This window comes from Tupaia chinensis, unplaced genomic scaffold (genome assembly GCF_000334495.1).
Source record: "Tupaia chinensis unplaced genomic scaffold, TupChi_1.0 Scaffold000113_1, whole genome shotgun sequence".
Classification (NCBI taxonomy): Eukaryota; Metazoa; Chordata; class Mammalia; order Scandentia; family Tupaiidae; genus Tupaia; species Tupaia belangeri.
This window is the reverse complement of record NW_006159577.1, coordinates 7,170,886-7,242,974: the sequence shown is the minus strand read 5'-3', so window position 1 is coordinate 7,242,974 and position 72,089 is coordinate 7,170,886. Positions and strand designations below refer to the sequence as shown.

The window sequence follows — 72,089 nt, the reverse complement described above, 5'->3', positions numbered from 1 at the left end:
AGACTGGAGTCCATGACCAAGGTTTATTCCAGTCCCCAGTGTCTTTTACCTGAAGGGCTTTTCAGCCATCAGGGAGCTCGGCTTTTTGCCAAATGTTTGGCTATTATGGGATGCCAAGTAAAGACACCCACTTCCAGGAGAATTATGTGGCCATCACAGATTTTACAGGAGAAAAATAGTAGGTATTTTTTATAACAGTTTGACTATTCAAATAAATATCACTGAGGAAATAACTACTATTCATAAGAATTAAGTATATTAGGAAGTGCTTCTGTACTTAAAATTGCCTTTTACCAAAAATGTAACTACATATAGCCATGTTATAAAATTATGTGTAACTATAAATATACATGGAGCTGTACATTTGTTATTCCAGAAGATGACAAATTTAGATTTCCTGTACTAAAGGCTACATTACCATTTCTATCTGTGTATTTATCTTTCTCCTTTACATAGAATGGTGTATCCTCCATATGCCTACTGCTCAGTAGGTCCCTGTGTCCCTTGAAGCAATGATTCAAAACAAACTCTGTTGTCCTTCAGACTACACATCTGTGAGAACATGGGGAAGTGAGAGGGTTTAGATATTGGCTAAGAGACAATTTAAAGTGCCCTGGTCTTGGCTTAGAGACTGGTGTCCTAGCCAAAGCTGTCTGCATATCTAGGCCATTGCATGAATTTCAGCTGCAGAGATTTGAGCGAGGACTGGCTGTCAGCATGGGTAGAAAATCATCTGTTTTTATCCTGGTCTTCAGCATCATGCCACCCACTGACATATCTCTGTACAAGAGGCAGCAAGTCTTGGGAAGGCAATTCTTGAGTTTAAGGAGTCCAGCTCTTTCACTTGGTGAGTTTTTGGTGAAAAATCACAGTCCACTGGGTAAGTGTAAAAATTCTAAATGTTTGACTCAAATTTTCCTTAAGTGTACTCAACTTTCATGAGCTCTCAGCTCAGGTAAGAGAACACTGTCATCATGTGAGAAACATTCTGGTTTGTTCCAGTCACTATTCTCTAAGAGTAACCAGACTTTGAACAGTGCAGGAGAACAGTCTCCCCTGTTTCTGTACAGCATGCAATTGGAACCATGCACAGTGCATTCCTTGATGTCTAGCTTCTCTTATCGATGTTATGTTCATGAGATTCATCCTTATCATTGTAGCTGTGGTTTGCTTCTCATTGATGGATAGTAATCCATTGGTCAGCAAAGCTCAATTTATTTATTCATTCTACTATTGATAGAGAGCCAATAGTGATATATTTCTCTATTCTATTATTGATGGTTAGGTCCACTTACTGTCCATTTTACTATTTGGATAATTTTTAGTTTGGAGATATTATAAAAAGTGCTACTATGAACATTCTTGTACATGTTTTTTAGTAAACATCTGTACACGTTTCTTGTGCATATATACCTAGGAATGAACTTGTAATGGTGTATGACTATGGCCAACTTTAGAAGATGCTTGGAGCTAAAATTCATGGGGACATTCATGAGAACTCTCAAGAACACTCATAGAGGTGGTAAAGATGAAAAATAAGCTAGAAGAACTAACCAAATTTTTTGTCTTTATTGCATAGAGCTTTCCATTCCTTCTGCTAATGATTTATGAGCACTTATCAGATGCTAGAGGCTTGATATGCTATTATCTTGTTCAGTCTTTGCCCTATGACTTGAGTACTGTTTATAAATTTCATTTTGCAGATAAGGAAGCTGAGGTTACTAAGGATGGAGCCAGTGTTCAAACTTGGCTCTTAAGTCTTATGTGCAGGGCATTGTCTCCCATTCCTTCTATGCTACTTTAAAAGATCCACAAGTCTAATTCCTTGAAAGTTCAGGGTATGCGCACTGTGGATATCTCTGTTTATTTATTGCCTTGCCAACCTCTTTATATATATCCATGTGAAGGTGAAATGGAACTCAGGGTAGATTTCAGTTTAATAATTCACTCAACATATGCTGACTATTTAAAATAAAGAACTAAAACTGTGGGGACCAGATGATGGCATAATGGTTATGTTGCTGGATTCCAGTGTAGTCAACCATGGTATTGAGTACTGGACACTATGGCTTAAAATTTACACTGGGCACGTGTATGTGTGCATGTGTAAAATCCCAAGAGGAGAATGGAGGAGAAGGGATTGTGGTGTGGCCATCCATCCTGGGGGGCGGTGATTTCTCACTTTCTCTTTGTCTCTCTTGGGAGTATGCTCTATAGTAAAAATCTTTATGAAAAAAAAATAATTAAAACTGTGATGTGAGCCCATCAGGACTTTTCTTTACACCTATCATTCTATTTTCCTTTACAACAATCATCCGTGGTTTTTTTTTTTTTTTTTTGCACATACACTTTAATATGATGGGCATTTAATTATCATACCAATTTCATTGCTCAGCAGCACAAGGGTGAAAGGAAACCATCACCTGACCTCTGAACCTTTTGGAAAATTTGTCTGATGGTATTTTGAGCTGGAAAGTGAAAAGATAATTACTACCTAATAGAGTTTATAAGAATAAGTGCAAATATTTCAATGGTGCCTGTTTAATAACCAAGCCACTGAGATTTCAGGAGTCAGGCAAAAGTCACACTTTATTTGATGCAATTAAAGTGGAATTATGCTTTGGGGCTTATAATCTATTAAAAGTTTACAGGCTTTAACAGGTGGCAGTATTCTGCAATATTTCATACTGCACAACAGTGTCTAGATGTTACTGGCAAATGAAACATTTAGCTACTGATTCACAGGAAAGTCTTATGGTAGTGTAGCCTCATTCAGAAGTTGTTCAGGTGTGGTAAAACTCATTTACAAGAAGTCACTTGAGAATGTCCTATTTGGTAGATTTAATCTCATTTCATGGTCAAAAACAGTTGAAGTCCTGCTGTCTACAAATCCCTATGTTGGGAACTGTGGAGTTTAGAAGATAAAGAAGAGACAATCAGAAGCTGATATTTTACTTGGGGAGACTGATGTGTGAACAAATAAAGGTAACATGAAGTAAAGGAGAGTGCTATAATTATGGAGTCCTACAGGTGCACTGCCAGCACCTGTTTCTGACAGAATATTCCCTGCCCTCTCAGGGCTTCCCCAAAGCAGATCTTATAACAAGAGTGTGAGTGTGTGATCCCGGGAATCCTGTGAGGGAGTAGGAAAAGAGCATGGAAGGCAGTCAATAAAGGCTATGATATAGCTATGGTTTGTCCATCCAAAATTGAGGTGCTGCCAATGTGGTAGTGTTGAGAGATGGGGACTTTAAGAGGTCATTAAGGATGGGCCAGCAGATAGTGTGATAGTTAAGGCATTGGACTCCCACATGACTGACCGTGGTTTGAGTCCTGGACCTGGCAGCTTGCTTTCTCATTTTCCTTCTCTTTTTCTCTCTGGTGAAAGCACACACCCTATGGCAAATTAAATAATAATAAATAAATAGATCATTCTTAAAAAAAAAAAAGGTGATTAAGCCAGGAGAGCTCTTCCCTCTTAAAGGGAAATTGGTGTTTGAGAGAGGGCAGTCTTCCACTGTATTAGGATATAGCAAGAAGGCCTTCATCTTGAACTTTGAGGCCTCTGGCACTGTGAACAATACATTTATATTCTTATAAATTACCCAGTCTCATGTATTCAACAGACCAAGACAGTTATCAAACAGGTTAATGTCATGGGCAATTGAGGTTCAATTCTCATAGGCAATTCTGGTACAGAACAAAGAACATCTCACATTATTGTGCAAACAGAGCTCTAGACTTGGTCATTGATGAATTCCTGTCAGTCACTGGTTGAAGACATTGGTAGATAAGGGTCTCAGTTTTCTAGCACACCTGACCTATTCTGTGAGACAGTCAGAGAAGGCTCTTAGAAGATAGTTTCAGTGCTGGCAGTGGGATGCCAATGGATTGTGCTCATGGGAATGGTGAGTGGGAGGGAATATGGATAGGGCGACCACGGTCCCTTGTTGAAAGGTAGACCTAGGAAACTGGACTTGTCTTAGGACACTACCCAGCAGCTACAGTTGGCCAGATCAAGAATGCAATTTACTTAGAGAAAAGCAACATTGCTGGTTTGAGAAAAGGAGATTCTCTAGAAATTTAAATAAATGATAGTCATAGTGAGGTAGTCCTGGACACTGTCCTGCCAGAGTGGGTGTTAGAGTAGGTACCAGGAGAAGGCTTAAGGCTGGGGGTGGGTGTGATGTAGGCAGGGAGTATAAACCTTGCTGCACATGACACTGCAGAAAAGCTGGTGAATGGACTAGAGAAGAGGAAGAAGAGAGGGGAGATCAGGGAAGAAGAAAAAAGAGTCCAGGTGACATTGTGAGAGCCAGCAGCCTTTAGTCTCTACTTGTTGCATTGTTATCACTCTCTGGCTCAGTTGCCCTTTATTTCCTACTTGGGTGCTGGTGACTGCCTAATGCACCTCTGCCCCCAACCCATGCACAGTCTCTTTACCTAAGCTTGAAGAGGTTTTTCTCTTTGGACCCAGTCAGTCCCTATCCAGGACCAAAAGTATTATGGGACATGGTACAAGAAATGGCCTAAAATTGAGGTTTGGTCTAGGTTTCAGCGAGTGGATGGGGATTGTGCAGAAAGGGGAAGGTGGAGAGATTGAGGTCGCAACAAACAATCTTTATTACAGGAATCAACAGACATTTCCTGTAGACATTGGTGTGGCATGGACACAGATAGGATAGGAGGGAGGTGAGAGAGAGGTAGAAGATAAAGTTGAAGTTTCAAGCTTGAGCATCTAGTGGATGAATGTGCCATTGATAACAGAAAATGAGCATTTGCTTTGAAAAGGGGTGGAGAGGAAACTATTCTGTTCAATTTTAGGTGTATTGATTTTGAATTATCAACTAATCACTCTTATTGGTTGCAAATAATACCAGAGTGATTGATTTGAATAAAGGGAATAGATATTCTGACCACTTGAAAGAAAAAAATACCTCATATGCACCTTGAAGTAGAAAACATAAAGACATAAAAAAAATGAGATGTTCAAGGGTTTTTATTTTTGCAATTTTAGAGTAAATGCCCACTAGCACTTCAGCACCATCGTCTAGTTAGGGTTTCTCTCAGAGGCTTTCTTGTTTGTTATTGTCAGGAGTTTGTACATGTTCTTTGAAAGAGATCAATAGAGACAGAATAGATCTTCTGGGGAGGGGGTGGTGGGGTAGGTAGATCTATTCCTACAGTGAGCTGCTCGCTATGTGTAAATGGAACTTTGGTTTGGGTTTTTGAAAACTGAGTGCTTAATGTATCCTCATAAATCATCATCTGGCACCTGAATAGCCTGAAAAAAAGACTCTGCTTTCTAAAGACTAGGGAGTGATTTGGTATTGGTAGGTTGAAGTCCAAGGGCATCAGACTCACATTATGTGGAACAAAGAGCCTTGCACTAGAAATCTGAAATCTTGGCTCTCACCCTGATATTACTGTTGACCAACCTTACTGATCTGGGGGAGAAATTCAAGCTCTCTGTGACCCATCTTTCTCACATACAAACAAAAGCAATAAACTAGATTTTGTGTGTGCTTTCTAGCTCCCAGGTATGGTGGTTTATAATTTTAATGCTGTATTTAATCATAAAATCTCACATAGGAGAAGCTGAATGCTGTATAAATACAAAATATGGACTGCTTTTACCTATCCCACAGAAAGAGAACAGAGAGTAATATGTAAAGACATAGCCCATATGTTCCTTAGTGAGTTAATGGTGCAGCAAAATTACAATGTCTGTGTCTATCTATCTAGATATAAATATATTCACTGACCAAGGAGCTAATGGATATGAAACAAATTTTCAAAATTGAGCACATGAGAATCATTTTATTTATTATGGAGAACATGGAAAGGTGCCCATTACTGAACAGTGATGGGGGAATCAGTTCAATTGGGTTGTCAGGAAAGTCATGATGCATTTTTGCATAGAAAACATAGAAAAAATGTGTCATGACTTTTCCAACAACCCGATTTTGTGAAATCCATCAGGAGACCACATTTTTAGACTATGTGCTGATAAGGCTCTTATTAAATTGCACATATTTCAGATATTGTATAGAAAATAGTCTGTTGAAAGGTTGTTCCTCCACTCTGTTTTTTTGGTCATAATATGGCGGATGGTTAACTTTTTCCAAGGAAAGTCTCATATGTGTGCATTATATACCTGATTTGGTCTTATAAAGACAGCCTGAAATGGCCAAGAGCAAAGGGCTCAGTTGTGGGAATGACTGACTGAGTAACACCAAAGGCACTATTCAGTCCATGGGTTCTTTGTTGTTGGGGTTATACATACTTTGAAAGTTTAGTTGTTGCCAAAAACCAAGAATCTAGAAAGTAGAACTCTTCTCATGAGAAGGCAACTATGATGAGAAGCTTGCATGTTGCAAAGTTCCCATGAGTAGGATCAGTAGTGTCAGAGCTCCTCTTGGTTGCTAATTGAAATGGAAATGGTATTAATAGAGCAAATTCAGTTCACAATGGCTTTGCACTAAATGCCTAAATTCTGATCAACTGAAGTCAAAAACTGGCATGTTTCTGACAGCTATCATGAAAAGCACAGCTGTGAAGAAGGATGCATTGGGTGAGAGACTAGAATGATGATGTGGATCTTTTTTGTTCATTCAATAATTCATTCAACAAATTTGGTGGATTGAATTTCAGACATTTTCAAAGAAAAATGACTAGTAGCTATAGCATGGCTATTCCCCTTTGATGAAGATATGCCTAATAGATCTGGGTGTGTGGCAGGGGAAGTGTCAACGCTTCTTGAAAGTTTACCTGGGCCAGGCCACATTATCCATATTTATTAGAAAAGTGGACTGAGATTTACAGAAGTTAAATAGTTTATCTCAAATCATACAACTAGGAAGATGGAAAACCCAGGTTTTTTTTTTTTAAGTCTTTTGTAACATTTTATTATACAAAATTTCAAACATACACAAAAATAGAGAAAATAATACTAGCAAACAGAATGTGCAACTTCAATGATTATCAGATTATCTTGTTTCATCTATACCTGATGCCAAATTAGTTTGTAAGCAAATACCATTTCATCTGTAAATATTTCAGTGCCACTTGTATTTTTTTTTTTTTGCCTTAGGGTGTGTACAGTTGCTGGAGAGAGAGACAGTGGGAGGAAAAATGAGAAATCACTTCCCATGGGAGATGGCCATGCTGCAATCTCTTCTCCATTCTCCTCCCGGGATCTTGGACATGCATGTACATGTGCCTGGTGTGTTTCAAGCCTTTGGGTTGGAGTCTTGAACCTCAGTAGGCCATGTGGGAGTCCAGCAACGTAACTGTTACGTTATCTTCTGGCCCTGTCGGTACTGCTTCTAAAGATAAGGACTTTAAGGAGTATAACCTAATGCCATTATTATATCTCCCCAAATTAACAGTAATTCTTAAAGCAAATATCCAATGTGAGGATTCTCCATTGTCTCATACTTTTTTTTTTAAATACTTTAATTAGGCTAAATGAAGTCCTCATATTGTAATAAGCTAATATGTCTCTTATCAATTTTTATTTATAATTTCTGCTCTCTTACAAATTAAATGTCATGAAAGTATGTAAATTTCTTTCTCCACTTCTTCCTTTTTTTTTTCCCCTCTTCCCATAGGGAACCACTTTCAAATGTACTAGCTGATCTCTAAGACCTTCTTACATCTTAGAGATACACATGCACACATAAATTATACCTATGTATCTTTAGGTATAGGTATAATCTGATCTATTTCATATGTCTGCATGCCTTGGTGATGTCTATGTTTATGGATGTAGGTCTACCTAATCCTTCTACTGAGTATCTGCTAATTCCATGAGATACATTCCTGTGCACATGTATCCCATTGATAGATATTTAGATTCTGTTTTTTTTTTTTTAGAAAAGTTTTTGCACTTGCCAGAGAGACAGAGAGACAAAAAGCAAGAAATCACCCCCCAGGAGGATGGCCATGCTACAATCCCTTCTCTTCCATTCTCCTCTGAAGATCTTGGCACACACTCACATGCACCCAGCGTGAGTTTAAGCCACCAGGTCTGGGACTCAAACCGTGGTTGACTACATGGGAGTTCAGTGACATAGCCATTATGCCAACTGCTAATTCCAGATTATGGTTTTTGTTTTTTTTCCCTAATCTTGATTATGCAATAGTTTAGGAAGCAGGACCTGAAATCTTTCTGTGTTGTTGTCATGAACACTGCAGAAATGACTACTAGAATTTGTAGAGTGCTTAATATTTACTAAATATTTTCATGTCTCTTCTCTTGTTTAATCATCTTTTAGAATTTAATGACTTAGCTAAAATGATTTCTTCTGAAAGTTAGAGACTAGACTTCATACAGGAATAAGTATTCTATTTTAGAATTATTATTACCCCCCCTCCTTTTTTAAAAGGTTTTTGCCATAGGGCATGTGCACTTGCTGGAGAGAGAGAGATAGAGAGTGAGAATGTGAAAAATCGCCCCCCTAGCGGGGATGGCCATGCTACAATCCCTTCTTTATTCTCCTCTCAGAATTTTGGGCATACATGCACACATGCCTGGTGTGATTGTCAAGCCATGAGGTCTAGGACTCAAACCATGGTTGGCCATGTAGGAATCCAGTGCCTTAACCATCAGGCCTTTTCTTTTTTCTTTTCTTTTCTTTTCTTTTCTTTTCTTTTCTTTTCTTTTCTTTTCTTTTCTTTTCTTTTCTTTTCTTTTCTTTTCTTTTCTTTTCTTTCTCTCTCTCAGCCATGTGGGAGTCCAGCATTCCTGTCAGCACACCACCATATCCTTATTTTAAAATAGTTATTTCCCCAACTTGTAGTGGCAATGTTGTCAATAGTTTCATTGCCAAGAATGTCCTGGGGGAAAGACATACCACCATTGAATGACATATAAGACAGAGAACAGGCAGTAAGAACTACAAGCCAACAGCAAGGGGCAAAGACTGGTCATGTTTGGTAAGAGACAAGGACGGAGGTTGTTTACCCTTGATGAGTATAAAGACTCATGAGAGTTAATCAGTCCAGACTCAACACTAGAGGAATAGGCTGACCCTGCCTCTCTTACATTCTCACTGTAGAGCTGCCTTCTCCCGCCCTTGTGATCAAGGTCTTAGATATGGTTTCCAAGATCACCTTTTTCCATCTGACAGCACCTTCCACATGCAGGGAAGAATGGCAGTCAGTCTAAATTATTGAATGTTCTGAATGGTGTCATGCTAATATAATAATATATTCGCTTGAACTGTATAAAATTGGTTCAATGGGATTGCCAATATTTGTACATTATTGACCTACAAAAATTTCATAGTTAGTGTATTTCTAAAAAAAGATCATACTTGCGGGAACCAGCAGTTAGTGTAATGGCTATGTCACTGGACTCCCACGTAGTCGACCACGGTTCACATCCCGGACCCGGTGGCTTAAAACTCACACCGAGCGTGTGTGCGTGCGTGCCCAAGATTCTGAGAGGAGAATGGAGGAGAAGGGATTGCGGCGTGACCATCCCCCCTGGGGGGTGATTTCTCGCTTTCTGTCTCTATGTCCCTCTCTGTCAGTCTGGTGAGTGCATGTGCCCTATAGCGAAAACCTCTCCAAAAAAGAAAAAAAAAAGATCATACTTTTAAAAACAGTAATACTCCTAAGTATAAGGAACAACTTAAACTAAGATGGCCATTTTTCCTAAGAATAAATAGGTGAGGGATTTTACCTAGTGTAATGGAAAAAGCAAAACAAAACACAAACTATCTTTTCTCTTCTACACTCACACTCAATACTTCAATACTTCTGGGCTCCAAAATGTGTGTGTGTTTCCCCCCACACTAATCATTTCTCTGACACCATCTGTATTTCTTACCATTTATCTTAATTCTGACATAATCTTTCCAGAGGTAGTGTCAGGTCTCTTAGATTAAGGTTCATCCCATAAGACTGTGTCTGTTCAAATGCCAGTTGCAAGTCCACATTGCCACCGGTGGTTCTGGTTTACTATGGACATCAGACGTGACTGTGACCCTCTCCTGAGTTGTTAGCATGTTTTACAAAATTTAGGGAGACACTTCACTTACATTTACTCTTTTATTATAATAGGATACAAGTCAAGAGCAGTCAAGTGGAAGTGCTGCATAGGGCAAAGTATTGGGGAACTGGCACGGAGCTTCCATGTCCTCTCCAGAATACCACACTCCTAGCACCTCCATGTGTTTAACAACATGGAAACTCTAGAAATCCTGGAGTTCATTTTTACTGAGGCTTTATTATGCATGCACAATTGATTATTAAGTCAATCTTCAGTTTCTTTCTCCTTTCCAGAGGATGGAGAGTAGGACTGAAAGTTACAGGTTTCTAACCATGCCTTGGTCCATCTAGTGACCAATTCCCATCCCAGAGCCTGCCAAGAGTCACTTCATTAGAACAAAAAAAATGCTCCCTATCACCCAGGAAATCCCAAGGGATTAGGAACTCTGTGTGAGGAACTAGGATCAAAAACTACAGTTTTAGAGAATAAAGATTCTTCTAGTACTTCTGTCGCTCAAGAAATTGTAATGGTTTAAGGAGCTTTGTGCCAGGAACTGGCGGTGAAAACTAAAATATGTATTTCATATTATAAATCGCACTATCACATCTAGTAAATAGGGAACTGAATTTAATGACCAGAAAAGACCAGTTGCCACATTTCTTTTCTGGCATTAAATAATAATTTCGAAATGTTGGAGTAGAACATAAATAATTGGTACTCTAGCAGTTAAGTTTTTTCTGTAATCATGATCTCTGGGCACCAGGTGTCATCTGTAAAATGGGAATGATGGCACCTACTTCATAGTATAGAACATATGTTCAGAATCTGACAATAGTGGGGAGTCAATATTAATAGTATTCCTATTTCATGAAAATTAATACCAGTAGTAAACACTCAGAGAGGACACTTAAGTTCCCAAATAAAACAGAAATATATGGTGAGGGTTTTTTGAAAAATAAACTTGACCAAGTAAACAGTCTTGAAAAGAAGATGTTGTGTCTCCAGAAGGTGTCCTAGAACAGAATAAAGGATTCCTGTGGTGGTGAAGAGTACAGCCTCTGGGCCACCAGGGTTTACCAGCTGTCTGATCTTGGATAGAAAACAGACTTGTCCTCATCTCTGAGGGTCGTTGTTAGTATTAAGGTAAATGGAGGCAGCAGAAACAAACTGCCTGGGACAGAGAAGCTTCTGCTGCTACTAGACCTGTTTCCCCAACTCCAGAAACCAAGTAGAAGTCACATCTTTTTTCTCAAGCTCTGGGGCTTAACCTGTTCTCCATTTTGGTAATATCATTAATATATTACTAATGGAAAAATACAGTGTGAATCTGAATTGCCAATTAAAGAAACTCTGCTGTAGAGAAAATAATTTAAATCAAATAGCTTTAACAGATGATGGTAATACAAGAGCATTAAAAAAATCTTTCGAAAAGTGAGATTCTCGAAAGATGATGAAAGCATGCTATCTGTATTATTCATAGACTTTTCTGGAGACATGATTAAAAATTTTTCAAATGCTATTAATGTTGAGAACTAAAGCTGCATAAGAGGTAAGAGGTGGCTGGTGTAAAAATGGAACATATTTGTATGTCAGAACACAATTATGTTCTCATAAAGTCTTGCAGGTAGTATGAGAAAATCTACCAGCCTATTGTGCCTTTTCTTTTTCTTTCTTTCTCTCTCTCCCTCTTTCTTTCCTCTTTTTCTTTCTTTCTTCTTTCTTTTCCCTCCCTTCCTTCCTTCCTTCCTTTCTTTCTTTCTTCCTTTTTTGGCTCCAGGTTTTCAAGAGCTGATTTTCTTCTTCTAGAGAATCTTCAATCTCTTGCTTATTTCTGTGAAGTAGAATGAGTTCTCTGCCTCATTTCTTCCTCTTCCAACCCATTATCTAAAGACAGGATGACTTGATGTAACAGTTTTGATCATATCATTCTCTGATAATGCTGCTCACCAATGCTCACACAATGAGTCCTACAGTCTTTTTTTCCCCCCTTTTTTTAAGAGAGATTTTTGCTATAGGATGCATGTGCTTGCCACAGAGACAGAGAGAGAGACAGTGAAAAATCACCCCTGAGGGAATGCTTACACCACAATTTCTTCTTCATTCTCCTTGCAGGATCTTAGGCAGGCACACACATGCACTCAGCGTGAGTTTGAAGTCAATAGGTCTGGGACTCGAACCGTGGGCGACTACGTGGAAGTCCAGTGACGAAGCCATTATGCCACCTGCTGGTCCCAGCCTTACAGTCTTAATACCTGAATCAAGAACTTTCATCCTCTTATAGTATAGAGATGTTGCTACAGAGGCTGGTCAACAGAGCCAGACTGCCTGAGTTAATACAAGAGAAGAGCTTAGAATAGCGCCTGTCATGCAGAAAGATTCAGCTCTGATGGTTATCCAGCTTTGGGCCCTCTTCTAGACTCATATCCATTCTTGATCCATCCCACATAACCTATCATGATCTTTATTAATACTCTCTAGGCACTCTGTATTTATTATTTTATGGAATCCTCATGACAACATGTAGATCTCGAGTCCTTTTATTAACCTCTTTACATTGAGCCCTGAGGTTTACACAACATTAGAATCACTTGGGATACTTTTCAAAATACTGATGCCTAAACTGTTTTTTGTTTGTTTGGAGAGATTTTTTTTATAGGGAACATGCACTCACCAGAGAGACAGAAAGGCAGAAAGCAAGAAATCACCTCCCAGGAAGGATGGCCACACTGCCATCCCTTCTCCATTCTCTTCTTGGGATCTTGGGCATGCACATACATGTGCCCAGTGTGTTTTAAGCTGCGAAGTCTGGGGCTTGAACTGTGCACAACTATATGGGAGTCCAGTGACATAACCATTAGGCCATTTGCTGGTCCTTGCTGATGCCTAAACTCTACACTCAGAGTTTCTAATATAATTGGTTTGGAGTGGGACCCAAGCATTAATTTTGATTTTAAGTAGGTAGAGCTGTGGGCACTGAGTTGGGTGATTTGCTCTAAGTTCTCACAGTCCACAAACTGTTAGTGGTGGTAGAATGGATTTCAGAGCCATCATTCCTCTTCCGCAGGGCTACTGGTCATTCTGTCCATGAATAACTTGTTTCAGGACTTGGGGTCTTTATAATTATATATATTATGTATTTATATATATATACACAGAGAGAGAGAGAAGAGGAGAGGGTCAACAGGGTCTTGATGCTGTGACCCATCCTTAGCTTCAGCCAGCCCTGGATCATGGGCGCCTATGTGCCTGGTGTACTGAAAGAGGTCTCCAGACAAGAAACCAGAACCTTTTCATGCAGGTCAGCCTCACAGAGCATTGGATTTTATTATGGTGCCACTTTCTAGTCTCCAGTATGTGCATGTTTTTAAGTCAAGTTCTTCCTACAGAGGAACTGGATAGCTGTTTAGAGTCTCTGCTTTTTTTCTCTAGGTAGTTAGAAATTACCCCCTACCCACCCTTTTCCTTGTAAGTAACTGATCATTTCCAGTTTCCCCCTTCATTGAACTATTGACAAAACGAGTTCCAAAAACCTGTTTTAGAAAATATTAGATGCATTTTCCTCCACTTGAGTATTTTCAAGATCAAGTCCTTAAATGTGCTTTTGGGAGATGAATCCGAGGTTCTATTTTTCCCTTTGAGTCTTTGGAGAGAGAGTGGGCAAAAGAAATGCAGTGTCTTATGTCATTCAAGAAGAAATTTAAATCCATATTTTCCTGAGAATTTCAGAGTCCCAGAGAGAGACAATTGGACCTATAAAGAAGACCATGGGCTGTAATTGGAAAACCTACTTAAAATACTCCATGTTTCTAAAATTGAACCCCCTAAATCAAAAGAATTTTTTTATTTTAATGTTATATAGTACCATATGGTAATGGTAGTTAACAACATAATGTATTTCTCAATTTAACTAAGAAAGAGGACTTTGGATGTTCTCAGTACAAAAAAAGGACAAGTGTTTGAGATAATGAATAAGCTTATCATCTTGATTTGGTTACATACATTGTATTTATGTACTGAAAAATTCACATTGTACCCCAGAAATATGTACAATTATTTTGTGTCAGTAGTAACAAAAAAGAGAAAGATTTATTATTATTATTACTTTTATTATTATTATTTTGGAGAGATATTTTTTGCTATAGGGAATATGCACTCACCAGAAAGACAGAGAGACACAGAGACAGAAAGCGAGACGTCACCCCCCCCACCCAGGGGGGGTTGGCCATGCCACAATCCCTTCTCCTCCATTCTCCTCTCGGGATCTTGGGCACGCACACACACGTGCCCAGCGTGAGTTTAAGCCATCAGGTCCGGGACTTGAACCACAGTCGACTACATGGGAGTCCAGCGACATAGCCATTATGCCAACTGCTGGTCCCTTATTATTATTATTTTTAAAGAAGCAGAATGAAATAGGGCTATGGAACAATGATCATTATCTGAAAGAGAAGAATAATAATATCTAAAGGAGAAGTTATCTCTTGCTTGAGTTTTCTCTGAGAGAAGTTGACTCTCTTTTGTGTGTGAAACCATTAAGGATCATGATTTTGACATGGTAGAAAATATTTCCTTACTATGTTGAGTAGTCACTTTACAAAAGTACCACAAACTATGAATAAACATGAATAAGGATGTTAGAGTGGTTATCCTCTCAAGTCCTCAGGGTGTGTTTGTGAAAAGCCGATTATTCTAACAGCCCTGATAAATCCTAATTCTTGTAATAAAACCAGGGTGTTGAGAAAAAGAGGCTTGAGACAAGTTTTAAAGAGATAAATTTATTTTTTGGTGAAGGTTTTGGAGGATAATTTTGTGAGGTTCAAGTATTTAATACTGGATATAGCTCTCTAGTGCTATGATGGACATTGCTTTCGTTTTCTGTGTGAAAACACCTTGGCTGATTTCAGAAAGCATATTGCAAAGGTTTACAGTGCAAAGAGACGTACACTTGTATTGACAGGTCTCTACAGATAAAGTCATTAAAAATCTTGACAAGGTGTAGAAAAGGCTGAATTTTGAGCGCCTAACCAACTCCAAACTTTTCATGGACTCATTTTTAGTTCTGAGATTGAGGCCTGGATAGATGTGTTTGGTCTGAAAGATTCTCTATGACCTATTTTTGTATTGATTTTTCTTTTATCTTTTTAAAGGTGGTTGACAATTACTCCTAGGTGGGTGGCGATAACTCTTGAGCATACTTTTGAGCTTCAGCAGACAGGGGCCACTTTTATTTCATTTCATGGCTAACACAAAGTGGTTCCTTAAATTCCCTGAAAGACAAAAGAGAGACTCAAGAAAGAAATTTCTGCTGGCAAATCTGTTTCCCACATGCCATAAATAGTAACTCAAAAAGCATATTTCAACCTAGGACAATTCTCCCTGCTACACAGTTACTAATGTGCTTGTCAAGAAAACAGTCTGAAAATGAGTCTCTTGGATTTTTATCAATCATACATTTTTGTAACTCTTTTGTTAATTCTTTTCACATTAGGCTAGGATAGGCTTCTTTCTTTCTTTCTTTTTTCTTTTTTTTTTAGTTTTTACGCCAGACTTCTTGTCTAGGCTCTTGTTCCCATACAAATTACCTTTCAGATGATAACTGCAATAGAATCTAGAATTTCCTTCTAGAACTTTCTAAACTTTAATTAGTAGTGTTATAATAAATGTTTAATGAGTTTGTAGTAGTAAATACCTGGCTCTTGACTGTAAACTTTTTTTTAATAGACCAGAGTTTTTTTTAACACCTATCATGCAATAAATTTATATAGGATAGGTTCCAGAAGCCCAGGCTCCTTTCCACTAGCTCTCACAAAGTGTGATTCTCTGGGTGGAGCGGAGGTGCTTCAGTTGAACCCAGGTACCTTTCTCTTTGGCTCCCTTCTTTTTCTGGTCATTTTCCTTCACATGTTTTAGGAAGCCATCTCTGCTCTTAGTATGCTTAATATGTTTAATACACACATTAATTCTCTTGGCAAGACTCTTGCCCTGAACTTATTTGTTTACAACAATGCCAACAGCATGCTGGGAAACATTGTAGACTCTTCCAGTTTTGCGTAGCATTTGTGGGGCATTCCTTTTTGAACAGTATCCATTCTCTTGATGTCTGCAACATCACCTTTCTTGTAGATTTGCATGAAAGGAACCACTACATGTTTTCTAAAAGGCCTAGAAAACATGTATTCCATGCTTCTCCTCTCCCTATGTGTTCATCATTTTTGTGAAGATGGTGGTTACTGCCAAAGGGTGTAAAATTTTTAAAGAGTTTTGTCTTTATTCACGGTAGGGTGCATATGCGTACATGTGAGAATGAGACAGGGAGAGAGAGGAGTACCCTCCATAATGTCTGGCCATGCTGCAATCCCCTCCCTCCAGTTCTATAGCCTGTGGTATACTGGGTACTTGTGTACATACTTAGCATGTTTCAGATGGACCAGTCTGTGGATTTGAACTGTAGTGGCCATGTGGGATCCAGCTTCTCTTGAGCAGTGCATTACTGTTGTGCCATGGAGCTTGCTGGAGCTAGCTAGAAGCTTTTGAGAGCAGAAAGAGTACTCTCTTTACCTTTGATTTCTGCATACTCTGGAATCCTTAGACACATAATAGGTACTCACTGAAAAAAATGAAAAAAAAATCATTACATTGCTGATGTTGCAGAAAGAAAATAACCTTAAAAACGGTAATAATGGAATAGAAATGTTATGTATGTGGGAATTTTATTTTATCTGCAGTGATGGAGTTCATGGTAGAAAATGTGAAGTATGTTAAATAAAGCTTCTTACCTCTTCTTCCCATTTTATTTTCAAAGCATAGCCCTTAAATTATTTGGTGAGAAAGTGAACAGTAATTAAAAATTAATCAGACATTAACCTTTTTATCCCCATAATTTGGGTAGTATCATTCCTGTAATACAAGGATATAACTCATTGTCATGGATTTAGCCTGTGTTAAATCATGTTACTTAAACAGAAAGAGCTTAAGAATGTGAGAGTTGCCACAGAGTGCTGGGTTCTCATGCAAAGTAGTTGCTTTGATAATTTCCTCCTCAATTCTGTGAGAGATCTAAATCAATGTGGCCAAATTAACTATGACCAGAATAAATCCCTTTTTCTTCAGTAGTTTAAAAATAATAATGTGGGGGGAACCAGCAGTTAGCGTAATGGCTATGTCACTGGACACCCACATAGTCAACCGCAGTTCGCGTCCCGGACCCGGTGGCTTAAAACTCACGCCAGGCGCATGTGCGTGCGTGCCCAAGATCCCGGGAGGAGAATGGAAGAGAAGGGATTGCGGCGTGGCCATCCCCCCGGGGGGTGATTTCTCGCTTTCTGTCTCTCTGTCTCTCTCTGTCTGTCTGGCGAGCGCACGCGCCCTATAGCGAAAACCTCTCCAAAATAATAATAATAATAATAATAATGTGGGGGTTGGCGTAATGGCTATGTCGCTGGACTCCCATGAGGTCGACTGCAGTTCAAGTCCTAGACCAGGTGGCTTAAACTCATGCCAGGTACATGTGTGTGCATGTCCAAGATCCTGAGAGGAGAATGGAGGAGAAGGGGTTGCTGCGTGGCCATCCTCCCTGGGGGGTGATTTCTTGCTTTCTATTTCTCTGTCTCTCTCTGTCTTTCTGGTGAGCACCCATGCCCTATAGCAAAAAACCTCTCATGGGACCAGCAGTTAGCGTAATGGCTATGTCACTGGACTCCCATGTAGTCGACCGTGGTTCGAGTCCCAGACCTGGTGGCTTAAAACTCATGCTGCACATGTGTGCGTGCATGCCCAAGATCCCGAGAGGAGAATGGAGGAGAAGGGATTGCGGCATGGCCACCCCCCTGGGGGGTGATTTCTCGCTTTCTGTCTCTCTGTCTCTCTCTGTCTGGCAAGCACATGCACCCTATAGCAAAAATCTCTCCAATAAAAAAAAAAAGAATACGTTAAAAATAATAATGTGACCTTTTTGTGTAAAAATTATATGAACTAATCATATCTTAATAAAAAAACAACATAGAAGAATACAAAGACGAAAGGTAAAAAACAAAACAAAAAAAGCTACTAAAAAACTCACCACCCAGAAATAACCAACTGTCATTAATATATGACAAACATCATTCTAGATCTTTCCTTATGAATAAACAGAAAGAATCATTGATAGGACAAAAATTAGGACCAGCAGATGGTATAGCAGTTATATTGCTGAACTCCCACATGGCCAATAGAAATTTGAGTCCTGGACCTGGTGACTTGCTTTCTCATTTTCCCCTTCTCTCTCTGTCTCTCTGGTGAACACACATGCCTTATAGCAAACTTTAAAAAATGATAATAGTAATAATCATAAATAAGATGAAATAAATTCATAAGACAAAAATGATTTGAGTAAAATGGGATTATTTACTTTTTATAAACAAAACTATGATGTTTCATTTTATTTAAAGTTAACTGAAAAGTGAAATAAAATGAAAAGGATTGTTGGATTTCAGGAAAAGGGTTTCTGTGCTATTGACTAGACTCTGGAAACTCTCAGTAGTGCCCTACAGTACTGTGCCTAAAGCAGAGGCTTTACAAATATTTGTTGAGTGAGTATATGAATATGTTTCTATATTTGTTTTTGAGAATTGATTTTTCTTAAACCAAGATTTTGATTCAGTGTTGCATGGCCTTGAGCTCAAGGTTGATTTTGTATTTGTTCATAGATTATGAATTCTTTTGCAAACATTTATTGAGACGTTATTTCTTAGGCTTCATGCTAAGGGCTGAGATACATGTCGCCATATCATCACCCCTGCCCTGGGACTTACTCTAAAAAATATGCTCTAAAGTCCTAAAACTTTCTGTTAGACCTACCTTTGCCCTTACTGAGTCTCATCTGTAGTCATTCTGACTCCTGCTCTGGGATTTCAGCAGAGCAGAGGGATTTCATTGGTCTGTGTTCTAGCTCTTAAATTCTCTTTCTTGCCTTGAGAAATTTGAATTGGTTACTTCCTCTATTAAATGCTCTTCTCTGTCCTCTTGCCTAGTTTCTCTAAATACTTCCTTCAGCTTAAATATTGCTTTCCATAAGAAATCTAGAATCTTCTAGAACCAAACAGATCATTTTGTTGTACAGCCTGCTCTTTTTGTTGTAGGTTGTTCATTATATATATTTGCATATTTATTTATGTGGTTTCTCAGTTGTCTTTCTCCCTGACCAGATTGTAAGTACCCTGTGGGCAGGATGTCTGGGTCCTCACTATCAAATCCCTAGTGATGAGCAAGTCTTGAGCATCTGGCAACTAGTCAACAAGCATTTATTTTTTCATATAACTCATAGAAGTTAAACAATACATGGTCCTTACTCTAAAAAAGTTTATACTCCACTGTGACTAAGTGAGTAAATTGTTGTAGCAGAGTATGAACAATACAATGAGAAATGTGTACTTGTAGATCTTGGTAGAGAGTTTTGAAGGATAGGTAAGGAGGCACCAGGTAATGAAGTGTGTATGTATGTGGAGGGGGTAGTGGTAGTAAAAATGGAATAAGATGATGTGGGCAAAAAGCACTGGCCAGTTGCTCAGTAAAAAGTCTCAAACGCATTCATGAGAGTGACATGTTTAGGGAGCTACAGGTTATTTGAGAAGGCTAAAGTCAAAGTTGGTTAATAGGAAAGAAGTTGCAAAGGATTATGGGGCAGGAAATGATAGTCTTTAAATGCTCCTTAAAACATTATGTTGCATAATAAAATACTTTTTTTCAACATGGAACCAAACTATTAGGTTAGAAGTATGTGTAGCATAAGAAAATATATTTCCTACTTAAAAAAATTACTTAGTTTGTCCTCCTAAAAATCAAATAAATCTAATTTCTTGTAGTCTTGAGTTTTATTTCATATTTACATGAGACCACAGAGGTAAAACTTATTGTGGAAAATAAAACTATAATTAAAGCTATGGATAAAGCACTTAAAGACTAAATTTAGGTAACTAGCCAGAGAGATGAACAGAAGCTCTGGATAAAAGAAGAGGTTAAAACCATTTAATTAATTTTACCATGGAGGATATTTAAAGAAATAATTGTGTGTGTGTGTGTGTGTGTGAGAGAGAGAGAGAGAGACAGAGAGAGAGAGAGAGAGAGAGAGAGAAAAGGCTTCTTAGTAATAATTTAACAGATTCTAGCATTCTGTGGAAAATGGGCCCACTAAATTATAAACTTGTTTGCAAGTTAATAGGAACCCTTTGTAAGAAGGGGTATGAAAAGATATTATTCAGAAAAGAGACGAGTAGTGTGTGTGTATTTATTCCTTCCAATTGCAGGACTGTTGTGCCATGTTTTGCTCTTCTGCTATTGACTGATAGAATAATCATGAATATGCTAAGTTGCTCTCCAGTATTTTCTCCTACTAAAGTTCTTTCAGAAAGTATGGATTCTCATCCTGGCTTTGCCAATACCAGGGTGGCAGGGTCCAGAGACCTCGATGAATATAGATTCCTGGGTTTCATGTTCAGATTTATGCTTTAGAAGATCCGGAATGGAACTCAGGACCCACTTTTTTTTAAAAGTTCTTGAGTTTCTAATACATACTGAAGGACAGGAGATAAAGTCTTAAGTTCATGCAAAATAGAGCAGTCTTCATAATGCTGGAAGCCATGAAATGAGATATGAGAAATTCTGTTCACTTTCCTTGGGTAAGAAAACTAGGTCTCTGTTTAGGATAGTCGATAGGAACAGAATCATCTGTGAGAAATTAGACACTGCCCAGGGAATTAGGACTTCTATGAAAAATAATGTCACCAATGATAAGTCCCCCATTCAAGTAGTAAAAATCGTAGATGAGAAAAGAAAACACCAAGGAAAGTAAATGATCACACTGGAGAATTTACATCACCTGAATTAGAGACAATAACAACAAAACTCCCCAGAAGAGAAGAAGGGCTAGAAATCATAAGATAAAATAGGACATAGGATAAATCTATAAGCAAATTTGAAAAGGAACTAAATAGAAAGTATAGGAAATAAAGAATAGGTACTATGGGGAGAAATCCCTCAAATAATGAGTCTAAAAATAGATTAGACACAACCAAAACTATTTACATAAATGGGAGAAAGATCTGTGCAAATTACTCAGGATGTAGCACTGAGAAATACATGAAGTTAAAGATGAAAATAATTAGGAGACATAAAGCAGAAATTAAAGAGCATCCAGTATGAAAAATGTATACACCCAGACATCCACATAGTGAAATGGCTGAACATGAATGTCAAAGGAGAAATCAAAAAGCTGTCAGAGATGAAATACTGTTGTTCTGTGATGAATGACAGCCAACTAATAGATTTTGCTCAGAAATAGATGCTAGAAGACAATGGGAAGATGGCTTCCCTGTGCTGAGGGAAAATAAGAATCAGCCAAGAATTTTATACCCAAACTACTATTCAAGAGCGATGATGACATAAAAGCATGTAATTGCATAGAATGACAGAGCGTTCATTACTATCAGACCCTGCTAAATGGAATGTCTGTAAGGTCTTCCCTTGTGAAGCACAATACAGAAGGAAAGAGAAGGATGCAAGACACATTTGATGGGGAAAGTTGATAAGATTGTTGGTGTGTTAGGATTCTCCAGAGAGACCAATAGGATATATATCTATATATCTATAGACATAGATACATGACAGGATTTATTAGGAAAATTGGCTCATGTCATTATGGAGGCTAAATCTCACAGCAGACATCTGCAGACTGGAGAACTGGGAAGGCTCAGGCCAAGTCCAAAGGTCTCAGAAGCAGGGGAACAGATGGTGTAACTCTCAGGCTAAGACTGAAACTTGGGAAACTGGAGCATCGCTGGTGAAAGTCCTGGGTCCAAAGGTCAGAGAACCTGGAATTCTGATATTCAAGGACAGGAAAAGAATTTCCTGAGGAGAAAAGAAGAAAAGAGAAAACAAGTCTTTCCTTTGCTTTTTTGTTCTATCTAGGCCCTCAGTTGACTGGATGGTGCCCATCTCCAACAGTTAGGGTAGATCTTTCCCACTCAGTCCACTGACTGAAATGCTAATCTCTTCCAGAAACACCCTCACAGACACCCAGAAATAATCATTTGTTAGCTATCTGGATGTCTCTTAATACAGTCAAGTTGAAGCAATAAAAGAGAGAAGAAAAAAACTGCACATAAAAACTATGGTAAATAGAAAACACATAACGAGATTGTAGAAATAAACTAGTTATATTAATATTTACAAGAGTAAATAGATTAGAATTCCCTATTCAAAGGCAGACTTAAAAAGACAGTAAATTTAAAAAATAAAATGCAGCTTAAAGAAAGAAGTCAAAATTAGAATGAATAAAATGCATATTCATATTTCAACATGGAGAAATCTAGAATAAAATGTTGAACAAAAAATTCCAGTTACAAAATGATATGTATGTTGTTTATGTATGTTTAAGAATATATAAAACAGTACAAATATTGTTTATGTATGCATATAGATATATATGAAATGCAGTATGTATATATATACACACTAAAATGTAAAAATACATATGGAAATTGAATATATCATCTTTCAGATACTTGATTTTCAGAAAGAACAGAGGTAATGAGGCTGGGAGGGATACGAAACACATTCAAAATGAATCAGTAATAATTTTTCATGTAAGAACTTCAGAGAAAACATAAACGAAAGACAAAATTCATAAATGATCTATGCTGGGCACTTAGCTATTTTAATAAATTACATTTATGCATAATTGAAATACTTTATGGTGATATTTCCAAATCCTAGCATGATTCTTTTGGCTATAGGTTTGGGAATAAACAGAGTAGATGACTCGGTGTTACAGTCTAAATTGTGTTTAAAGTCCATATGTTATTTGAAAAGCACCTTGATAGACCTTATGTAGACCCAAGCCTCTCTGTGTTTCTGGAGACACTAATAAGGATTGGGCCACAACGATGTTGAAGACTTAAAGGGAGCAGCTTAATCTTGGGCTGTCAGGTTGAATTGGTGGCTTCTGTTCGAGCCATCTGTTCTAGTCATAGTGTACTGCATCCCATCCTGTGTGCTTGGCAGGATCTCATTCCCATCATTATCCTTCAAAGAGCTCTATATTGGAATTTTAAAAATTTCAAATTGATGTGTGGGGGGAAATTGCCAATGGGTGAAAGGCTGCAGATGACACGTTTTCACTCTTGGCATTTTTCATGGAAGAGGAAAAGGGTATGTAAAAGTATAATTAGATGATACTTCAGAATTTTGCCCAATTGAGCTCTGTGGACAGTTTTTCCCCCTAACAGAATTACGTTCATTTCTTGCCAATGTGTTCTTTTCAGTTACTCTGAATATTCCATCCAGAATTAGAGATAGAGGAAATAATTGGGTCAGCTCATCTTTGCTTTGCCAATGCAGGTGTTTTCCAACAACATGTTTTCCATGGCAGTGCCCAGTTCTTAATAACAAGCCTATACACTATGCAATTATTTTGATAATAGAGAGAAAATGGTAAACGGTGTCTGCTCAGGCTGTGAGGCCCTTTCCATCACAGCTGGTCTGCACAGCATCTTTGGGGAAACTAAGATTTCTACATCTGCATTGAAGACCTGTGACTGAAACTCCCTTACAAATCAGAAGTAAGAAGGAATTAGATGTCTTAGGGAGGTATGCAAAGCTTCATTTGCTTTGTCTTTAACGTCTGTCTTACCTTTTAAACTCTTAGCTCTAGCCAGATATGGCCTAGTCACTGAAAGCCAATAATCATAGTCTTAGATATCACAGGACAGCATGATGAGACAGGGTCTGTCCTGTGGTCCTCATGGTACCTGATAGACAATGGTCATTGTAATTATAGTTCCTTCAGAAATTAAACCAACCTCCGGGCCATGGATTACGTGGCTCTTAGAACCCATACTTACTCTTACTGTGGCATATAGAGTTCTGTATTGTAACAACGTATTTGTTGTTGTGCAAAAAACACACTAAATAATTCTTTTGAACCTTCCTATTTTCCATGAATGCTACATCCTGAAAGTTAAGCCATATCACTTTGTAGTGTTCTTTCTCATTCCTTTTTGGAATGACTGCACATTACTCTGTTAAACAGATGCATCATTTGTTTATGCAACTCGTCTTCTATGGATGGCTATTTAGGCTGCTTCTAACGCTTTGCTATTTTAAACAGCACAACACTGAATAACGTGTGTGTTCTATTTGTTGGTGACTTCTCTGGGTACATTCTAAAAGTAGATTTTCTGAGTAAAATGTTACCCGGTTGAATTCAAAGTCAATTTAAGACTAGAGAAGTCAGGCAGAAGGAAAGGAAAATTTCAGCTTTATTGCCCATAGTGTAGTTGGAAAAGTGGCTCAGATCCTTCCTATTTTCAATTGTTGAAGTAGGCAGGCTTACTCATCCAATCTAGGCAGTGCTAGAAAGCTTTGGGTAGACTCCCCATGGGCATAGCCTTTATCACTAAGCTTACAGCTTTGCCCATGGGAGACCAAAGAACTACAGAAAGACAGATGCCAAGGAAAAGCAAAGGGACAGAGCCAGAGTCTTCAGTCTTGATTTCCAACTCCACCAATCACAGAAGTCTCTCCTCTCATGCGGAGGCAAAAGTGAGGGGCAGGGGGAGGTCAGACTGTTGCTCTTACTGCTATTTTCCCTCATGTGAAAACATGGAGGCAAAAGATTTTTCCTTTCCATAGTCTTTCAGACTTTTTTTTTTTTTGACTCTGGTAGGGTGGGGAAGGGCGAGGAACATCTAAAGAATGGATAAAAATTAAAAAGCAAAAATAGACAAAACCTAGACAACTTGGAGACTATTACTCACATATTCTGTTGAATGGCCTAAAAAGTTATACCAGTTTCCCTCTGCTTGGGCCAGACAATGCAATGTAAAAAACAAAATTATAGCACATCTCTGCTATGATGGAACATGTAGGGAGGTGATACGGTGCCCCGTGGCTACTGCTGTGCCAGAGGTTGCATTCTCTGCTCTCATGCCATGTGCTTCATGGGACCGCAGGGAGAGTTACATATTTGCTTCTGTTCAGCATTTTCCGAGTAGGTGGACTGAGTACAGGAGGGGTGTGTATCAGAGCACATATTATTTTTCTTATCTATAAAGTGTTCCTGAGGTATTCAGAACAGGAGAGGGGGGAGTTTCTGGTTCCACAGAGGTCATTTGGCAAATAGCTGTGCTTTTAAATATTTTGTATAAAAGGAAAGCAGTACTTTGAATTGTCAAACTGGCAAATTGAAGAATACCAGGCTAAAAAAAAAAAAAAGCTTAAAGAAAATATTTCCATGTTTTTCTTTTGATTAGAATATTAAAAATTAAACACATTTAATGATATTTCATTGCAAATATGAAAAATTCATACTCAGAACCTGATAATGGAAAGATTCTGGATTTCTGTGAAGTTTTTTTTTTTATGTGAAATACATGATTTTTTTTCCTACTTGCAGAGTAAACATTTAAACTCTAGAGAAATGTATAATAGAAAAAGCAAGAATTCTCTAGTCACCCACTTTAGAGATAATATTTTATATATTAATAGTTTGATATAGAGCCTTCAACCTTTTTCCTTCTATCTCTATTATAGCGTGTATTATGCTGTCTGTGGGATAACTCAATTATATTGTTTTGCAACTGATATTTTTCAATTGTGATGTTTTAGATAGCTTTTACAGCAGAGAAACACAGCCTGGGAGTCTTGACCACCTCCCTCTCCCTAAAGCAACCCTGTATGCTCCCCTCCCCTGACTCACATCAGTATACAATGATGCCTCATATTTTAATACAATTGATCCCTAGAAAGAGTTGTCTGGTTCAAGCTGTGTGATTCAGTGTCTTTCCCTGGCATTTTTCAAATTGAAATTGAGAGAGAGATGAAATTCCCTCTCTGTGGAGATGATTTGAGGCTATTTGGCTTAGGACCCCACTGAACAAGGTCACTATAATATACAGAGAGGCAGGAACACAAAGAGAGTGATGGAAAGTGCCAGTAGTGTCTTAGTCCCTGGATGTGGCTTTACTTTTCTTATATTCTGGTAGTTTAGTCATACTCTCCTTTGAAATGTAGGCACCAATAGCTTTTCTTTCCCCTGCCCCAACCTAGTTTGAATTGTTTTTCCTACCACTTATATTTAAGAGTCTTTATTAATGCATTCTTCTATGCTAGTACACACATATTATCTATATTTCTACTGGGTGAATAATATTTCACTGATGTGTAAACTGATGTAGTTTAAAAAAGTCTACTTGTAATTATTTGTCTCATTTTGAAGTTTTGACCTTAGACACTACTGCAATGAGTTTTCTTTTATACTTGCATGGATATTACATATATCTAGAGAAAAATCCTAGTAGAAAAACTTTAAAAAGTTCAGGCATTTAAAATTTTATTATCAAAGTACCATTTCAAAATGCGTCAGTTTAGGGAACCAGCAGTAAGCATAATGGCTATGTCGCTGGACTCCCACGTTGTTGACCACGGTTTGCGTCCCGGACCCAGTGGCTTAAAACCCACCTCGGGCGCGTGTGCGTGCCCAAGATCCCGAGAGGAGAATGGAGGAGAAGGGATTGCGGCATGGCCATCCTCTCTGGAGGGTGATTTCCTGCTTTCTGTCTCTCTGTCTCTCTCTGTCTGTCTGGCGAGCACACACGCCCTATAGTGAAAACCTCTCGAAAAAAAAAAAGCATCAGTTTATACTCTTACTATTAGTGGTAGTTAGTATGTATATCCTTACAACTAGATGTCAATAGTTTAAATCTTCACAAGTGTAAGAGGAGAAAAATAATTTCTGGTTTTAACATGTATTTTAAAATTATTACTGTGAGGAGTATCTTATAATGGACTTATTATATACAGTGATACAAAGTTAAGAATGATAGTCAATTTCTTGTTGGAATAATACAGACCAGAAGACAGTGAAATAACATCTCAAAAGTACTGAAAGAAAAGCCATTAACCTAGAATTCTATGCTCAGTGAACTCATTCTTCAAAAATGGAGGTGAAGTGAGGATTTTTGAAGACATATCAAAACTGAAAGAATTTGGGACCAGCAGTTAGCGTAATGGCTATGTCGCTGGACTCCCACGTAGTCGACCGCGGTTCAAATCCCGGACCCGGTGGCTTAAACTCACGCCGGGCACGTGTGCGTGTGTGCCCAAGATCCCGAGAGGAGAATGGAGGAGAAGGGATTGCGGCGTGGCCATTCCCCCTGGGGGGTGATTTCTCGCTTTCTGTCTCTCTGTCTCTCTCTGTCTGTCTGGCGAGTGCAAGCACCCTATAGCAAAAACCTCTCCAAAAAAAAAAAAAAACTGAAAGAATTTATCGGCAGCAGCTTTACACTATAATAAATGCTTCAGGAAGTCCTATGGCAGAAGGAAGATACCCAGAGGGAATTCTAAATCTACCCAAAGGTATGAAGACACCAAAAATGCTAATTGTATGGAGAAGTATAAAAGACTTTTAAAAAATAATTATTTGAGTCATTTTAGAAGATAATTGACTATTTAAAAAAAACATACTAACTATATATTATGGGTTTATAACATGTAGAATTAAAATAGATGACAATAATAATACAAATGCCATGAAGGAGAAATGGGAAGATACTGCCGTAAGATTCCTATTAGGCAAAGACATGTACCAAGTGAGTTGTAATATCTCTTTTTAAATTTTTATTTTCATTTCTTTTATACATTCAATCACATTACTTAGCTTACAAAGTGAATATTCCAACATATGTACATTTCTCACCAGTCCAGTTTACCATACTAGGAAATTATCTTCAATAGATAATAATCCATTTCTTTGTCCCATAAATGCCTTGCCTCTCTATTTTTTTCCTTAATGTCCTTGCTCAGACTCTACTCCTTCACCTGTAATATCTCTTTGACATAGACTGTAGTAAGTTACAATTGCATATTGTAAACCTAAAGCAACATCCTAAATGATCCCCCAAAATTATAATTTTAGAAACAAAGGAGATAAAAAGATCCATGAAAAAAAAATTTTTGGTCCAAAATAAGGCAGGAACAAAGATTAGCTGGTGCAGAAAATAGAAGTTGATTAACTTAAATCAGGCATTATCAATGATCCCATTGATATTATTGGTCTAACTTATGCTAATAAAAGGCAGAGATTGTCACATTGGAGAGAAAAGGGAGGTAAAACTATATAAAAAACCTACTTTAAATATAAAAATGTGAATGTGTTAAAAGTAAAAAGATAGATATACGTTAAAATTTTTTTTAATAAAAATAAAATTAGAGGGTTGGGAGTTTCTGTCATAGGGTGTGTGCACTTACCAGAGAGAGACAGTGGGAGGGAAAGGGAGAAATCATTCTCCTGGGAGCATGGCCATGTTGCAATCCCTTCTCTTCCATTTTCCTCCTGGGATTTTGAGCCAGTGTGATTTTCAAGTCATAGGATCTGGAACTCAAACTGTGGTAGACCATATGGGAATCCAGCACCTTAACAACTATGCCAGCTATTGGTCCCAATCAAAAGAAAGATGGAGTGGTAATATTAAAATTACATAAAGTAGATGTTATAGCAAAAACATATTCCTGTGGAGTTGTGCACCAAGGGCCAAGGGCTGAGTGTGAAGGGCAGAGCATAGTGGAGGGAGAAATGTAGGGCTGACACTAAGAGTGTCAAGAGTGGGGTCACCATATACCCAATCCATTCCCACATGTGAGTTTGCCTTATAATAAACCCCTACACATTGCTTGATTAGAGTTGTCTTGTTCTCATGTTTGGTGTCACCCATCCTCTTCTTGAACAAATTGAAACAACTTTATTGAAGAAAAAAGTTAGAAGACTTAACACCACCTGAACTTTGAGACTTATTCTAAAACTGACCTCAGCTGGCTGTGTGGGATCTAGCCTTCTCTGCACAGTGCCTGACTACTGGTCCCAAAATGTATTTTTTAAGTTAAGTATGGTTTATTGTATGTCTGTTATACCTCAATAAAGAGGTTAAAAACAAATAAAATGACCACTTCAAAACCAACAAACAAAACCAGCACCAAAGATGCTAACATTAACCACTAGTGGAGTACTCTAAAACATGGACTTTGAAGGCAGATGTTCCTGGGTTCAAATTCTGCACCTGGGACACCTTACATTTTTCTGTAAGTCTCCATTTCTTCATCTGGAGGGCAACTATGGTGAATGAATTCTATATTCTGCATTCAGAATGGGGATAGTAATACTTCTCTGATAGTAATACTACTTCTTCTTTATTTGTATTGTGAGGATCACAATACAAATAAATCATCTGCATCATAATAATTACTTGATAATTAGACCTTTTTGTTATCATTAGCACATGTTTGTAAGCCAGGGGGATAATTCTTATGAAATATGTTTTTGCCTTAATGGAAGACTGGTGTAGTGTGGTGAACACAAATGAAAAGATTTATAAAGTTGGTTTCCCTCTTTAAGTGATCACGCCATGTCTGAAATTAAGTCTCCTCACCTCTTTCAAAAAACAAGGCTGCAAATGTGCTCTGAACTTTGCCAAAATCCAATGTTACTCTTATACCAGGAGCCATTCCCTTTGGAATCTCTGCATTGCTGCATCTGTCCCTAAGATTTAAGTCAACTAAGTCATAAATAAGCAACTCTCTGGTGGTTAATTCCCGTCAGCTGAAAATCAGGCTCGCTTCTGCAGACTGGCTTAGAGACCTGGATTCCTCCTCTGTACTAATCCCACTTTGTTCCAAAAGAAACATCTTGTAAGAATGTATGGGGTTTGGGGTTGGGAGAAGCAGCATTCAATTCAGAGAGAGGCCAATTAATCTCAGCCTGACTTGAAGGGACCTCATAAATTCTACCTGTGTTTAGAAATTGCAGTGCTTGGGATGGTACTTTAAATAGGGCATGGGGTTTGTAGGACTGATCGTAATATGTCTTTTAAGAATATCTAGCTCAGAGCCACTATGACCAGATTTTGATCCTAGTACCAAGGAAAAATAACTGCTCTAGAGAAGAAGATAAATTTTAGTTTGTTTGTTTCTATGTCTGACAGGGCTTTAAGTCTTGGTATTGTTTTTTGTATTTTATTATATAATATCTTCAGAGTGTTTTTAGTATCAGCAGAAATTTGTAATGTCCCCCTCACTGGCATTCTTGTATTTTTCTATAGAAAACTGAGCCAGCAGCACATATGAAAGCCACCTCAGTTCACATCAGTCCATATCACAATAGCAACGGTTTGACCATATCAGTTAGACAGACTGTGCTTTCAAAAATGACTGGACTGAGGCCCTGGGAGATTAAGAACTGAGCTTGACTATTTAAGATCATATCCATAGCAACAAGCCCAGAGCCTGACTCTTCCTAGGTGCTAAATCAATGATTGTTGTGTGTCTGATTGATCTCTGAGGAGTGCTATTCTCTCAACTATTTTTTTAGATTCTATGTTTCATCTATTTGTCCATCTGCCTATTACATTCTTTTGTCTGTTAAAAATGTTTTTTATGTATTCATGAATTTTATTCTTAGAACAACCCTATGGTGGAGACGATTATTATCCACATTTTACAAGGAGATCAGAGAGGTTGAACAATTTTACCTATGGCCACATAGCTACTGAGTTGCGGAGCTTGCATAACCTTGTGATTGGCTTGTTTCGTTTCTTTTTTTTAAAATTTTTCCATAATTGTTAAAGGGTATGTGTACCCATCAAAGAGAGGCAGAGAGACAGAGGGAGAGGGGGAAACTATCCCTCATGGTACATGGTCATGCCATAATCCCTTCCATTTCTCCATCCTGTTGGGATTTTGAGAATGCATACACCTGTGCCTAGTGTCTTTCAAGTTGCTGGGGCTGGGATTCAAACTGTGGCTGGCCATGTGGGATCTGGCTCCTTTAACTACTACGTTGTAGGACTAGCCTTACTTTGTGATTTTTGTATGCTTAGCCCTATTCATTCTTTTATTTTACAATCTCTCTAAGTCTAAGTCTTTGGTGTGTGGGAAGAATTGAAGTAGGATAGATTTTTCTCTTTTGTACACTTTTCTAACTTCATGATTCTAATCTAAGCTGAAGACAGAAAAAATGAAGACCCAAAGAAATCCCACTGTGTGGAGAGACCAACAGATGGCGTAATGGTCACATCATTGAACCCTCACATAGTTGACCATAGTTCAAGTCCTGGACCTCGTGACTTAAAATTAATGCTGGGGGACCAACAGATGGTGTAATAGATACGTTGTTGGAAGGCCACATAGTTGACCTCAGTTTGAGTTCTGAACCTAGTGCCTTAAATTCACTCTGGGTGTGTGTGTATGCATGTCTAAAATCCTGAGAAGAGAATGGAAGAGAAGGGATTATAGCATTGCCATCTTCCCTAGGGGTTGATTTCTTGCTTCCTGTCTCTTCTCTCTGACTCTCTCTGTCTCTCTAGCAAGTGCCCTATTGAAAAAAATCTCTCTCAAAAAAAAAAAAACAAAACAAGCAAAAACTCATGCTGGGCACATGTACACGCATGTCCAAGATCTCAAGAGGAGAATGGAGGAGAAGGGATTGTGGCAGGGCAGGGGGTGATCTCTTGCTTTCTGTCTCTGTCTCTCCAGTGAATGTATGTGCCCTATAACAAAAAAAACTCTCCTAAAAAAAGTAAAATAAATCTCACTGTGTATGTATACATGTATGTTTATAAGCACATGTATGTGTGTATGTGTGTATGTGGTGTGTCTGTAGGCACAGGACAGTTGTGTGCAGCAGAGACCCAGTAGGAACAATCTCAGAATCCCCCCTGAGAATTTTCAATGTCTCTTTCTAAAAATATAAGAATAAGACTTTTCTGACATTTAAAAAATTCTGTTCACATGGTTTAGGCGATAGCATTCCCTTGAAGAAGATTAAAAATATAAAATAGCTAAAAATTCTCTTGAACCTGAGAGAAAGTATTTAACATTTAATAACAAATTTGATCCTTGAGCATTAAAGTATCTATCAGTGACTATACATATTCAATCTGATTTTGCTTCTCTGTAACATTAACTGTGGTGATACTTAAAAAATGAGAGTTAAAACAGAAGTGGTGTTCCCAACCCATATTCCACTTTCTCAAACTTCTGTGGGTAAATTTTTCTTAACAGAGATAGTTTGATTTTGCTGATGGCATCATTTCAATAATGAATAATTCAAAGAAGCAGATAGCAGTAGATGAAGACAGAAAAAATGGCTCTGAATCCCTGTGCCTTTTATAGCTATTGGAAACAGCCACCTGTCTATATAAAGCCTCTCTCAGGGAAAAATGGGCACTGTTCTCAGGCTAATGGCAAATAATGGCGTGATCAGTGAAGCCCTTTACTTGAAGCCTGAGATGGAGCTCAGCTACCTGAACCTCTCTGTGTGGCTGCTCTGATATCTGGAACATTATCAAAAGAAGGGCATCCAAATGGCAGGCTTTTACAGGGAAAATCAGCAATTCACCTGAAGCAGTGCTAGTCTCTGGTGTGCAGAGCTAGGATGAACACAGAACTGAAAACTGACAAGGCATCATTTCATCCAGCAGACCATGCAAGTGCGAATTCCAGCCTGCTCTGCTCTTTCCCAGTTTCTCCATGCCTAGAATGAAAACATGCTTGCCTTCTGTATTCTGAGGCTGGCTGGAAGCCATGCTCACTGAAGGAGAGCTGATGGGGATTTCATGTCATCAATCAAGAGGCTTAACTGCTTTCTCTATTAAAAAGGGGCAGAGAGTTGCTCCTTTTTTAGTTTCCTCCTTCCCCAGTTGGTGACAATCCCTTGTTCAAATGGTTTCCTTGCATTTTGTTGAAGACACACACAGAAACATGCATGTCTACACACAGGTGAATGTGTATAAGTGAATCAAATGGATTCATGTCGTCTCTCCACATATCTACTGCCTTCAACTTGGCTAGCAAGCCCCTCCTCTGGAATATTTAGGAGCCTTCTATAATGATGAATTTGGCATTAACTGAGGGGAGTTGACAGAGTGATAGAGTTGGGGTTACGGGGAGAAAGAAATGTTTATACTGTTCTCTGAACAGCTGTGCCCAAATGGGCAGGATGCTCTCATTCCCTTTGTGAATATTTGAAAATGTGTAGGTGTTGATGATTGTTACATGCTTAGGCACACTACCAGCAACTATGGACAGAAGCCACAGATGCAGTGTGTCCTGTAATGTGGGGACAGTCATAGAAAACAAGGAATGTCATATTAGTTTCCTATGGCTACTGGAACAAATGCTCATAAACTTGCTGCTTTAAAATAATACAAATTAACTATCTTATGGTTCCAAAGGCTGGCATGGGTCTTGCTAAGCTAACATTAAGGGGTTGATGGGACTGTGTTCCTTTCTGAAGGCTCCAGGAGCACCCATTTTCTTGTTTTCCAGCTTCTAGAGCACTGGTCCCCAACCTTCCCTGAATCAGGGACCAGCCTTATGGAAGGCAATCCCTGCACAGACTACAGTGGCAGGAGATTGGTCCCTGGATGACCCAAGTCCCCCAACCCATCATACACCCCTTTTCCACCACTACCACATTGCAATATACAATGAAACAATCACATAACAATTGGGTTCATGCTCCCATGAGAATCCAAGACTGCTGCTGATTCAACAGGAGCCAGTGTCTAGGCAGCAATACCAGCAATGGGGAGCGACTGCAAACACAAAGTCTCACTTGCTTGCCTGCCATCCACCTCCTGCTGCACAGCCTGTCAGATCAGCATTGTACCTGGCCTGATCCCCATTGGCACAGGGTTGGGGACATCTGTTCTAGAGGCTTCCTCTATTCCTTGGCTCAAGGCTCTTCCTCCATCTTCAAAGCCAGCTGTGTAGTATATTCAAATCTCTCTTACTGAGAATTCTGTTTTCATTGCCACATATGCTTATCTGACTCTCCTGTCACTCCCTTTTCCTTATGAGGACACTTGTGATTACATTGGACTCACCTTGATAATCCAGGGTAGTCTTCCCATTTTAAGAATTCCAGTTTAACTACATTGATAAAATCCATTTCTTCATAGAAGGTATCATATCACAAATTCCAAGGATAAAAATGTAGAAATCTTTGGTGATGCTTGTGATTATTCTGCTTACTACACATGCTTTCTCCAGTTGCCAAAAGTTACCTTGGACCTGACTGGCTAACAGTTAGGCACTGTTCTTTTATTTCTAGTGATGGTGTGAGTTTCATGTTTCTTGGGGTAGATAGGAATGATGATTTGGCAGGGGCTTTTGACAACTGCATGTGAAAAGTAGGGACTTTTCAGCCCAAATGTGAACTCTTCAGCCTCCTATGACTAGAGTTGGACAGTACCAATCATCCTTCAGTACAACTTTTGCCCCATCCCTCTCTGAAAAACCACTTTAAGATTCTCGGCATTTTTCAAGATTCAACAACGTATCTTTTTTTTTTTTTTTCTTTTTTGGAGAGGTTTTTGCTATAGGGAGCATGCACTTGCCAAAGAGAGAGAGATACAGAGAGACAGAAAACAAGAAATCACCCCCTGGGGGGATGGCCATGTCACAGTCCCTCCATTCTCTCAGGATCTTGGGCACACATGCACACGTGCCTGGGGTGAGTTTAAGCTGCTGGGTCCAGGATTCGAATAGCAGTTGACTACATGGGAGTCCAGCAACATAACCATTATGCCATCTGCTGGTCCCTCAACAACATATCTTTGATTTTATGCATGGTGTGACCAACTAAATTTCTCATTTTTTTCTAGGAACAACCCCTGTGCCCTTTCTTTACCTATCAGCTCAGCTTAGCAGGCCAGTTTCTTAATTGACTTCGTTTCTATCCCTAATAAACCATTTCTTCTCCTTTTACTTAAATATCATTTGTCTATCTAAATTGCTGGTGATTTTTGTTTTCTTCTTTATACTTTGTCTAGTGTTCATGTTTTCTGATAACACTTTAGGGCTTCCTCCGTCAATTTCTCCAAATTATAACAACAGAGAGAACCCTCCCTACCTTCTATGATGTAACTCAACTGCTCTTTCCAATTTGAACCATTGTTTCATGCCCCACTGGGTCTTGTATTCCACCTCCACTGTAGCACTCATTCATTTGTTGTTCACTCATTTGCAGCAGTTATTCATTACGGGCCTTCCATGAGTCCTGTACCATCACTGCATAACAAATGTTGTTTATACTTCTACCTCCTCTCATAGGCCATGACTTCTATATGAAGTATTAATTTTTACATAATGTAAGGATTAATTCAATCTGTCAACTTGACTGACTTAAGAATGCCCAGATAGCTGGTAAAACATTATTTCTGAGTGCGACTGTGAGAGTGTTTCTGAAAAAGATTAGTATGTGAAGCAATAAACTGAATAAAAAAAAGTTCTCATCAGTATGGGTGTGCACCATCTAATCCATTGGGAGATCAGACAGAGCAAAAAGGCAGAGAATGGGAAAATTCTCTTTCCTCTGTACTGAGACATCTATCTTCTCCCATCCTTGGACATCAGAGTTCCTAGGCCTTTGGACTGTACATTATTTCTACCCACTCCCAACCCACGTTCCAGCCTGATTCTCAGACCTTTGGCCTCAGACTGGGAGTACGTCACCTGTTCTCTTGGTTCTTAGGCTTTCCTGGTTTTCTAGTTTGTAGATGGAAGATCATGGGACTTCTCAGCTTTTATAATTGGATGAGCCCATTTTCATAATAAATCATTGATGTATCTCTATATATCCTGTTGGTTCAGTTTTCCTGATGATCTCTGACTAATACACAGACTAAATCTTTTAAAGCTATGCTGATATATAGATAGCAGATTTGCTGCCCAGTAGGAGAAAACATTTTCTAGGAGGAAGAAAATATTTGTAGCTGCTCGTGACATACTGATTTGCTGTATAATAACATGCCTATCTAATTACTTCATGGTTGGTATAAAATGTTGGGCTTGAATTATTCATCTGGATTTTGGTTTCTCTGCTTAGATGTTCTTGTATCATTTTATGAAGTCAGAATGGTCAGAATGACCATTGAGCCCTGGTTGAAGGACTAGCTGATGGGACCTTGATGTAGTTCTGGTGAAAGTCAAACTTAGAAGTACCATCAGGGATATCACCAGTCCTAACTTCAGCCCTGACCTCCCAGAGAAGAGCCCTCTGCCAGAGGAATACTTCATGGATAGGTAGAGTCTAACTACTAATCCCAGGGAATAGGATTTATCTTTACTAGCCTGGATCATGTGGGAATCAAGAAGGCTGAGACCTTTCACTAGAACCCACCCCAGTGGAACAGGACAAGATTTAAAGACCCTCATTTAGACTGTTGTCTTTTTTTTTTTTTTGAGAGATTTTCACTGTAGGGCGCATGCGCTCGCCAGACAGACAGAGAGAGACATAGAGACAGAAAGCGAGAAATCACCCCCCAGGGGGGATGGTCACGCCGCAATCCCTTCTCCTCCATTCTCCTCTCGGAATCTTGGGCACGCACGCACACGCGCCTGGCATGAGTTTTAAGCCACCGGGTCTGGGACACGAACCGCGGTCGACTACTTGGGAATCCAGCGACATAGCCATTACGCTAACTGCTGGTTCCCTAGACTGTTGTCTCTTTGAATTTGCACTTTTCTTATCCTACACGCTTCATTCTCCCCAGACCTATTAGTTGGGCTTTGTTTGTTTGTTCTTTTACTGAAAGAGAGACAGAGAGAGAAAGAGAAAGACAAACACCCTTAATAGGGTCTCAGCTGTAGTCATCCCACCAGTCTTCCTAGCCAGCCAGGATCACAAATATGCACACATGTATGCCTGGTGTGAACAGGTCAGCCAGAGAACTAAATCATCACCCTCCCTATAGTTCCAGCATGACAGAGCAGTGCCATTGTAGGCCCTGGTTTGGTTCTCTATCTCTGTTTGTAATGTCTTTTTCTTTTTAAATTTTGTCAGGCTTTTATTTGAATTTTAAATTTCTCTTTTAAATCAAGAGTATAGTTTTTCTTATTTTAATTCTATTACATTTTTAATTATTTAATGTCAATTTTAGGATTCAATATTCAGAGACAAATGATGCAAGAGTAAGCAAAAATGGTGATACTAGTAATAACATGTTAAATGGCAATATATTCTCTTCTCTAATGTGGTGAAATAGTCAATATTGTATCTATGTCAAAAACAATAGTTATTCTAGGTATTTCACTTTTAGCTGAACAATGAATTATTATTACTATTATTTACATTTAATCACTATGTATCATTACAGCATACCAAATGAACTTTCCAATCATGAATACACTATAAATCAGTCTAGTCAAAGACATCACTATATGCATTATAATCAACAGATTTATTTCCATTTTGGGTCCCTTAAATATTTTGCTTCTTTCTTTTTCTCCTCGATTCCTCCCCTCACACGCTCTCAGCCTCCCCCATTTTCTCCCACTGTCTTTAATATTATCATTGCTCTCTATGCTTTTAGACCAATTATCATCACTCTAGCAGAAACTGAATGTCTATAACCTCTTATCAATCAACATACTTCTTTTCTAGTTCTGTTCCTCTGTCTCCCTTCTTCATTTTACCTTTTCTCCTTTCCTTCAAACATTTACCAAAAAGTTACTTCAGTTTGAAAGGCAGTGAAAAACCCACTGATAGATTGATTGACTGTTTTACCTACTTACTATAGAGCTATTCAGATGGATCAGTCATTGGAACTAGAAGGACTAGACGATGAAAGATGAGAAAGAATGGAAAATTTGAGCAACTGAAAGAGGTTTAAAATGGATAAGTATGGAGCAGAAAGGAGGTGGTGGCAAGAGACAATGCAGGAGGTGTTGACAGCAGCCAAACCATGCAGGGTCTTGTAAGCCATTTTGTACTTTGGTTTAGCAGGGAAACCAATGCAGCATGTAAGCATTGGAAGTAGTGTATAGTTAAAGACACATTTTTAAAGGAGAGTCATAGTCAGAGTTGCGTTTTAGATAACTTGGGTGCAGACCATGGGTTAGGGAGGGGCAAGAGCAGAACTGGGGAGACTATTGAGGTTGCTATTGTAGTAAGTAGTTGAACTAAAAAGGAGGAGTCAACTAAGGCAGGAGGCAGTAAGGAGGGAAAGAAATGGAAAAACAAGGAAGTGAACAAATATTTATTTAGGAGTGGAGGCCACCACTCTTGGGTATTAAGCAAATGTAGGTCCTAGATGAGTAGGGGAAAGTCCCTATTTCTAACAAGTTCATAGTCTAATTAATATAAGTGATTCTTAGTCTCTAGGATGGAATAAAGAGCTTATGTCAGAAGGGTCAATATCTTTGGGAAAGGGGCAATTGGTTTAAGATACATTTAAAAATACCCATTTTTAAAAGTTAATATTTTTCTGGGGCCAGCAGAAGGTACAGTGGTTACATCACTGGACTGCCACATGGTCTACCCTGGTTCAAATCCCTGACCCAGTGACTTGAAAATCACAGTGGACACATGTGCATGCATGCCCAAAGTCCTGGGAGGAAAATGGAGGAGAAGGTATTGTGGCATGGCCATCCCATCTGGTGGGGATGATTTCTCACTTTCCCTCTCACTGTCTCTGTCTCTCTCAGGCAAGCACATGCATCCTATGGCAAAAACCTCTTAAAAAAAAGTTAACTTTTTCCATGAGAAAAGAAGAGAACACACTACCAGAAGGACCTTGATGCTGCAATCCACTTTCAGACTTAGCCAGTATCAGATAGTGGGCACAGGTACACCTAGAATACTCAGGGAGATATCCAGACTTGAACTAGGAACTGTTCCATATGGGTCTGCCTTGAGGAATGTCATATTTTACCTCTGTACCTCACTGCCTGATCTCCCCCAAATGCCCATTTTTAACACAATCTACAGAAAGAGTCATTCCATGAAATCTTGGTGAGATCCATAGAAAAGCATGCAGGAGTCATGAGTTTTAAAATGTGTCAAGATGCTGGCATAAAAGGAAGCAGAACACAAGAAGAGACTGTAAGCTTTTGGGATTCATGTGTAGTTGAGTCAAAAAAAAAGAGACAATGCAATTTAAAAAACAGTTTATTTTATTTTATGAAGGAAACAGAGTAATCTATGGGGAGATACAGGGAAATGTCTCCTTTGTTTGGAATCCCCCTTTGGTCATGCACATGGAAGTCATGTACCTATCCCGTGTTGCTAGGGGGCACCTTCCTTATGTATCGAATTTGGTATCCTTGTAACATTTAAGGAAAATAATATTTAAAGCATTCACATTCCTTGTGTTGCCAGAGGTGGAGGCTTAAATTGTCTTTAGAGCTAAAGACTCCCCACATTGGGAGAAATTACTATTTGATGCATCTGGCTGTGCAAAAGATGAAACTACAGTCTGAGTCTAGAATGGCCAATGAGGCTTCCTTTGCATGAGGATAGCAACTCTGTTGAGGGGATGGGTGACTCTGCAATGATTTTATCGTGTGACCAGATTTGGCTTCAGAGAGTAAGGACATGACCATGGAGGTTTAGTAGGAGGATTAAAAGTAAACTCCAGCAACCTGGCAGCTGTCTTGGAGCTTAAGGAAAGGGAGCCAATGAGGAGCCCCTGTAAGAATATTTGGATCATGGAGATCTGATATCGTCCCTCCCCCCTCCCCCACTGAATTCTATTGTATGTTCCCTAAACTTTGACAACAGTTAAGCATTTCAGTTTGTGAGGACTGTTTTGTGACTTGGGGCTAGGTAGGGAATAGCAAGATGGAATAGGTGACAAGGCAGGTAAGAGGTGGCTAAGTACAACAGTGGCAGCAGTACAAGCAGGAACATGCATGGATGTATTTCCTGCATATTCTTGAGGACATTTAGGGAGGAGCCTGTACCACGATGGAAGGGAAGCTCAGCTTACAGTTACTTGGTTATTAAAAAAAACTGGTTTCTAGAGGATGGAAAACTTAGCTTTCGGATATTGTCACGAACTCCAAAGCACCAAGAGGAAGAAGCACTAACTGTATTGGTCTCCTTGAGATGCCATAACACAATACCATTGAGTGGGTGGCTTAAACATTCTTTTTCTCAGTTCTGGAAGCTGGAAGCTCAAGATCAGGGTGCCAACATGATCAGTTTTCTGTTGTAGGCTCTCTTCCTGGCTTGTAGACTGCTGCCATTTTGCTGCATCCTCATGTGGCCTTTCCTTGATATCTGTGTGCCAGGGATGGGGAAGCAAGCTCTCTGGTATTTCTACATATAAAGGCAATAATCCCATGATGAAGGCTTCATTCCATGATCTCATCTGGACCTACTGCTCCCTAAAAACCCTGACTACTAATACCATTGTATTTGGGGGCTGGGTCTTCAATATATGAATTTGAGGAGCACGCAACATTTAGTTCATATCACTGCCAGAGAGGCATTGTAGAACAACATCTTGGCTCCCAGATGATTTTGTGAGTTTTCTAGCAGGGGCCAGCTAGCTATTTATTTTTTCATAGGAATATGAGTCTTAGGATGGACCTGGTCAGTCCAGGTGGTCCCTTGAAGACTTGCTACAGAAGGAATCAGTCTGGCCCAGAAGCAGTATGAATGATGATGAAACATCTAGAACTTATGTGCTTTAAGTGTTCATGTGCTGGACACTGCATGTGTGTTATCATTAAGTCTTCACAGATATCCTGTCAGATGAGCATTGTTACTATCATACAAAAATGGCAAAAAGAGGCTCAGTAAGAAGCCACAGGCTGCCTGGCTAGTGCACCTGGCCAGTCTCACTCAGAGCCCAAGGTCCATTTAGGTTAGGTGAGTTGACCTAAATGCTCAGTTTCTGGAAAAGTAAACCAAGACGGAAGGGCCTCACTCTACACCTGGGGTTAATCATCCATACATGAGGTCCAGAGTCTCTGTTGGGACACTCACCCTCCCACCCCTGTTTTTGTTACTGACCAGCTAAATCTTGGTAAGGCAAATGTGTTCAATATAGGTGGCTCCACCCGTGCTGCCTGTAGAAAGATGTCCTCCAGGAATCCTGTTTCTGGAGCCCATTATACTCATTGAGGTGAGTTCTATCACCTAGACTTGGGAGTTGTAGGGGTCCCATGCTTAGCACAGCCCAAGCCAAGGTCGCTCCTGTATGGAGGATGAGCCACAAAATGCCTTCCAGGTCCGTATGAAAACCACAGCAGATCGCACAGTCTTTACTTAAGGATGTTATAAATTGGGTCCCTTTGGCACCTTTGTGAAAAAAGCCAGTTGTCAAATCATGTGATACAGGAGCCAATCTGCACTTAAAATGCTTACTGTAAAATTAATGGACCTCGTTAACAGAGATCTCCATAAAATATAGATGACCAGAGTCCCAAGGGTGGAAATGGAAAGTGATCACCCCTGCTGCAGTATGTAATTTACTGAAGGCTATAAGTTCACAAGATGCTTTGCAGAATGTTTAAAATGATGAGGTTCTTGGCCCCAAGGACTGCAAGCCTCACAGAGACTGAAATCGTTGAGTATCGAAGTTCAAACTCACTGCAACCTGAGATCGTTATCAGATACAGACGTGAGGCAGAAAGGCTAAAGACAGCTCTTCGCTTTGAGGAAGGGTTTAAAGGAGATTAAGACTGATGATCATGGAAGAAAGGCACAATGTTAACTTAGAGTGTAAAGGAAACGTATGGATGTCTTAAAGGCCTCAGAAACACAGACCTATATTAAATGTCAAATTAAAAGACAAGTCATTAATGATAGTAAATGCCTGCATCTGTTAAAATGCAGCAGAAGCAAGCCATGGGCTTGGGGAGACACGGATCATTTCTATTGCACTGATCAAATTACCTTGGTTATGTCTTCTCTGGGGGCAAAAAAAACCCCTACCACATTTGGAAAAGCTGTGGTTCAACATTTAAGTGAAGTCTGGAGCCCAAAGTAAGTTTTCGACGTGGGAAGGAGCAGTACTTAGTACACAAACACATAAGTGAGCTGTGTGCCCACAGTCTGATGAATAATGAAATGCCTCTCCTGCCCCTCCTGTCATGCCATCTTCCTTCTAGAAGTGCTGAAAAATTAACTTGCACTTAAAGATGCATCATCTGATAGATGTGACACATCTCTAAATTATATTGTGCAACCTCAAAATGCATTAGTCATATTTACTATTACCTGCTTAACTCTAGGTTTCCATTTGGAAAGCCATTGTTTTCTGACAGGTTTATATTCAAAATTACAGACTGGGCTGATGGCCTATGACTTCACTCCAGATAAAATATCTGGTATGTGGAAACAAGGAAAAGGAAACATCCATGTTTTCTCAGTACTTGTTATCTTTCTTTTTTTTTTCCCTAAGGATTTTGCTAGAGGATGCATGTGCTTGCTGGAGAGAGAAAGGTAGAGAGACAGTGAGATAGTGAAAAGAAAAGTAAGAAATCACCCCTTAGGGGCATGGTCACACCACAATCCCTTCTTCTTCATTTTCCTCCTGGGATTCAGGGTACACACGCACATGCACCTGGTGTGATTTTCAAGTCGCCAGGTCTGAGACTCAAACCTTGGTTAGTCTTGTGGGAGTCCAGTGTATTAGCCACTATGTCACCTGCTGACCTCCACAGTGGTTATTATCTTAGGGAAAATACATAGACTGTGTATTGCTCATCCTGCCCCATTGAACTTTGCTTGTGCTAATGAGTCAGTGGAATTGTAGTGTGTTTCAAAAATTCATTTAGCCAAGCAGAAATGGCTAAAAAGGAGAAAGTGCTGGCCAGCAGTACCTGGGCACCTCCCCTTCCTCTCGTGTGTGCACCTGACTCTGACTTTCAGAAGGCAGAGCTGGGCTTCCTTTGGATAGTCCTAAAGATGGTTTGACCACCGCTCAAGAATCCCCACAGCTGGCAGGCTAACTGACTGCTAGTCAGAGGTGATTCTGTTTCTCCTCCCTTCTCTCTCTTACTCCCCTTTTCTCTTCTCTTTCCTGTTTCTCTCTGTTTCAGATATTATCATATTAGGGGTGTGTTTGATGGTTTTGAGAAGGTGGCAGTGGTCTCAGAACTCACTTGAATCCAGCCTTCTCTCCCCAGGACTCTCTTCACTTAATGTCCAGGGGGGCATTGGAGCACACAACAGCTGAGAACTTCCTGCTAACACTCTCTTGTTAACTGGACCTGAGACCCAGGGCAAGACTCCCTGGTAAAATAGGTTGGCTGGGGCCAGCTGGTGATGCAGCAATAACTCAGCAGTGTGATGCTAGACCCACAGGGGTAGGTCCCAGGTTCCTGTTCCTAGGCTTCTCTGTTCATGCCTTGTACACATGTGTGTGCCAGTGACCTGGGCTGACTGAGGCTGGGGGTGATTCAAGGCATGTCTATCTCTTTTTCTCTCTCTTTCATGGATGAAATAAATAAATAAACTTTTAAAAATGGGTTTGACCATTTTTCTCTACTCAATCTAGATGGTTTTACACTCTTTGGCGTCCCAGCAGCACTGATAACCAGATAGAACCAAATATCAAGAGAGAGCCCTGTTTTGTCCTTACATTCGGGGGCGATATGGCATGGCTGCTGAGTAGACAGAGTAGCCCAAAGCTAGTAGCACTTGAGCAACCCAGGCATTGGCTTGCCCTGGGTGCCACTCTTCCTAACGGGGTAAAGAGAGTGTGATGGGGAAGATTCCTGTTTCTTCCTCTAGAGCCCAGGAAAATCATCTACATCAGTTACTTGCATTTTCTAGTACAACAGCTGCCCTTTTTTGAGTATCTCTATTATTCTCACCAAGTGGGAAAGCATCCAAGTGTGAATTCATACAAATCAAAAAAAAAAAAAAAAAAAAAAAACAGCAAACAAAATTCCCAAAACACCATTTGGATACATTGTATTTTAGATATTGTTATGACATATAATTAGCTATTAAAATAAAAAATGTTTCCAACAAAACAAGGAGTTTATTAACTAGTAAGTGGTAGGTTCTATTTTCTTTTAATGCATCTTAAAAATAATTACTAGTCTTGAGTGATTTTTTTAAGGACATTATCTGAAATTGTTTTGTCAAGATTGCTTTAGTCAAAAGTACAGTTTCATTTTCTGAAATCTGCAAATCAACTTTGTTTTATATAATCTGTAATAATAATGATGACCTTATTTCTCAGCATCTCTACCAGGTTAAGTGTTTTTAAAATTTCAAGGATGAGTTAATGGTTAGAAATAGGTGTCTTTTTTTCTCCTTCCTTCACTCCACCTTTTCCATCCACTGAGGTAACAACTACCTGTCCCACCCAGAGACACTGGCCAGAGCAGGTCCTGACAAACCCGGCAAGGACTCCCCAGTCCAGGAACCTGACTCCTCAGCCCTCAGTGACTGTATAAGTCTGCTCTAAGTGCAATAACAAAATGACCACAAAAAGAATGACTTAAAGCAACAAACATTTGGCATTTCAGAATTTTGTAGATCTAAAGTCCTACACAGATTGTACTGTGCTAAAATCATTTGTTGGTGGAACCAGCAGTTAGCGTAATGGCCATGTTGCTGAACTCCCATGTAGTGGACCGTGGTTCGAGTCCCAGACCTGGTGGCTTAAACTCATGCCAGGCACGTGTGCGTGTGTGCCCAAGATCCTGAGAGGAGAATGAAGGAGAATGGATTGCAGCATGGCCATCCCTCCTGGGGATTGATTTCTCACTTTCTGTCTCTCTGTCTCTCTCTGTCTTTCTGGTGAGCGCATGCCCTATAGCAAAAACCTCTAAAAAAAAAATCATCTGTTGGTAGGGCTGGTTTCTTTCTGGAGGTCTTAGGGAACTATCTGTTTTCTTGACTTCTCCAACTTAAATGATTTTTTAAAGTTTATTTTTTGATATATAGAGAAAGTTGGAGGCCCCCTTGACAGGGTCATGTTGCACCACAGTCCCCTTACCCCAGCCCTCCAGCTAGTTAAGATCTTAGTTGCATGTGGTTTAGGTCAACTCAGGATCTGAACCGAAGGTCAGCCATGTGGCTTTCAGCAACTAGAGATTTGAACTGAAGGTCAGTCATGTGGCTTTCAGCAACTAGAGATTTGAACTGAAGGTTACTCATGTGGCTTTCAGCAACTAGAGATTTGAACTGAAGGTCAGTCATGTGGTTTTCAGCACTGCAGCACAGCATGCTACTACCTGTGTCACTGTGCTGGGTCAACCTTTTGTGACTTTGAGAGGCTACTTGCAACTCCCATGGTTTCCATTTTCCAGCTCCAAAACAATCAAGGGTATGTTGAGTGCATTTTATTTTATTTTGTTTTGTATTTTAATTACCAATAGGCACGTATGATTGCTAGAGACAGAGAGGAGGAGAGACAGCATCTTCCAATGACATGTGGTCACACAACAATTCCTTCATTTCTTTCTCCACCCTGTCAGAATTTGGGGCACACAGGCGTGATTTTTTTTCCTTTCATTTAAGTGCGAAAAGAAGACTACAACTTATACATACTTTACTTGATCGAAAGATTTCTTATTGCACATAAAATGTTTTATGTGGTTGATCTCGGCTGTGTTCACACTGACTTCAGATTCTCTATGCTCAAGATTGCTTAACTGTTGCTGTTGATGCTGCTTTTTTTTCTTTCAGTATGAAGGTGGGTGCTTTCATGTAGTATCATTTTTAAATTCCTTCTCTGGCAATTCTTTCCTGGATTCTTTGCTTTGCATAATTATATCTACAGTGGAACCAGCATCCTAAAGTCACTAAGATAAATCCTCCTACTCTAACATCATATGATCTAATTATATTAGTTAACAAAAAATGTCCAAGGTCAGCCACAACTGATCCTAATGAACCATATAATATGGACTCCTGTGCACAGGGAATGTTTTCAACATCTAAAATTCCTAGGAGGTTGAAAGTCTTCCCTTTCGCTGGCCCACCAGGCTCCGATGCGGTGGCCATGGGGAGGAGTCAGCACCTACAACCCCACCCTAACTTGCCTGATGTGATTTTTAAACTGCTGGGGCCAGGATTTGAACCACAGTCACTTTGTTGGGTCTGTCTCCCTTAGTTGTTTAAATAGAGGGTCAGTCCTTCAGTACTTTATACAATTTTTATCTCACTGACTCTATCTTCTGCCTCTTGTTCCACTTCTAAGGACTCATGATTAGATTGAGCTTTCTTAGATAATTCAGGATAATTTCCTCATTTCAGCATCAGCTGTTTGGCAAACTTAATTGCACCTGCAACCTTAATTTTACCCCTTTGCCATATAAAACAACACATTTGCAGGTTCTGAGATTATGATGTGGACATCGAGGTCTGCTTTTTGTTTTTGTGTTTCCTGCATCCTCTGTGCAACTCAGTCTAACTGTGCCCCACCTTCTTTACTTGGTAGGGGAATTCTGTTAGAGTTGGCAGGAGTAGCTGAAGGCTAGGGGAGTGTGGTGAAGTTAAAGAGGGCCTCGAGTTTGGAGGAGTGAGGTAGGACTGAAAAGAAACTGGGAATGATTGCTCTGGGCCTTCATGAGGAAGGTGGTAGGGCAGACCTCCTAAAAGCTCAGTTCTCTTTCACTGAACACCTGCTGAAGGTACAGGCCTCTCTCACTGAGCACCTGCTGAAGGTGTAGGTCTCACTTATTTGGGAAGTGGTCTGAGACAGCAGTGGTGGGGGTAGTAGCAGCATGGGGTGCAGACTCAGCTCTGTGAAAACCTCCTGGGTACTCTGCAAATGCCAAGAGTACACCATGGAATGACTAGGACTTCCCTGTGCTGGTCCCAAATCAGCAGTGCCTGCCTATCCATCTGTTGACATAGCCCCACACTGCCATTTATGCAAATTATGTAAATGCACAGCAAGGGTTTTGGTTATGAAGTGCAGGCTGCCAGGAGTTTAACCCAGGAGAAAAATTGACTTAACTCTGCAGGACTGGGGCCTGGCTGTTCCCCTTTCCCTTATACAAGAAAATCTATTCTTGGTTGAAATTAATGTTTGATTTTTCCTTTCATACTTTTACACTACTGAAGGTGACAAATAGTCCTTTGACTATAGCCTGATTTTCTTCCCACCCATTGATGTGACTGCCCACAGCACAGATTGATCTCGGTTGTTTACGGTAGGGTTAAACAATTGATTTCAGTTAAATCCTCTTTTTTAGAAATCAGCAAAATGCCTCTGTTTTTGGGCCCCCCTTTCTCAGAACATTAATCAACTCGTTAAGTAATCTCTCCCAATTTATAGGCCTCAATTAACCTCTCTCTGGAGACTCAGAGAATCAAGTGAGACATACTGTTCATTTCCAAAGACCTTGAGTCATTAATTTTGACTTCCCATCCAAAGTTCAGAAAGATTATTCAATAAGATTTTAGACCATTTTCCAATGTTTTCATTTTGCACTGTGTTCTGGAATAATCTGCTCGCAGTTAGTGGACAAAAGTGCTTTGCACTATGTCGGAAAGCGTCGTGGAGACCACCTGGCTCATCTCATCTCCGACACTGCTGGAATGGCTTCTCTGATGGGGTCTGTAAGTTAGTGGCCCTCAAATTTTAATGAGTACAGGAACCTCATGGTGTTTGTTAAAGTAGTTTTGTGGGCTCCTGATTCTGGCCAGTGGGTTAAGATGGGGCTTGAAAGTCTGCATTTCTAACAAGCTCCAGGTGATGCCAATGCTGCTGGTCCAAGGATCACCTGCCAGGTAATATGACTAGGGCTAGAAGGCTTTGGGCAGCTGTGTAAGGACCTTTGATGAGCAGTGGGAAGAAGGGCAAGATGATATTGGATCAATGAGCATTTCAGTGCTGTAAATGCCTTCTACCTAGATGCCTTCTGATGGGAGAGACCAAGCAGAGACACAAGACATTGGAGCCCCAGCGTAGTAAGCTGAAAAGAAAATCCAAACGACAAAAAAAAGCTTAGACGCTTCATACAATTCTTGATTATGGTAATCCAGCTTCCTCTTTCCATGATACCATATGGAAAGAATTTCTGGATCCTATGTCTGGTTACTTCCTAACGGTTCTTTTTAAAGTAATAATTGTCACATATTTTCACCATTGCCCAGAGCTTTCCTGTTAATTCAAATTAATTTAAGTTAATTTATGTGTGTTGCCTTTTTTCCTCTAGACTTTCTCAGTGAGCATACTTTGGAAAACTAAACTTCACTTGAAAATATAACAACCTCACAAAATTGCCTCCCAGGTAGGTAAAATTTTAATTGGTTTAATTTTTGGAAATGTCTTACAAATTATTCTGTCACCCATTGTATCAGTGAAACAAAGATACCCCTCAGAGTTCATGATCTCCTGTTTGTGCTGTTCATTTTTTATACAATTTGGAAAGCCAATATTGTTTTGTCACATTTCTAAGGGAGTTAGGATTGTGGGGGAAGGAAGCTCTTTCTAAGGTTTAATAATGATAATCATCAACAAATATGTATGATATTTCCATGCAAAAGGTTAAGCATTTAGAGAAGTGGTATCCTGATTTCTAAGTATACTTAAAGTGTATAAATGTATAAATCAATGGATTTGTGAGAATGCAAATATTTATAGAGCTTTCTGTTTGAATTATAAAGTATTTCACTAAGGGTTTTTCCTAAGTACAAAAATCCCTATCTATAACTTAAAGTTTGATTTACTTTTCAAACTTTGGACAACAATATTTTTGAAACAAAATGATTGTGAAAAACAAGGGTAAAGTATGATGGCAAATCTGAAAGGTAAACAGGAAATCAAAATTATGAATTGTTGAGAGTAATGTTTTCAAGCTTTTCAGTTGTATTGGCCATAACTAAACGCTATTCTTGTAGAAGAACTTGAAGGGAAAGAAAAATGACTGATTGGACAGAGAGGGTAGGTGTTTAGAAAATTTGCAAGTGGTTTGGGAGTGTGATTAGGAATGAACATACAAAACAAAGCGCAGGGAGAAAAGAATGGGGAATTATTGTTGGAAAAGTCATGACACATTTTTGCATAGAAACCAGAAAAATACATTGTAGAATTCTTTCTGATGACCCAATCTATAGAACACTACATTAACTTGATGAACTGCTACATAAAATTAATGAGCCATCCTGTGGTAGGGGGGCTCCAGGTCCAAGGAAAATAATGGGCATTCTTAGAACTTAAAAATGTACATACAATCTGTGGTGACCTTGTAGCCCTTTCCCCGTAGCAGCTTAGCCATTCTTAGTGAACTTGTAGCCCTGATAACAACCTAAGAATGCTGTAACTTCAGGTGCACCTGTGATTCTAACAGCCCAGTAGCCCAGGACATGCTTGCATGATTCTGTAATAGTCTTCTCCCCCCCAAAAAAAATAAGTAAAAGTATTATTTAGTCACATATGGGAGACAAAGAAGCTAAAACAACTAAAAAGGAGGAGCCCCAAAGAATTTGGGGGTCAGCCTTTGGATGTGAACCCACGGAGACAGTGCTAGCACACGAATAAACAGCTGTTTTCCTGCAAAAAGCCTTGATGTCCTGTCTCTCCCTGAATATCCTGTAACAATCCTATACATTATGACTTTGAAGTGAATTTTAATTTTCTTCCCATATTTCTTTTAATAATTATAGCTCATTAAATTTAAACATAATTCCAGATTTTCAAATGCCAGGAGAACCAGGCAGGATTCTTCAGTGCCAGTAATGACTTCTGAAATTCCCTGCTGGTTCACTTCGAAGTTTCTTTTTTCTTCTTTTATTTTTTAAAAAAATGTTTGAGCAGTCATATCTAGAGCAGGAAGTTTCTTCTGGGCTCCAAATATTCAGTGACTGTGATCATTCCTATTAGAATGTTAAAAGATCACTGACCCCTTTCTTCTCAGCTCTCAAAGAATAAATTATGACTGCCCACATGTTTCCGAACCAAGTGTTTTTGACTTGCAGCAGGGTGATAGAAAAGCTGTTAGCCATGCTTGATTCATTTCAGGCCCAGCAAGGCCACAGGTGCCTCACCTCAGCATTGTTAATTCCAATCACACTGCAAAGCAGCAGATTGGGTGGCAGCTGTACTTATTAAAGAGAACCAAGCCTTTCTACCATGAGCTAAAGGGCAGCAGCTTTAGAGATTCATAGGAAACAGAAGAAGTAGACTCTGACATTCTCAAACCTACCTTTGTTTCCTGAGGTTTCATCTTAAGTACATTTCTCCCTCTTCTCTTCCTACTCCACTAGTCAGCTCCACCATGCTTTGAATTTCCTTTCAAAGAGTGCTTTCTCCAAGAAGATGTCAGTATTCCACCCTAAAATTTTCATACATATCTAGTGTGTGTTAGCACTAACCTCATTATTTTATGTTTGCATTTCTGCATTTACAATTCCTGGCCCAATGCCTGGCATGTGGAATTTATTAGTAGGTGTTATTGAGTGCATCTCTTCATCTGTGTTCAATATGCATAACTTAGATCTCAACATGCTCCTTTGGCCTGACCAAGGCCAGTGTATACATGGCACAAACCCTCAAGTTTAAGCTTTTCACCCTTGTATAGTGGCACCCTATAGGCAGAGTCCAAATCACTTACAAAGGGTCAGCATAAATAGATAAAGAACAGAGTGCTCTGGAGTTAGACTGATTTAGTTCCCAAATCTTCCCGTCACATGTGACCTTGGACAAACATGTCCTCTCTCTAAGGTGATTTCCTCTTCTGTGACATGGGGCAGAGATATAAACTTGATGTGGGGATTAGAAGAACTAATGCATGAAATATGCTTGGTCTAGTGACCAAGGCTTTCACAACCTCAATCTTAACGTGAAATCCATAGAGCCTTTGCCATCTTAAAATAAGCTCCCCCAGAACACATACACATTATTATGAGGGGACTTCAAAAAGTTTGGGGAAAATATGGAATTAAAGTATGTATTTAATTTGGTGCCAGGAATTTTGAAATTCCATGCATTTTTTTCATAATACATATTTTTATGAACTTTTTGAAGATTCTCTTCATGTTTTTGTGTTGTATATTTCAAGCTATTTGTGCTTCTACCCAGATTTCCATCAACTAATTAACTTTTAGCCCAGTCCTAAAACTGATGGTCACATATCATGTTTCTTCTCATTCACTTGGCAAGGTTTGTTCCAGTCTCAATAACATTTCACCAGCAATGGCCTCCTCTGAGAAATGAGGCTGTCTCCCTAATGTTTGAAGGGTCCTATTGACATGTGATACCGGGGTGATCAGGCCCAGTACCCAATGTAGGAACAACAGTGAACCTGTTTTGTCTCACACTCACGAAGTATTGGAACGCAGACAGGGACCAGCAGATGGCATAATGGTTACATTGCTAGACTCTTTATCTAGTCAACCATGGTTTGAGTCCTGAACTTGGGGACTTGAAACTCATGTCAGGCGCGTGTATGTGTGTGCCCAAATTCCTGAGAGGAGAATGGAGAAGGGATTGTGGCGTAGTCAACCCTCCTGGGGCTGGGGGTTGGGGAGTTGATTTCTTGCTTTCTGTCTGTCTTTCTGGCGTGTGCACGCATACTGTAGCAAAAATCTCTCAAAACAACAACAATAACAAAGACAAATAGGATAGCAAAACAAGGTTTATTGAAGGAGAGGAAGGCCCCCAACAGGGAGGGATCCTGGAATGTGGGTAACTGACTTGAGGCTCTCATCAGGGTTTTTAATCTTAGCCAGGAAGAACTTGTGTATGTGTTTTTTTCCATGATGTTACATGCTAGTTGGGTTATATTTAATGGTCAATGATTATTCAAGGTTTTATTTTTGAGAGTTTTGGGCCCTAAAGACGTAAGTTTCTGAATGTAGTGAGGACAAGGAAAAAGTCAAAATTATTTTAGGTCTTGTTATATAGGTTAATTGAGTCACTGCTATAAGCTGTTTCTTGTGAGCAAGCAGTTTTTAGTGCAAGCTTGACTGTTGTGTCTCTGTCTTTGGGCCTTATGTCCTGCCTACCTTTTTTTCAGGGTTGGGAGCTATTGGCTCCCATTGGGGGTAATGCTCTGTTTCTAAGACTGGGGTCAATCCCTTACTCTAAGTGTGAGCCAGATTCTCTTGATTCTGTCCTGAGTATAGATGGACTTCTGATTTCAGTGATCTGGTGGCTGTAAAGGAAAATAGCAGAGTAATGGTGGATCTGGATGAACCCATCACTAACACTTAATAAAAAAATGACAGAATAAAGTTAGCCAGAACACAGTATTGGCACCTTCTTCAACAATATAATTCATCAAGAGTTTGTCTTCCTCAGTGAAGGGATAGGATTCTTTCTCTTGTAGGAAAAATTCTAGTCTCATAGAATGCTAGATTGTTAGAACAAGAAGGAAAATCTGTTGTCCTCAGAACTCTCACTCCCCAATCCCTGCCATTTTGTAGATAATACAATCAAGACCTAGAGAAGAATGGAAATAGCTTTCTTAAGTTCACCCAGTGAATCAATGAGAGAAATAGGAATATGGAACCATAACTCTCTTGGCCATTCTTTTTGTGCAAATGTTAGGCTTGTTGGACTAAATCAAAACCATTTTGAACTCCCCCATAGACCTGAATTTCTATGAACACCAAAAGGGAGGAGAAGAAAAACAACTTAGAGCCATTTCTCTTTCTTCACTACACTCCTGTTCACTTGATCTTACTTTTTCTTAGATGCTTTGTCTGTCTTGAGCTCTGGTGGGGAAAATGTCATGCCCTGCCTCCAGATGCTGGATCTCCCCTGACAGACTCAATACCTGGGCAGAGCTTTAGTGTGTCCTTTATGCCCCACAACCAGTTACCCATCTGCTGCCCTCAAATATAAGCTAAAGGAACAAGTGAGTGTGAATATACATTACTACTACCTTAATTAAAAACAGCTCATCGTATTTACTTTAGCAATATTTTCATATCCTATATGATTTGAATTTAAATGATTATTGCTTAATGCTTTTAAAAATGAGTATTGGAATTTTATGGTCTTTTGGGAATTTAGAACAAGTAATGGTGCCCCTAAATTAAAAGTAAGCAATGAGTGATTTTAGATTTCTATGACGAATAGTCTTAACATGTTTCTTTTTCTTTCAAACCAAATTTATAGAAAGATTCTATGTTTTTCACTTTTGAATAATTAAGTTCTTTTCAATATTTGAATCTTGTTTGAGGTTAAGAATACTATATCTCAGTGGTTAAGAAAAAGGACACTGAATTCAGATGCCTGCTCAGTCTTTTACTGTCTGTGCCATTTTGAGAAGCTATTTTATTTCTTCCCAAGCTTTCATTTTCTCTTCTGTAAAATGGGTCATAATAGGACCTACCTTACATAGTAGGGTGATTATGAGAATAAAATGAATTATAGATAAGGTATTTGGCTAGTTTCTGTCATTTAGTAAATGTGCAATAAATGCTAGCTATGATGATAATATTAATCAAATATAATAACTTCAGTCAAATTACTGTGTCAAGAAAAAAAAGTGCTATTTAATAGAAAAATTGTTCTTGAAACATTGTTCCCAGAGAGTTCCAGCAACCTAAGAAATGATTTCTATCCTTGGATTGGCTTTATCAATGTTAGCTTAGGTGGAACTGTTTCCCAGGATTCCTGGCCATGTGTGATTCTGGGTTAAAGTTAGCTAGAAGAGGAATTTATACAAGATTTAGAAGCAGAAGTGAAGTAGTGGTGCCCATTGCACTCTGAAGATCAGTGTAGGGTATACATGGTGGCCCCTTACCTTGTTCCTGGCTTACTTTATTGATTTAGGGCAGCAGATGAGCTCACATCTCCTTCAGATCCACCAGACCTTGCCCATAAACTTTTCCAGGTTCTGGGGAAGGTGCATATGTAACTCTGGCAAGAGACAGCAGCTTCTTCTGCCATGATTCACTGGAGCAAGTGCCATATACACATTTCAGTTAGTGTTGTGGATTCCAGTTTGTCCTGTGACTTCTAGGTTTTTATAGAAGGGTATGTATTGTTCTTGATCTCTTCATCTTTATGTTCAGGTTTTCTTCTTGACTCTTATCCCTACTAACCTGTAGTGACCTCAGATATATTACCAGATGCAAAGTCAATAGCAGTTCATAGACTTCTTCACCTGCTTTCATGGCTTTGTAGGCAACCAAGTAGTTTATATCACAAAATATTTTAGTTAAAAAAAAAAAAAGGAGTATAATTGGTTTGTTGTTTCCAAGTGCCTTGGAGAACTTGGTAGAAGTGGTTCTTTATTACAGGCGTCTAGAAGTTCTATAGCATTTGGTTACCATGTGACCTGAGCTACCTATCATGAACTGGATATTGTCAGACCCACTATGCCAGAAGGTTGGGTATGCATAGAGGCTTTTCATCATTTAATATAAGTAGTATATATGAGATTGGGCTTGAAAAATAATGTATATTTAACAGATTCATGCTCATGGAATTCATTGATTTTTACCATTTTTACCATTGATTTTTACCATATGAAGTAGCTGACTTGATGGATGCTGAATTGCCTTTTTGAAGATCTAGTTACAGTGGTATTTGTGTGAAAACACCTTTCAGGGCTAGGGTTCTATGCTCTTAATCACACCCCAATATATGGTGCTTTTTTTTCCCATAAGACTTATGAGTTTGGGAATCAAGAAGTAAATCGCTATTAAGCCTAGTGACCCAAAAGCAAAATTGTGCTTTCTATCTCTGACACTTTAGGTCTACTGGTTTAGAGCTCTTAGTTCCAGGGCACAGATACTTCCACCATAGGAAACAGCAGTAGTCCCATTAATTGGAAGTTGAGTTTGCCTGTCAGCCACTTTGGGCTCCTCATTGTTAGTAAATCATCAAAGAAGAGAGTTTCTGTCCTGAATGGACTGATTGATCCTGTTAATAATGCTTCTATGCTGTGAGGATAAAGAGAAGTACTTCTTAGTACCTCTTATCATTCCCACGTCCTGTGATAAGTCAATGGAAAATCACAGTAAAACAATTCAGCCAGGGCTTCTAATGGCCTAGACCCTTTAGAATAGAAAGGTAACCTCACCAGGCAAGGAATTGTAATATGCTTCCTGTGGAAAAAGGCATATGGAAAGGGTCGTAAAGTAAGAAAGCTGTACTGGTTTCATCACCTGATTAGTAGCAGAAACAGGTTGTAGAAACCATAACAGTTATGAACATTTTGTCCTTATTTTGATTGGTCTATTTTTTGTGCATGTGTGGGTTGTTTTCTATCCCCTCCCCCAGCACCTTTCCATCTCCCTGGCATCTTATGTTAAGATTAATTAATTATAGTTAATGTAGCATCTCAATATCTAAGTTATAGATATTCAAAGGGGAGTGTGACTTAGCTAGAAGAGAAATGATTGTGACCCAGAGATGGATAGAAAGACTCTGTGTCTCATTTTAGGAAGTGTGTTTTCAGTTGTACATATGAGATGGAAGCATGATTTTGCTACGGTCTTAATTTTGTTTGCTTAAGAGGCATGTATTGATGGCCTACTGACAAGGGAGATTGCGGAAATTTAAACTCTGTTAGCTTACCGAAGCAAACCTGTCACCTTTCAAGAAATGAGATAAAATTATTAAATGTTAGGCTGCTGCAAATAATTTTTGCAAGGAAACAGAATTGAAATTAACAAATAAAATGAAACTTTAAAAAGAACATCAAAAGTGTTTTGCTAGAGTTTACAAAGCATTAGGAAAAAGGAAAATCTTAATCTGATTGATAAGTATCCATAAGATAAAACAGAATCTGGTTAGTTAAGATTTAAAAGTTTTTTAATTAGAGTATAATAATTGTATACATTTATGGGGAACAGTGTGATTTATTTTTTTTGAGAGGTTTTTGCTATAGGGCGTGTGCACTCGCCAGACAGACAGAGAGAGACAGAGAGAGGCAGAGAAACAGAAAGCGAGAAATCACCCCCCAGGGGGGATGGCCACACCGCAATCCCTTCTCCTCCATTCTCCTCTTGGGCGTGCTTGCATACACGCCCAGCGTGAATTTAAGCCACCAGGTCCGGGACTCGAACCGCGGTCAACTACGTGAGAGTCCAGTGACATAGCCATTACGCTAACTGCTGGTCCCCAGTGTGATTATTTTTCAGTATGTGATTGTAATGTGTAATGATCAAATTGGGATAATTAGCATATTATTATCTCAAACATTTATCTTTATGTTGAGAACATTTAAAACCCTCTCTTTTAGCTATTTTGATAAATATGAATATAATTTACAATAACACGTAATTTATGTAATTATATTCATATAATATAGTAAATTATTGTTAACTATAGTTACCCCACTCTGCTAGAGAACACTGAAACTTATTCCTCTTATCTAACAGTAATTTTGTATATACTGACCAGCATCTTTCCCCCACCCCTGTCCTTCCCAGCCTCTGGTAGTCCCTAGTCTATTCTGTACTTTTAGGAGAACAACTTTTTTAATTTCCACCTATGAGTAAGAACATGTGATTTTTCTCTTTTTGTGCCCAAATTATTTCATTTAACATAGTGTCCTCTAAGCTTTTCTATGTTGCCTTGAAAGACAGTATTTCATTCTTTTTATTGGTCATATATTATTCTATTTTTATGTGCATACAAATGCACATGAGTGCATGTGTACACACATACATACATTTTTGGCTATTCATATGTCTTCCTTAGAGAGTTGTTTATTCAACTCATCTTCCCATCTTTTAGTTGGGCTAATCATTTTCTTCTGGGACGAAAACTCAAGCCACTTGAGTTTCCTGTGTATTCTGGTTATCAATCCCTTGTCTGAGGCATATTTAACAAAAATATTTTCCCATTCTGAGGGTTGTCGGTTCACACTTGTTACTGTGTCCTTTGCTGTGCAGAAACTTCTTAATCTGATGTAATCCCATCTGTCTATTTTGGTGATATTGCCTGTGCTTTAGGGGTCTTGCTTAAGAAGTCTTTGACTACCCCAATGTCTCCCAGAGTTTTCCCAGTGTTTTCCACCAGTAGTTTTATTGTTTTCAGTCTTAGGTTTACATCTTTGATCCACTTTGAGTTGATTTTTGTTAATGTTGACAGATAGGGGTTCAGATTCATCTTTCTGCAGGTGTATACCCTGTTATTCCAGCACCATTTGCTAAAGAGGTTTTCCTTTTCCCATTGGACTGACTGGTACCCTTTGTCAAAGATGAGTTGGCTGTATGTTTTGGGGTTTATTTATTTCTGGAGTCTCTACTCTGTTCCATTGGTCCTCATGTTTGTTTTTGTGCCAATACCATACGGTTTTGGTTATCACAGCTTTGTAATATATTTTGGGGTCAGGAAAGGAGATGCCACCCATTCCAGTCTTCTTGCACAGAATGGTTTTGGTAATACGGGGTCTTTTATGATTCTAGACAAATTCTATTATTATCTTTTCTATATTTGTGAAGAATGTCTCTTGTAATTTTATAGGGATTGTATTAAGCAGGTAGATTATTTTGGATAGGATTTCCATTTTGATTATATGAATTCTGCCAATCCAGGAACATGGAATATCCTTCCACTTTTTTGTGTCCTTTTTGATTTCCTTTTTAATGTTTTCATAGTTTACCTCATAGAATTCTTTGACTTCCTTGGTTAGTTTTATTCCTAGGCATCTTATACTTCTTGTGGCTATGGTGAACGGGATTTCTGTCTTCAGTTCTGTCTCTTTCTGCTATAGACTTTTGTAAGTTAATTTTGTATCCTGCCACTTTATGATATACATTTATTACTTTGAGAAGTTTTTTTGTGGATAATATTGGGTCTTCTATATATACAATCATGCCATCTGCAAACAGAGGTAATTTCAGCTCTTCCTTCCCTTTTGGAATGCCTTTTATTTCCTTTTCTTGTCTGATTGCATTGGCTAGGAATTCCAGTACTGTATTTAATAGGAGCAGGGAAAGTGGGCAGCCTTGTTTTGTTTCAGTTTTAGCAGAAAAGCTCTCAGCTTTTCTCCTTTCAGTATAATGTTAGCTATATATTTTTCATAGATGGCTTTTATTATGCCAAAAAACAATCATTCTATGCCAATTTTCCTGAGTCTTAATCATAAAGGAATGTTGTAACAAAAGCATTTGACAAAATACATCAATTGAAATGATCATATGGTTTTTATCTTTCTTTCTGTTAATATGGTGTATTACATTTATGATTTTGCATATGTTGAACCACCTGTTCATCCCTGTAATAAAGCCTACCTGGTCGTGATGAATAACCTTTTTCATATGTTGTTGAGTACAGTTAGCAGTTATCTTGTTGAGAATTTTTGAATCTGTAGTTTTTCTTTTTTGTTGTATCCTTATCCATTTTGGGAATGAAGGTAATGGAGGCTTCATGGAATGAATTTAAAAGGGTTCTTTCCTTTTTGATCTAGAAATAGTGTGAGTAGAACAGGGGTTACCTCTTCTTTAAAAGTTTTGTAAAATTCAGCAGTGAAGCCATCGGGACCTGGACTTTTCTTTGTTGAGAGATTATACTGAGTCAATCTCATAGCTTATTTTAGGTTTATTCAGGCTTTCCATGTCCTCCTGAGTCAATCTTGGTAGATTATATGTGTCCAGGAATTTGTCCATCTCATCCAGGTTTTCTTCTTTGCTGGCATATAGTCTCTCATAGTATCCTCTAATGATGTTTTGTATTTCTGTTATGTCTGTCATAACGTTGCCTGATTCACTGTGAATTTGATGTATCTAGGTCCTTTCTCTCTTCTTAATTAGTCTAGCTAATGGTGTGTCAATCTTGTTTATCTTTTCAAAGAACTAGCTTTTACTTTCATTTATTTTCTGTATGGTTTGCTTATTTTCTATTTCATTTATTTCTACTTGAATATTTATTATTTATTTTCTTTTGGCATGTTTTGGATTTTTCTGTTGTTGTTTTTCCAATACCCTGAGACATAATGTTAGGTTGTCCTTTTGCCACCTTTCCATCTTTTTCTTGTGCACACTAATTGCTATGAACTTCCCTCTTATGATTGCTTTTGCAGTGCCCTATAAATTATGGAAACTTGTGTACTCATTATCATTTGTTTCCATGAATCTTTTGATTTCAGTCTTAATCTCTTCAGTAGTCATGAAGTCATTCAGAAGTAGGTTATTTAGTTTCCACCTATTTGTGTATTTTCGAGGGTTTTTCCTGAGATTAATATCAAGTTTAATTCCATCATGGTTAGAGAAAATACTGGATATAGTTTCAATGCCTTTGAATCTGTAAAACTGGTTTTGTGCCCTATAATAAGGTCAATCTTCGAGAAAGCATCATATGGGGCTAAGAAAGATGTATAGTTTGTGGTTTTTTTGGGGTGGAAAGTTCTATAGATGTCTATCAAGTCCATCTGATTTATGGTATCATTTATGTCCAGAATCTCTTTGCTTAGTTTTTGTCTTGTAGACCTGTCTAAAGGAGATAATGGGGTGTTGAGATCTCCAACAATTATTGTGTTACAGTCCATCTCTCCTGTTAGATCTAGCAGTCTTTCCTTTACACATTTGGGTGCTCCTGAGTTGGGTGAATAGATAGCTATAAGTATTATATCTCCTTGGTGAATTATCCCTTTTACTACTATATAATGCCCTTCTTTGCCTCTTCTGACGGTTTTTGTCTTAAAGCCTATTTTGTATGAAATCAGTATAGTGACTCCTGCTCTTTTTTGGTTTCCATTTGCATGGAATGCATTTTTCCAGTCCTTCACTTTTAATCTATGTATGTCTTTATCCATGAGATGGGTTTCTTGTAGGCAGCAGATGGAAGGTTTCTGGTTTTTTTGTGGGGAGAGGGGAGTTTTTTTTTTAAATTTTTTAAAAATTTCCATTTTATATTTATATTCAATCACATTATTTAACTTATATACGGAATATTTCAATATGTGAATATTTCTCCCTAGTCCAATTGATAAAACTATAAAAATGTCTTCAACAGATAATATCACATTTCTTTGTCACATTTATGCTTTGCCTCTCTATTTTTCTTCTAAATGTTCTTCCTCAGACTACTCTTTTACATACACTATACCTGGTATTTACATCCATTTGTTGTGTTTATATGAGATTCCTCAATAATCTACAAATAGAACTACTATATGATCCAGCAATCCCACTCCTTGGTATCTACCCAAAGGAAAGAAGAATTCTTAATCAGAAAAGTGCTTGCACATCGATGTTTATTGCAGCACTATTCCCAATTGCTAAGACATGGAGAGTTTTTGTTTGTTTGTTTGTTTATTTGTTTTGCTATAGGGCACATGTGCTCACCAGAAAGACAGAGTGACAGAGAAACAGAACGTGACCCGGGGGAGATTGCCACGCCTCAATCCCTTCTCCTCCATTCTCCTCTCGGGATTTTGGGCATGCACACATGCCCAATGTGAGTGTAAGCCACTGAGTCCATGACTTGAACAGTAATTGATTACGTAGGAGTCCTGTGACATAACCATTACATGGGAGTCCAGTGACATAACCACTATGTCAATTTCTGGTCCCAGGTTGCTAATTTTTAATTCATTCAACAAGTCTGTGTCTCTTGACCAGAGAATTTAATTCATTATTATTCAATTCTATTATCAATATTTCCAGACTTTTCTCTATTAAGTTGGCCATATACTTGGTTGTTTTTTGTTCTCTTATTGCTGTCTGTCTTTAGTTGTCTTGGCATAGTACTACTTTCAGATTTTCTTGAAAAACTGGTCTAGAGTTGATAAATTCTTTCAGGTTTTATTTATCTGAGAACGTTTTTTTTATCTTCTTTTCCCATAGAAATGATAATCTTGCTGGGTATAGTATTCTTGGTTAAAATTTTCATTTAACACTTTGAATATATTTCTCCCATTGTTTCCTTGCTTGCATTGTAACTGATGAGAGGTCTGATGTTAGCCTGATGGGATAGCCTTTGTAAGTGATTTAATGTTTCTCTCTTGCCAATCTTAGTATCTTGTCTTTGTCTGTGGTTTTGACCATACTAGTTATGATGTGCCATGGAGAGGATCTTCTTGAATTGATTCTACTTGGGGTTCTTTGTATTTCTTGGGTCTGGATGTCTCAGTGCTTCTCTAGACTTGGAAAGTTTTCTTCTAGAATTTTGTTTAATAGATTATCAATGCCCTTATTAGTTTATTCACCTTCTGGGATACCAATTATATGGCTGTTTGGGCATTTCATGTTATCTAGTATTTATTGTATAGTATCCTCAGTTTTCTTGGCTGTTTTTTCAGGGTTTTTCATAATTTTTTCTAGGTCAGAGGTTTTGTCTTCTACTCCTGAGATTTGATCTACTGCATGGTCTAACCTGCTTTAATACTTTTGAGGGAGGTTTGATTTCCCACATTACAACCTTCATATCTAACAGTTCCATTTGATTCTCTTTTATGGTGTCCAATTCTTCTTTCATATTGTGGAAGAACTTCCTCATCTCTTGGGGCTTGACGTCTCTTGTATCTCATAGAGTTTTGTTACCATAAATATTCTAAATTCTTTTTCTGACATTTTGGTAATATTTTCTAGATTTTCTCTACTTGGAGATGAGTTACAGTGTTACCTAGCTGGAGATGTATTCCTTCATTCCCTCATAATTGAGGCTTTTCTCCAAGTTTTAGTCATTTGGTAATGTATTCACTTTTGGCTAATTTGTTGGAGAAGGATTCTGTGACTGAGCTCATGTATTTCCCTTACAGTGAAATAGTTCAGTGCTATTTTCTCCCTTCCACTGTGTCCTCCAGTGTGGGAATCATAGAAGTTTTGCAATCAAATCTGTGAAGGGGAATTTCACTCTTTTGGCAACCACTACAGTGAGGTGCAAAGAAATTCTCTGAAAGTCATAATATTCAGATGTTTAGCTACTATGCACCTTGTCTTCTTTAGGCAGTGGGTAAGGACTGAGCAGTAAAGAGGAAAGTAAGGTAAAATAAAAAGAAAGTAAGAAGTAGAAATAGGAAGAAAAAGCATAGAAAAAGGAAGGAAAGAACTAGAACAAAAAGAGGAGGGAAAAAGAGAACACATCATAGGTAATGGAATTGGGTTTAAATAGAAAACCACACTGTGGAGAGTAGTTAATTTGAAAACATGTAATTAAAACATGTGGCCTGTAGATATATGTAGATATGTGTTTTTCAGAATGTAAAGCCAGTTGTTTTTGGATGTAAATTGTCTGAAGATGTGAAAATGACTGGTGCCATATAATTTCTCTAATCTTTTTGGGGAAACAGTCTGATAAACCCATGCAACTTCCTTTAGACTGATACCTGGCAGTATTGGGTATCAATAACAACAGCAGGAAGACAATCATTGACAACAGGCAGATACTGCTTTCATATGTAGATGCTTCTCAATAGCCCTGCTGGAGTAGCTTAGGGAAGCGCATATCTGCCATGTGTCTACAGGCCACATGTTTTAATCACATGTTTTCAGATTGGCTGCTCTCCACACCACAGGACTTGGGCCAACACAGTCAGAAGTGAAGGTGCCTGGATGCTTTCTATCCTAGTTGAGGGAAGAGGAGACAAATTAACAAGAGAAAGGCACAAATAAGACAGAGAGCTGTTTTTTTGTTTTTTTATAAGAGGAAAAAATTTTAAAAGTTAGAAGAGACAAAGAACAAGAGGAAGAGGGACACTTGCCTACCTGACTAGCATTGGGGTCTGGAAGCGGGGGACCCTAGCTGGGGAGAGGCTTCACAGCTGTGAAATTGAACCCAGAGGGCTAATACAGTCAGAGGTGGAGGTGCCTGGATGCTTTCTGTCCTTACTAGCACTGACGTCTGGAAAAGGGGACCCAGGCTGTTGGGGGCTTCCCAGCTGTGAAGCTGAACCCAGAGTGCCAACACAGTCAAAGGTGGTTTTGATTTTATGTTTTTGAGGAATCCTCATACTGTTTTCTACAATGGCTGTACTGATTTACATTGCTACCAAATGTGTAAAAGAGCTCCCTTTTCTCAGCATCCTTGCCAATATTTGTTATTTTTTATCTTCTTGATGATAGCCATTCTAACTAGGATGAGATCTCATTGTGATTTTAATTTGCAGTTTCCTGATTATTAGTGATGTCGAGCATTTATTTCATGTGCTTTTTGGCCATTTGTATGTCTCCTTGTGAAAAATATTTATATTATTCCCCATCTTTCACCATTAACAACAGTCAACTCAAAATGGATCAAAGATCTGAACCTAAGACCTCAGACAATAAAACTACTTGTGGAAAATGCTGGGGAAACTCTGGGAAACATTGGAGTAGGCAAAGACTTCTTAAATAAGACTCCCAAAGCACAGGCAATAATTCCTAAAATAGACAAGTGGGACTATATCAGACTAAGAAGTTTCTGCACAGCAAAGGACACAGTAACAAGTGTGAACCGACAACCCTCAGAATGGGAAAATATTTTTGTTAAATATGCCTCAGACAAGGGACTGATAACGAGAATACATAGGGAACTCAAGTGCCTTATGCGAAAAAAAATGATTAACCCGATTAAAAGATGGGAAAGTGAGCTGAACAAAAGTCTCTCTAAGGAAGACATACGAACAGCCAAAAAGCATATGAGGAAATGCTCGACATCCCTCATCATAAGGGAGATGCAGATAAAAACCACAATGAGATACCACCTAACCCCTGTCAGAATGGCAAAGATTAAGAATATAAAAAGTGATAAGTGTTGGCGGGGATGTGGTGAAAAGGGAACCCTCCTACACTGTTGGTGGGAATGTAAACTAGTTCAACCACTGTGGAGAACAATATGGAGGTTCCTCAAAGATCTACAAATAGAACTACCATTTGATCCAGCAATCCCACTTCTGGGTATTTACCCAAAAGACAGGAGAACGCTCAGTCAGAAAAGTGCTTGCACATCCATGTTTATTGCAGCATTATTCACAATTGCCAAGACATGGAACCAACCTAAATGTCCACAAACTGATGAATGGATTGGAAAAGTGTGGTATATATACTCTATGGAATACTACTCAGCCATAAAAAATAACAAGACCCTGGAATTTGATAGAAAATGGTCAGATATGGAGGATCTATTGCTGAGTGAAGTAAGCCAGGCTATGAAAGAAAGATATTGTATGTATCCACTCAATATATACCGACTATCCGCACTCTATAATAGAGAGCAAAAATTCGGAGGACATAAACACAGTGAAGGTACTTAATGAGAATAGGACAGTGTGGAATGGGGTAAGTGAAGAGAAGAGGATAGAGAAAGATAGCAAGTGAACAATAGAGAGACAGGATGTTAGTGAGAAACAGATATGGCTTATTAACTGTTGATGATGACATGTATAGTATTCTCAACTGGATTGGTCTGAGAAGTATTTCATGATGGGCAAAGTATTTTTACAAGCAAAGTGAGAAATAGCGATTGACTGTTTTAAAAAATAATTATAATAATAATAATGATTGGGAAAAACATAGAAAAGATATCGAATGTTGAAGCGGGGAGATTAATGTCTTTGTACTGACATGCATGGCATTCCCTTTTGAAAAAGCAATGTAATACACTGTAAAGTTATATGTAATCCAATGTAATATAAAGAAGATTATGATGATAATAAAAAATAAAATAAAATATTTACATTATTTGCCCATTTTAAATAAGTTTTTTTTTTTTTTTTTGCTGTTGAGTTTGAGTTTCTTAGATAATCTGGTTATTAATCCCTTGTATAGTTTATAAATATTTTCTCTCACTTTGTAGGTTTTCTCTTTATTATTGTTTCCTTTGCTGTCCAAAAGATTTTAGCTTGATATAATCTCATTGAAGCAATGCTGAGAATGAAGCTGGAGACATCATACTCCCTGACTTCAAAATATATTTCAAAGAGCTATTGTAATCAAAACAGCATGGTACTGGTATGAAAGCAGATATCTAGACCAATAAAACAGAATAGAAAAACCCATAAATAAACCCACCTATACATAACCAACTGATTTGTGACCAAGGTGCCAAGGACATTTATTGGGGAAGGGATAATCTCTTCAATAAATGGTGGTGGGAAATGGGAGATCCATATACAGGATGAAATTGTCTCTCATCATGTACATAAATATCTCAAAATGTATTAAAGACTTAAATGTAAAACCCTAAACTAAGAAACTATCACGAAAATACAGGGGAAACGCTCAGGCTATTGGTATGGATAGAGTTTTTAAATAAGAGCTCCACTGCAAGAGCAGCAAAAACACATATTGGTTAAGTTTTGGCAAAGGAAATTGACTTCACTAGATTATGGATTAAATGAAGAATTATTTCAGAAATTTTAGAAAACACATCTGATTTCTCTTGTTTGGAAGGCTGAACTGAAAATAGTTTAATATCCCGTGATGGACAGCAAAGTCAAAATTGTGATGGAAAGCACCGATCTAACAATGACCATGAAACAGAGGCTCCCAGTGAGAAAGTATAAGTACGCTCTCTTCCTTGGCCGTTTGGACCTTCTCAGTTCTCTGAAGAGGGCTTTAGCAGCCCTCCTGACCTCTTATCTTAGGGATGTAAAGTGAAATAGTGACAGATTGTGTGCATTGGACAAATAAATTGAAGTATAGTGACAGTCATTTTTCCTCTCTACCGTATCTTCTACAGAGAAAGTTTTTACAAAGTCTTCCTTCTGGTAAGCCTCAGGGAAACTTGATCAGAAATGCAACAATCTATATGCAAAACAACTTGCTCTGGGGCATTTCACCTTGCCTCTCCAGCTGTTGCTCATTTTGAAGAGACCCATTTACCAGGCACCATCTGCTTGCTCCCAAAACCCTTTTGTCATCTGTGCCCTAAGACTTTCAGAGCATCAAAGCCAACTAAAAGTAGGTGTTACTTCTTTGTATTGAGGCAAGGAAACAGCTGGACCCCAGTAGTTCCTAATGATCAAAGCATTTCAAGATATTTTGATTCATACAAGATTCCTTGGTATAATTTCCCATCAAGTTGAATAGACCTAGATAATGAATATAGCTTGGGTGTAATCATCTTCTGTAATCCAAATCTGAAAAATGATCAATGGTGAGCCCAGAAATAAAATGAAGTATAGTGACAATCTTACAAAGACACAAAGTTTGTAAGTAAACTAGCTGGGTATATTAATGTATAGAATTTCCCACTGCATTTTGTTTTATTTATCAAACTTAAATAGTACTCTGTGGATAGCTACTGTTATGTTTTTATAAATACTAGTTAATTTCCTACAGTAGCCCCATGAGTTAAATACTAATCTGATTGCCTGTTAATGAGAGAAAACTAAAGAGAGGTTGAGAAATTTGTCCAAGGTCCCATATCTAGTGGTGATGAGTCTGGATTCAAACCCAGGTAGTCTAGTTCTAGAATCCACATTCTAGAGTTGAGGAAATAGATAAAATCTTAAGAAAAAAATATCAAGGGAACAGATGGAAAAATGTTACTGCTTTGGGATTAGTTCATTTTTCATCTATTTCTTTTACTAGCCATTATATAAGTATAATCAATAGTAATGATTATTAAGCAAATGATTACTAAACCAATATTTTATTACTATTCTCTTTTAACTAATATTGATTAAGCCCCTACTACATGTCAGGAGTCTGTTCTTCCATCCATTTTCTCACATGACCACACTACAACTGCTGTTACCTATCATCTTTATACCCCTTTCACAGATTGAAACTGAAGCTTAGAAGAAGATGGTGATTTGCCCAAAGTCACATAGATTGGTATTATGAAGGATCGTGATTGGATCCGGATATGCTTGTCTTTGGAGCCCATGCCATACACATAAATTCTGTAAGAAATTGAAGAAAAACTGGCAGTCCCATACTTTCATGTAGAATGCAGTTTTAGGTTTATTTCTACCTTGAGAGAGAAAGATAGACAGACATTCTCAATGGGGTCTTTTTGTCACAGTCGAAATTTAGACTCAACCAGCCCGGGTCATTGCATACATATGCAGGATCTTCCAAATAGGTGTAGTTGTGCTATCACTGCACCACCTCCTAAAGGCCCCATAATACATTCTTAAAAAACAAAGGCAAGGGACCAGCAGTTGGTGTAATAGTTATGCCGCTGGACTCCCATGTAGACAACTGCGGTTCAAGTCCAGGACCCCGTGGCTTAAACTCATGCCGGGTGCATGTGTGTGCATGCCCAAGATCCTGAGAGGAGAATGGAGGAGAAGGAATTGTGGTGCAGCCATCCCCCCTGGGGACGGGGGGATTTCTTGCTTTCTGTCTCTCCGTCTCTCTGTCTTTCTGGTGAGCACATGTACCTTATAGAAAAACCTCTCCAAAAATAAAACAAAACAAAACAAAAACAAGAACAAATGTTAGAAAGACAAAGGCCATTAATCCCTGTAAGGGGTACTGACTAGAATGATGAACTATGGGAATAAATTTCACTTCTTTGACCAGCAAGTGCTGGGCATGTACCTGGTCTAGGGTTTCCAGTGGAGCACTGGTCCACAGGGTGGGACCTTCACAGGCCACCACCTAGGCATATCACCACCTAAATTATTGGGTGAAGTGGTTGGCAGAGGAATCATATTCATTCATTTTTTCTTTCACTCATTCACTTGACATTTATGGGGTGCTTGCCATAGAGCAACAGGCAAAGTATTAGGTACTGAAGGTAGGTTTCTGCCTTGTTATGTCTTTTGATGATTAAATGGGATAATGTTCAGAAAATGCACTGATCAGAAGAACCTGGAAAGAATGTTTAAATTACGTATGTTCTAGATTCAACTATATAGTATTAGATGTGAACTGAAAGTTCAAGACCCACTCGTTATTCTTTCAGGTCCGTATCCTATGATGGTTTCCATTTCACAGGTGAGTAACTGAGGCATAAAGTAGACAAATTTCCGAGGGTTACACAGCTTGAGGATAAGACATACCTCCGTAGCCAATTGATGAGGGAACAAAGGTGCCCTTTTCAGCATGGCCAATCTAGCATCTCTTTGGAAATGTAAACTTGGAAATTTACAGATAGGTGAGGTGATGGATCTGAGTCATCCCAAGGCTCTCAGAAGAAGGCTTTAAAAAAGCCCCAGAATGGAAGACAACTATAGACACCAGAGATAGTGTGAGAAGAGGGTGGGAAAGGGCAGAGGGTCAGACATAGTGGTAAATATATATACATATATAAATATAAATATGAAACTAGAAATAGAAAATTATTGACAATAACATGCATGATTAAGCCACTATGCAGTATATTCTGGATGGGAAACCGCATTTTGTATATTGTGACAATGCTTAGGGGATAAATGTAAATTAATTAAAAAAAAAGTTTCAGGAGAAAAAAAAACCCTGTTTTTCAAGAAATATAAAAAATTGCATTAAAAATACCTATTTGATGATTGCAGTAAGCTATAGAGCCCCAGCTAGGTGCTACTTTATAGTATGTTCATTCTATTCACTGAGGTTTATGCCTTAAGTCAGACTTGTGTTCATGGATATGTATATATCAGCTGCCCTTGCTATTGAAAATATTTAGATTAATTAAGATCTTTAGCGAATCAATAAAATGTGTGTGTGTGTGGGGGGGAAGGCATAGAAAGCAACCATAGATACCAGAGACAGTGTGGGAGGAGGATGGGACACGGCAGAGGGTGAGAGACAGGGAATCAAGGATGGGGAAAAAAAGCAAAATATACAGGAAACAAGAAATGGAAAATCATTTGTTGATGATAACACATATGTTGATGTGCTTGGTTGAACCAGTATATAGTATATTCTGGATGGAAAATTTCATTTTGTATTTTGTAATGATGTATAGTGAATGAATGTAAATAAATAAATTGACATTTTAAAATGAAATGAAAAAAATTAATTTAAAAAATAAAAGGAAAAAATTAATTAAAAAAAATAATATTATCATGCACTTTCGGAAGGACACTTTTCTTGCATTATCCCTGTCGTGCATCATAGGAAACTTGTTTTCCTGTATTTTTATCTATTCTCAATTAAGAGCCTCACTTACGAAGTTTAAAAAAAAAAACCTACATTTTAAAAAAATAGCAAAAAAAAAAAAGAAGTCCCAGAACACTGGCTGCTGTTTCCTGGAGTGCCTGGTCTGTTCCTCCTAAATCCTGGCTCCTCAATCTGGTCTTTAATTCCGTAAGCCCCCTAGTCCCCTAGAAATTATTTTTGTTTCATTTCTCAAGTTAGCCAGAATCAGATTCTTTATTTGTAAGCTCAGTAATCTTAATGAGTATACTTCTGTTGAATTAGAAATTTGGAGGATTAGAAAGTTGGAGGGATATTTATACTTGGAAAATATGTAAAACAATTCTGTATCCTGGTTAAGAAACACTGCCCAGAAATATGACATCTCTGAATAAATTGAGTCTCGCTAATTATTTGCAATGAAAATACATTGGTTTTCCTCAGAAACACTCTGTATCAGGTACAAATGTAATTTCCCTTATGTGATTCTGTCCTGCTTAGAAGGAAATGGCCTTTGAGTCAATAGAGGTTGGCCTGGCTATGGCCTGTCCACTGCAGTTCATGGTCCAATCCCCACAAACAAAGCAGATCTTCATGACACTTATTTACAGATCAGAATTACTGACTACAGTAGGGGTTGCTACAGCAAATTAATTCTTTGAGTTTAAAGAAAGAAAAACAAAAGCCTGTAGGTTCCAGAAGATAACTTAGTAATGGACTGCAAAGAATATAATCAGGGAATTAGATGTATAATTTGTAAAACTGTGCAGGTAGATTTCTGTACCTAATGAAATACAGCAGTGCTGGACCACCTGGGTGATGTGGCTGTATAATTTACTCTTCAGTATTCATTGCATTGCCTCCCACTGCCCACCCCATATTTCCTGGCCTCCTGGCAGTTAGGCTATGAGTGAAAGAAATGTGTCCCTTCAGAACTGGGACATTTAAAAGCCAGCATGAAATCTCTGGCTCCCCTATAACTTGCTTTAACCACGTGGAAACTATGTGATAAGATAGTGATGTTTTATGACAGAGCAGTCAGAGTTGTTGAGTCACTCCACATAGGAGAATCACTCATTCACAGAAGACCTTGCAACAGTAAGTTGAAAATCTGTTGTTTTGTTTTAATTTCTCTTTTTAAAATTTTATTTATTATTATCATAATCTTGTTTATATAGCAAGTTGTAAACTTCTTATGAATTGTGTCAAGCCAAGCCACTGAGGACTTGGAGTGTGTTTCTAATTTTTATTTTTTGGACTCCTGCCTAGTGTCTTCTGAATAACATGATAGATAAACCCGTTTTCTAGGTTTCTAAACCTGGACACTACTGGCCATTTGGGATAGAGAATTATACATTGAGAGTAGGGTGTAATCCTGTGCTTTGTAGAATGCTCATCTTCGGCTTCTAGCCGTAAGCTGCAAACAGCAGCCTCACCAGTTGGGATAACCAAAATGTCCCCAGACATTGCCATATGTCCCCTGGGAGGAAAAATAACCCCTGGTTAAGAATCACTGCTCTGGGGAACCAGCAGTTAGCGTAATGGCTATGTCGCTGGACTCCCACGTAGTTGACCATGGTTTGCGTCCCGGACCCGGTGGCTTAAAACTCACGCCGGGCGCGTGTACGTGCATGCCCAAGATCCCGAGAGGAGAATGGAGGAGAAGGGATTGCGGCGTGGCCATCCCCCTTGGGGGGTGATTTCTCGCTTTCTGTCTCTATGTCTCTGTCTGTCTGGGCGAGCGCACGTGCCCTATAGCGAAAAAAAACTCTCCAAAAAAAAGAAAAAAAAAAAAAAGAATCACTGCTCTGGAACCAGCAGGTGGCATGGTGGTTAAGGTGTTGGACTCCCACATGGCTGACAATGGTTCAAGTCCCAGACCCAGTGGCTTAAAAATCATGCTAGGCGTGTGTGCATGTATGCCCAAAATCCTAAGAGGAGAATGGAGGTAGAAGAGGTTTTGATGTGGTCACCTCCATGGGGGGTGATCTCTCACTTCCCTTCTGTCTTTATCTCTTGCCAGAGAGTGCACGTGCCCTGTGGAAGGAAAATTAAAAAGAATCCCTGTCCTAGATAATGAATGAGTTTCATATTCATCATGTAGTATTATTCCTATCATCTTCTCCCTTGCGCTAGCTATGGTGATATTGCTTAAATTCTATTTTATAGCAACACAGCACAAAAACTAGACTGTGTTCAAATACTAATACCTGTGTTGAAGACTGAGAGCATGTATAAATCATAAACCTATTGCTGAGTTCTCTGATTGCAAACAACAGAAATGAACTAATCAACCTGAATAGGGGAAAAAAAGTTTTTTTAGGGAGACCAGGAGTGCGATGGAAGAAATGGGGTTTTGAGAACCAGGCAGGCCACTCTAGGGCTCTCAGTGCAGACATTGTGGAATATTCCTTAGGTCTAACAGTCTTCTGCCTTGATTCCAGTTTTTGGAGTACCTAGTCTGGTTGGTTTTTCTTAGTAATAACCCTCACTTAGTTTAGGGAGGTGGTGGCAGCAGTGTCATTAAACAGCCTCATCAAAACCAAATGGATGTGGGTGGAAAGGCTCGTATCAGAAGAAGAGGAGAAGAAGATAGGCTGGGCAAGCAGAAAGGGCAGGTGTTTATTGCAGGGCCTTGGTTTCTGTAGCTCTGGGACAGAGAGGATAACACCTGCTCTGCCTCCCTCACAGTTTCTTGAGGATCAAATGAGGTGACTATGAAAGCAGTAACTATCAAAAAGGAATCTTGGGATATCAGACAATATATCCCCCAGGGACACTTGATAAACAGAACCATTGCCATGCAGAATTCTGGGATGTGCTAATAGAACTTTCCCATTCCTGTGGTTGGTTGTGGACAGGTGCATTGGTTTTTGATGGCATTTTGTGGGACCTAGGGCTCTTCAGAACATCTCTAATCTTTAGGATGAGAATGTGAAACTTGTGTCTGCCTTTCCCCTCTCAGGGTCCCAACATCAGACAGGAGGCTGTGGGAAAGCTAGACTGTGCAAAAACAATTTGTGTTGCCTCTTCTGTTTGGAAAACCACTATCTAGCCCTATTCTGCTTCCTTCTCTCCCTGTGGAGTAAAGGATACATAATTGTATCCTTTAGGATACAAAGAGGAAAACAATATACCTAAAACTGCCAACAGCAGAAAACTAATTTAAACCCCACCCCAGATCCTGAAAGCTACTGGAACTAGATGCACACATATGACTCAGCAGTCATGATCAAGCAGTTTGTAGGATTGGGAGGTCAGAGCCTCTGCAGAGTAATTTTGGGTCGGTGCACAGCAGAGGTTTACCTGTAATCTGTTTGGCTCAGGACTTAGTGAGTTCTGTTATATCTTGACAATGACATAAATAAATCAAAATCCCAATCATGGTCTCCAAGGTAAGAGAGGCATAAATCATGCTAGGATCAGCTTTTTTCTCAAATCCTAAATATATTTGCATTTGTTTAG

The 72,089-nt window shown here is 38.8% G+C and overlaps 1 pseudogene; it reads right to left on the bottom strand.

The window, feature by feature from the left end:
• Positions 1-45,595: 45,595 nt before the first annotated feature.
• On the bottom strand, positions 45,596-45,782 carry LOC102500107 (cytochrome c oxidase assembly protein COX20, mitochondrial pseudogene; annotated as a pseudogene).
• Positions 45,783-72,089: the final 26,307 nt, after the last annotated feature.